The sequence below is a fragment of the Equus asinus genome, chromosome 25, assembly GCF_041296235.1.
Source record: "Equus asinus isolate D_3611 breed Donkey chromosome 25, EquAss-T2T_v2, whole genome shotgun sequence".
NCBI classification, from domain to species: domain Eukaryota; kingdom Metazoa; phylum Chordata; class Mammalia; order Perissodactyla; family Equidae; genus Equus; species Equus asinus.
The window spans coordinates 40,485,122-40,546,069 of record NC_091814.1 but is presented as its reverse complement, the minus strand read 5'-3'; the positions used below and the strand labels follow the sequence as shown (position 1 = coordinate 40,546,069).

The following is a 60,948-nucleotide window of genomic DNA, read 5'->3' as shown; positions in this document are numbered from 1 at the left end:
AGCTGGTGACCTTAGGATTAATGTTAATAGGAGATCTTTCAGGAATTTCCAAACTTTGAAATTGCGTATTTCTTTCAAATCTAAAAATAAAAATTTAAGTTAAAGGAAACAAAAAGAATTGGCTACATAATCCAATGTTTAATGTTTTTCATCTTAATTGGTAAACCTGCATAATATTTTCATGTTAACCTGTAAAAAGTAAAATATACTTAGTGGTTATTTTTAATATTTTAGTAGTTACTCAAATAATTCAAATTTATAACTAAAATATTAGGAAGCACAATAGGATTAGGTTAACCTGCTGATCTAAATAAAATGAACATTTTTTTGGTGTTGCTAATTGTTCTAAGCACTTCCAAATTAAGCTAGTATTCTAATGGTACCTGCCAATGGCTTCAAAATTTTATTGGTAAATAAATGTTCATCTTTCTTATGCAACTGCAAAATCTGAAAATATCAGATTACCAAAAAATAGATAATGGCATAATGTTTAGTATTAAAATATTAATGAGTTATAAAGTTGCCTGAGTTTTCTACAGAACAAATCAGTGCCCTGTAGGAAAAAAAAAATTGTTAAAAGACAACTGTTTTAGGCCTCAATTGAATAACAATAAAAAATATGTAAAAGAAAACTTAAATATTATCTAGTTCAGTGGTTTTAAGCTTTTGAGGGCTGAGAGGCTCTTGAGAATATGAAGAAAGCTATGGACTCTCAATCAAAAATGATGAACACCAAATTTTTTGCTTATTGGGGCCGGTCTGGTGGCGTAGTGGTTAAGTTTGCGCGCTCCGCTTCGGCAGCCCAGGGTTCGCCAGTTCAGATCCCTGGTGTGGACCTATACCCCGTTTATCAAGCCGTACTTGGGCAGGCATCCCACCTATAAAGTAGAGGAAGATGGGCACAGATGTTAGCTCAGGGTCAATCTTCCTCAAAAAGGATTTTCACTTAACATTTAGGTAGTTCACAGACTCTCTAAGTCTGTCTGTACTTTAAGAAGACCTGATTTGGTTCAATCACTGAACATATAGTATATTTATGTAGTTTTCTCTTTCACTTTAATACTTTGAAAAATTAGAGCCCTGTTCTCAAATTTATTGCTTTCTGGTTGTAACTGTTAAATCTATAGCATGCATACACTTCCCAACTTGGGTGTCTCACAAAGAATAGCAACTTGTTCCTATAACCTGAGCAACTTCTCTACCTTGTGCTGCTGAGGAGCGCCTTTCAGTCCTTTGGTTTGTAAACCACCTGCCGCTTTCACTGCTTCTACCTCATAGACTGACAAGCGGCTCCAGCTTTATGGTTCCCATTCTGCTCTTCAACTGAGGGTCTACCTTAGCTGCTACTGGCATGGCAGTGGCATGGCCACTTTCAGTGTTAGGCCCTTACGAAAAGGCCAAAAGGGGTTCTAATTCATCCCTTTTCATTCCACACCAAAGCCACTCTTCTAATCTCGATTTAGCCAGTCCTCACCCCCTGAATCCTACCATTTCCATCCTCACCAACTGTGATGAGATAACCCTTAAAAGTCCTGGATTGTAAAACTCCTTTCAGTCTTTTGCCTAGGCAGAGACCCATTGGTAGCATTCTTTTAAAACTACTTGCCATTCACAGTAGTTTGGGATGTGATGGCTGCTAAGACCCGCTGTCTGTACTCCAAGAAATTCTAGTAGGAATTGTACTCCAAGACAGTCTAGTAGGAAAGCCAAGTATGTGCACGAAAAGGGAGGGCAGGGCAGAAATATGGAACCATCTCTCCTTTAGGTTCTACATTAGAATCTCTTTTAAACATAGACAAGCTATGCACTGGATAGTTGGTCCTGGTGGAGGAAACTCTTCTTAAATCCTATTTTAGGAGTAAAATTAGAATTGGGCCTCCCTTGACCTAGAAAATTGGTTAAGATAGGTGGTAGAATAATGGCCCCCTAAAGATATCCACATCCTAATTCCCAGACCCTGTGAATACATATCTTAGGTGACAAAAGGGACTTTGCAAATGTGATTAAGGTTAAGGACTGTAAGATGGGGAAATTACCCGGGATTCCCCGGGTGGGCGCAATCTAATCAAGAGTCCTTAAAAGTGGAAGAGGGAGGCAGAAGAGTGGGTCAGAGAGAGAAGACTGAAGAAGAGGCAGGAGAAATTCAAAGCAGGAAAGGGACTCAATCCATTGTCGGCTTTGAATATGGAGAAAGGAGGCCATAACCCAAGGAATGCAGTGTCCACTGGAAGCTGGAAACAGCTCTCAGCTGACAACCATCGAGGAATGGATCGCCATCCTACAACTGCACGGAACTGAATTCTGCCAACAACTCAAATGGGCAAGGAAACAAATCCCCTAGAATGTCCAGGAAGAAACAAAGCCCTATCAACACTTTGATTTTAGCCCAGTGGGACCCATGTCAGACTTTAACCTACAGAACTATAAGGTGATAAATTGGTGTTAGGACTCTAAATTTGTGGTGATTTGTTATGATGAAGGGAAATAGGGGTGGGAAGGTAAAGGAAGGAGAAAACTTTATGAAAGATCAAATTTTTACAAAGTCTTAAAAATGCTTTGTTGGGGCCAGCCCCATGGCTGAGTGGTGAAGTTCGCGTGCTGTGCTTCAGTGGCCCAGGGTTTCGCTGGTTCAGATCCTGGGTGCGGACCTAGAACCACTCATCAAGCCATGCTGAGGTGGCATCCCACGTGCCACAACTAGAAGGACCCACAACTAAAATATACAACTGTGTATTGGGGGGCTTTGGAGAGAAAAAGGAAAACTTTAAAAAAAAAAAAAAAGCGGCTTCATGCATGGTTTAGGGTTATGAGACTACATATAAACTATTCTGAAGTGGGCCTGGGAAAAGAGAAATTAGAAACCAATGGCAGCAAGAGAAAGAAGACATAACCAGCGAGTGAGCAGTTTGCTCACACAAGGCTATTGCTCTTTCTGCTCACTCTGAAAAGATCCTGTCTGTCCATTCTCTACTCTTCCTGAGGCCAAAAACAGGTGGAGGAAGAGGATTGGAAAGGAAAATCCCCACCATTATAGCTCATTGAATTCACTCTAGAAACATTGTTCTTGTTAAGGCCTGCATGGGCATTCCCTCAAACCATCCTTTGTGTCATCCAGCTAACAAGACCTGGTGTAAAAAAAAAAAAAAAAGACTAGACAGTGAAACACTAAAGAACAGCCTTATTCAACTCAGCTTTAAGAGATTCTCCATGGTGACACGGGGTCACCTTTACTAGGTTACAGGTAACAGGAAGTAAAAGTCAAATTGAGGAAGGAAAAGTTTAAGCCTGAGTGCTTGTTTCCTTTTATATCCTAAAGTCAATATAAGTTCCGTTTTGTGGAAGAAATGTTTAGCTGTATCTTAGAATTGAACTATTTTAGTAAAGGACACATGGCCCTCCATTTAAAGATTCTATTTCCTGGCTCCGTTTGCAGTTAGGTGTAGCCATGTGATTAGATTCTAGCTGGAGGGAGGCATGAAAGTTGAAATAATGTGTGCAACGTTGTAGAAAGCTTCCGTCCCTTCTGTTTGGATGGAATTTAGACATAATGGCTTGAGCAACAACTGCTATCTTGGACCGTTTGGTGGTTTTGAATGGAAACCATACCATGGTAAAACAAGGTAGAAGCAGCTTGAATTTCTAACATGGAACACCTACCTACCAGCCCTACGCCAAGTACCAACGTGAAACCTCTACTAGCCCTATAGGGGACCTCTCGGCTTCCTGAATGTGAGGGAGAAGTACACTGCTAGATTGTTTACCTCTCAGTTTTGGAGTACCTTGTTTCCTGCAGCTCGAACCTAATCCTATAGAATATCGTGCTATCTTACCTTTTTCTGTTCTCTACATAGAACACCCAATGCTACTTTATTGGACTAAGAGTATTAAAAACAATGTTTAAAACCATATTTGTTCTTGGAATTAGTGATGATGGTAGTACTATGTACTAAAAATAGACTAAATACTACTGAATTACATATGTTAAAGGGTGATTTTTATGTGTGACACATCTCAAAATTTTATTTTAAAAACATGTTAAATGAATCACTCAAAGACCATTAAAATGTTTAAATATTTTTAATTGTTTTAAATTTAAAACTACCATTTCTGTGGGATATGAGATTTATTAAATATCTGAAATATAAAACAACATAAATCCAGATGCTTTAACTTGTGACTATTCTGATATCCCCCTTTAAGTTTGCTTCTATTTTATTATTATTCATTTCCAGATTCAGATTTTGAATTACTTTGGAGAGCATATTATCGTCTTTTTTATCTCCTGAAGCAGCCCCTTTGTTGAGGGCTTCTTCTGCTACAATAAAAAACTGTTCAGTTAGTTGGAGAATGCTTACTCCATAGCCATTGTTGTTGTAAATATGATTATTAGTCATCTTCAATTTCGGTGCTGGAAGAACCTGTTAAATTATTCAAGGAAATCAGTTTTTCAATAATTTCTATAAAAATAAAATATGAACTAATGAACATGTCATAAACTCTAGAACTTATTCTTGAGTTTACACATTTCTTTAAAACAACTGAATCAGTTTTGAACAAGTGTTATTTTCCTTACACTGATTAATTTTATATTAACTACAAAAATGTGTAATGAGGAAATAGTAAATGTTTTTAATTTACTTTTATCAGTTACTGATAAACATAACTGATTCTGTATGGGGTTACAGCAGTGTCCCATGAAGTTGACTTTTACATGATCGATATGAAGATAAATAATTTCAGATAATGAAAATGATAAACATGGAAATAATTTCAAATAATGATATCTAAACTAGAGTTCTAGGGAAAAACTTCATTAACTACACGAGTCTAGAGAGGCACCTGGAAAGGCAGAATTTATAGAAGAAAGTCGGAATGGGAAAGCATTTCACTTAGAAGATGTTGCTATATACTTTAGTTGGTGAGATTAAATGATTTTACAGAGTTTGAAAGTAAGACAAATTATTAATGTATTATTCTCTTAATTTGCTGTACTTTCTAAAATGTATTACAGATCTGCTCAAGTGAAAGTCAAACATTTTTATAAAAGCAAAACTCATCCATTTTCTCATATTTGAAGTTATTTGCTAAGAATTTAAGTTGAAACTATTAAATTATAAGACTAAATTTGTTCCCTATCAGCCATCATTTAAACCATATTTTAATTATTTGTACTATTTTCCAAATCAGATAACATTTAGACTAAATATTAAGACTAAAACTAATCTTTTAATATCTTTCTAATAATTATAACTCATAATGACTCTATGTTAAGAAATATGAGAATACCTTCATATTAACTCCACCTAAGGTGCTTTTTGAACTGTCACTGGTTCTGAGGTTATTACAATGATGAATTTCATTCCTTTCCAAAATGGCTATGCTCCCAGGATACAGCTCAACACCAGCACCCTGTAATTTAAAGGCAAATAAAACAGTCTACAAAACACATACCTCTCCAAAATTTTCTTTATATTTGAAAACTGTAATTTTGTATTAGCACTCTGAACACGCTAAGTTATATAAAAATATTTGACAGTGAATGCAACAATTTATTGTAGAGATAATATTTAAAAATGCTGAAAACTATATCTGTTAGAGAATGATTAGGCCTAGAAGGAAGGCTGAAGTCATATAGTCCATTACACTGTTCTCCCACCCAAATGATGTCTCCAGAAGGGAGTCAAAAATCCCTTTAAATTAAGCAGTTCTTTTCAATAGTTTCAAAAATTTATTTATGTAAACACAAAGTCCCTCATAATGCTGCTAAAATCTATTTCCTCCTTTTAGGGGAAATTAAGAAAAAGTCATTCTATAAAAAGACCCTCTTATTTTTCTGCTTCCTTTAATCTTTTTTTTCATTCAATTTTCCAGTCCTTTAATGATCTTTTTGATTAGTTAGCTCAAGACTCAAGCTGTCAGAGAACTAATCATAATACCTTACAGCAATGTCTGATAGCTTATAAGTACTTATTTTTCTTTTTAAATAAATCATCAAGTAACTGACTCATCTGTTTTATTGCCAGTGATTCCTGGATTTTTTGTGTGTGTGAGAGAAAGACTGTCCCTGAGCTAACATCTGTGCCAGTCTTTCTCTAGTTTGTATGTGAGATGCTGCCACAGCATGGCTTGATGAGCGGTGTGTAGGTCCTGCACCCAGAATCCAAACCCGTGAACCCTGGGCCACCAAAGCGGAGTGCACGAACTTACCCACTACACCACCAGGCTGGCCCCCCTAGATTTTTTTTAAATCACGCTTAAGGCTAGTAATTCCCTACTTTGGACTTAGTCCATTTTTCCTAAGTGTACTATAACACTCTTGTACTTCTCATTTTATTTTTCTTAGTTTCTAAGCTTGCTTATAATTCAATTCAAAGATCAAGTAATTGTTACCCTTTGCATATTAAGATTAAAGTTATCTATCGTCATATAAAGCTGTAGTTTTTATAAAATGAAGTACCTGGGCACCAGTTATCTCACTGTCTGTAATTGTCAAAGCAGCCCCTGTAAGAACACACACTCCTGTTCCTTCACATTTTAATATACAGTTTTCTATAGTCAGGTGACCAGACTCCACCACCACAATACCATCAACTGTCCCTTGTTGTATCAAAGATAGATGCATTAATTTCACATTATCAGCTTTGGACACCACAAAACTGTCATGAGAAGGTTCAGAAGTAATCATAATTTCCTCTCTCTTTCCAACTCCTGATTAATAGGGATAAAAATACATAATTATATCAGTAATCCCAAAGTTTAAAGCCTTTTAGTCATTCAATAATACTGTTATTCTTTTCACATATTTTTAATAAGTAATATATGTAATTATTCAGTTGTTAACTAATTAGATACTTAACTATAATGTAATCTTTTGTTCTTATTTTGATGCCATGATGGAAGAATCCGGGTTTAGAATCAATCTAAATGTACCTATGGTATTTAGTCAGCATACTCATTCCACTACATATTTCCCTAAATTATATAAGCAGCAGTCATCTACAAAATGTCTAAGATAGAAAAAGTATCTTCCCATACCCTGGTTTCAAAGCCATAATAAATTACCACAACTGAAAAAGACTGGCAGAGCTTCTTGAATTAGGTTACAAGATTAATGTAATCGTATCCATAATTTTGCTCTAGAGTAGTAAAACTAATTGTCTAAATTTAACATCAAGCCAAAAATAAGGGGTTGGAGCTTCAAGAAGACTAAAAATATTTAAAATTACAAATAGGATCCTTATTACCCACATGTAGCTCAGCAAAATACTACTGATTACAGTCATCAAAATCGAGTGAAAATTGTGTTCAATTTTGAATTGACAGGCAAAGGTTAAGTCACCTGTTCTTTTCCTTTAGCCAGACAGTGGGAATACCCTTACTTCAAGGTAAAAGGGGAGGATAAAAGTTACTAAATATGTTCAGAATCTAAAAGAAATTTAGTAAACTCTGCTTTTCTACTTATATTTTAGCAAATTTGCTAAATTAGCAAACTTGAATTAACCTTTTTGAGACAACGCTGAGTATATTTTACTATAGCGTTTCATTTGGGTTCTCCTACTAAAGTGATCTGAAGAGCAGTGGTGATAGCTGAGAAAAAAAGTAGTTTGAGTAAAAATATAGAGGGAGCTAGGAGAAAATATTATGAACTGGTTTTTTAATTTTTTCTGGTTTTGATCATTTATTTAGAATCTGTGCTTGTGCTACAATACCAGATTGGTTTGCTCTGGTGCAGTATGTCCAAATGAGGTCACAGATAATATGAACAGATGAGAAAATCTTATGTAAAGAGCACATAAGGGATTTTTGTGAAACAGACTCTGTTCTGATTTCTAGGAATTTGATTAACCATGTTTACAATATATAAATTTGTCCTGCATACACTGCTATAAAAAGACTGCAAAGGATGCCCTGCTAACCCTTTATAATGATGTCATCAGTCAATAGAGCAAGATTTATAGCTTGATATTCTCCTGGAAAAATAACTACTGTGTCTCCACTATAACAGCTGTCCAAAGCCAAATCCAAATCATCATGCTGTTGGAGAAGTGTGTCTGAAGATAAGTCCTTCACCTGAAAAGAAGAAATAAAACAGTACACCTTCAACAGTAACCGAAACTGACGCAGGTCATTTTAATCAGTTAACTTAGTGGTGACGTGCTTTTCCCAGACTTACCTTGCGTAGGTAAAACACTGCAAACACTGTATATTCATGTTCTTTGCTCAAAGTATCAATCCATCAATTAAGAGAATGATGAAATGATATTTTCTTTGCGATCACTAACAATTTTACAGCTATTAAATACTGTGTGCCAGAAGTCATATCTTAAGCTTTACATATTACCTCCTAAGCCTCACAACAGTTCTTTGAGGTAAAGTATTATCCCCTTATAAGGTTAAGGAAACTGAAATTCAGTGAGATTAAATGACTTGCCCAAAGACAGAGAGTTAGTGAGTGGTGATCCAGGTCTTTATGACACCAGATCTCTTTCTAACATACTACTTTGTTTTCTTTAACTCATACTGACCCTGTAATTTTGGTAAATCAAAAACATTTTATATATTAAAGATTCTAGAACTAAAAACAAGCAGTACCAGCAATTTGCAGTGGGAGTGGTAACCGAAGAGTGAGGAACTTTTAATATAAAACTTGGAAACTAAAAATACATTCTGAAAAAATGCCTACTCTTTTATCCTAATAGAAATGGCATTATCATTCATATATCTTTTTTCTTATAAAATTTGCATGTTATTAAAAAACATAGAAAATGAAAACATAACAAAAATGGAAATTTTAACCTATAAATTTTTACCTAAGTAAAATCTATTTATATAGATATTTCCTTTTAGTCTTTTTCACATGCATATATTCATTTATTCATAATACTAATATACCATACATGTATATGGTTTTGAATCCTGATTTTTCATTACATTAGATCACATTTCCCCATGTCTTTAAATATTTTTGCAAAGCCTAATTTTTACTAGTTACATAGTAATGCATCATATGGATGTATCATAGTTTATTATAATTATATGACTAATTTCTAACTCTTATTTAGATGGTTTACAAATTTCCAATATTATGAAAATATTACAAAAATTAAATGCTTATGCACACCTCTAGTTATTTCTTTAGGATAAATTACTAGATAGGGAATTCCTGAGTCAAAAATATAAAACATTTTAAGCCTCTTGGATACATATTGCTAAAGGGCCCTCCAGAAGAGTTGAACCAATTAAAGCTTGGTTTAAGAACTCATTTTCCGGGGCTGGCCCCATGGCCGAGTGGTTAAGTTCGCGTGCTCTGCTGCAGAGGGCCCAGGGTTTCGTTGGTTCGAATCCTGGGCGCGGACATGGCACTGCTCATCAAACCACGCTGAGGCAGTGTCCCACATACCACAACTAGAAGGACCCACAATGAAGACTATAATACAACTATGTTCTGGGGGGGCTTTGGGGAGAAAAAGGAAAAAAAATTTATAAAATATTTGCCACTTTAATAGGCAAAAATCCTCACTGCCTTATTTTAATTTCCATTCCTTTGATAAGCAAGAATGAATGAACATTTTTTTCCCAATACATAGGAAACTTTTATAATCCTCACTAAATCAGCAAACCACTATATTCATTTGTGCTGGTATTACATATCGCAATCTCTAAATGCTTTAGAGGCAGACAGTACCACGATTACCTCTGTAAATAAATAATTTTGAAGAACTCTAGAATTCGTTTCTATGTTTTTCTTATTCATTGAAACAGGAAACACAGGAGAGAGAAAAAACATTTGCTGGGGGAAGACAATGAGTTTAATTTTGGTGCCAATTAATTTGAGGTACCAGTGGAGTTGCTAAGGAGAGGTATCAGTAGACTGGACACAAGGGTCTAGAGTATAGGACTGAGATCCGACTAGGCATAGAGATCGTGGAGTTGTTAACTTATATGATATTTCGAGCATAGAAATGGATGAGATTAGCTCCAAGAATGTGTAAAGAGGGAAAGACAGCACCCTAGGACAGAGCACCAAGGAATAACATTTAAAGGATAGGCAGAAACAGAAGATCTCACAAAGAAAGCTGAGGAGTGGCCAAAGAGGTGGTAAGAAAATCAGGAGACTAAGAGGTCATAAAAGGAGAAAGCAGTTGATAATGTCAAATGCTGCTGAAAGATTAAATGAAAGGGTAATCCCTGAGTTGTGCTTACTGCATTTTACCACCGCTTTGTCCCACATAACCACAAGAGCATTTTCACTAGTATTCTGGAGGCAGAAGCCAGATCATAGTGAATAGAGGCATGAATGTGAAAGAAGCAAAGACAAATGCAGACAAATAGTACAAGAAATTTTGCTCCACAAAGCAAGAGATAGATATGAAGTATTTAGGGTAGATATTGTTTTGTTATTTAAGATAGAACAAAATTGAATATGTCTCAATGTGTTCAGAAAGGAGAGCGTAAAGAAGAAGACACAAGAAAGAGGTGACATCATGGAAATGGAGTAAAGAGCTCCAAGAATTGGTTCTTCCACTGAAGCAAACAGTAACTTGGCAAAAAAATGACAGAATCAACTTTTTTGGAACTTGAATCTAATCAAACATAGCAACCAAGGGAATGCTTAATGAAGAGGCTGTTAAAATTCAGTAAGAAAGTATTGTGGTGGTTTTGCTTACCTGCCTACCATTCCCCATTCTCCAGCTTGGCAGCAGCTGTGAAAATAAACCATGTTTCTGGTGTGGCTTGCTGGTGCTGGGGTTGGTGTTGGGTGGGGGCAATAGGACCTTATTCTCAAAAAATTGTGGTTTTTCATTTTGATCTGTCTGATGGTCAGTTATCTCAGGGGAGGGACTGGCAAAGAAGCTGACCTTGTTTCACCCCTCTCAGGATGGAGCAGCTTTGCAGGCTGCATCTGATGAAAGCATTTAAAGACATACACTACCCATGGCTGCCTTGGGCAAAGGATGGAGAAAGGGGCAAGGAAAAGCCTGCAAGGGGGGGAGGCTGAGGAGGAAGATTCTTGGGGGACTAAGGGCTACCTCATATACTGAGTACTCTCCAGTGAAATGCACATGCTCAGGGCTGGATGCATGCACAGAAGAGATCTAAAAGGACCCCTAGGCTTGTGAGTTCAGCTGATCGTTGGACCCTGTGCAAGCAGGAGGTGAAAGCTAAGGCAGAGTTGTAGGCAGCCTGGCTTAGTTTTGAAGGAGTGCCTCAGCTCAGGGCTAAGTGCAAAATCTGAGAGTATTTTTTTTGTCTTTTTAGTTTCAAGTGTTTAAGGAGATCTCTGTCAGGTCACTAGCTAACTACTGAGATACCATAATAGAGACTTCAGTAGCTACACACAAAAAGGAATACAGCCTTTGCAAAATAGTTTTGAAAATTCACTCAACATTTAGACAACTGCAGCCCTAAACAATCAATACAGCAAACCCTGGGGATGGGGTAGAGTCTGATTTCAAGAGTTGATACATTATAATATTCAAAATACCAAGTTTTCAACAAAAAATTACAAGACATACAAAGAAACAGGAAACTATGGTCCATTCACAGGGTAAAAATATACTGATGGAAACCATCTCTGAGGAAGTCCAGACAAGACTTTGGACTTACCAGACAAAGATTTAAAAACCACTGTCTTGGGGCCAGCCCAGTGGTGTAGTAGTTAAGTTCGCATGATCCACTTCAGGCCTGGGGTTCACCAGCTCAGATCCTGGGCACGGACCTATACACTGCTCATCAAGCCATGCTGTGGCAGCGTCCCACATACAAAATAGAGGAAGACTGGCACAGATGTTAGCTTAGGGCCAATATTCTAAAGGAAACCATGGACAAAGAACTAAAGGAACCAAGAGGATAATCTATGGACAAATAAAGAACACCAATAAAGAGATAAAGGAACCAAACAGAAATTCTATAGCTGAAAAATACAATAGCTGAAATGAAAAACTCACTAGAGAGGTTTGACATCAGATCTGAGCAGGCAGAAGAAAGAATCAACAAACTTGAAGACAGGATAATTGAAATTATCCAGTTTGAAGAGCAGAAAGAAAAAAGCACAAAGAAAAAAAAACAAATCTGAAGGGACCAGTGGTGTACTGTCAAAAATACCAGTAAGATCCACACCAACACAAACCATAGACTGTCAAAAGTCAAAACAAAGAGTCTTGAAAGCAGCAAGAGAGAAGCAATCAATATGTACAAGGAATTGGCAGTAATATTAACAGCTGATTTCTAAACAGAAACCATGGAATTCGGAAAGCAGTGAGATGACATTTAAAGTGCTGAAAGGAAAAAACTGTCAACCAAAAATTCTATATCTAGCAAAACTATTCTTCAAAAATGAAGAAGAGGGGCCGGCCCTGTGGCTGAGTGGTTAAGTTCTCACTCCGCTTCCCATGACCCAGGGTTTCCTAGTTTGGATCCTGGGCACAGACATGGCACCACTTGTCAGGCCACGTTGAGGCGGCGTCCCACGTACCACAGCTAGAAGTACCTACAACTAAAAAATCACAACTATGTGCTGGGGGCATTTGGGGAGGGTAAAAAAAGCAGGGAAAAAAAAGAGGATTGGCAACAGTTGTTAGCTCAGGTGCCAATCTTTAAAAAAAAATAAAATAAAATGAAGAAGAATTGGGGCCGGCCCAGTGGTGTAGTGGTTAAGTTCACATCCTCTGCTTCAGCAGCCTGGTTTTCACTAGTTTGGATCCCAGGCACGGACCTACACACTGCTTATCAAGCCATGCTGTGGCAGGCATCCCACATATAAAATAGAGGAAGATGGACACAGACGTTAGCTCAGGGCTAATCTTCCTCCAAAAAAAAAAAAGAAACTGAATTAAGACATACCCAGATAAACAAAGGCTGGATGTTCCCTATAAGAAATGCTAAAGGGAGTCCTTCAGACTGAAGGAAAAGGAGACTAGCTAGTAACTCGAAACCATATGAAGAAATAAAGAACTCTAGGTAACTACATGGGTAAATATAAAGCCAGTATTACTGTAATATTGGTTTGTAACTCCTCTTTTTGTTTCCTATATGATTTAAAAGAGCAATGTATATAATAATTAAAACTCCATGTTAATGGGCAAGTATAAAGATGTAATTTGTGTCAACAGCAACATGAAGGGGAGATGGAGCTGTACAGGAGCAGAGTATTTATATGCTATTAAAGCTAGGTTGGTATCAATTCAAACTAGATTGTTATAAATTTAGGAAATTAATTGTAATCCTTATGGTAACCAGTAAGAATATAACTAAAAAATATACAGAAAAGAAATAAGGAGTGAATCAATACACTAGAAAAATATCATTAAGCACAAGAGAATATGACATATAGAAAACAAACAGCAAAATGGCAAAACTAAGTCCTTTCTTATCGGTAATCACTTCAAATGTAAGTAGATTAAGATCACAATTAAAAGACAGACTGGTAGAATGGATAAAGAAACATGATCCAACTATGTGATGTCTACAAGGGACTCATTTTAGATCCAAAGACACAAATTGCTTAATAGTGAAAGGATAGAAAAAGATATTCCATACAAATAGTAACCAAAAGAGAATTGCAGTGGCTATATTAATATTAGACAAAATAGATTTTAAGTCAAAAATTGTTACCAGAGACAAAGAAGAACATTATATACAAACAAAAAATTTTTAATTCATCAAGAAGATATACTAAGCATATATGCACCAAACGAGGCTCCAAAATATATGAAGCAAACATTAACAGAATTTAAGGGAGAAATAGACAATTCTACAGTAATAGTTGGGAGACTTCCATACTCCTCTTTCAGTATGACTAGAACATCTAGTCATTCTCCTAGACAGAAGAGCAATAAGGAAATAGAGGACTTGAATAATACTATAAACCAGCTAGACCTAACACACACAAATAAACCTAAATACATATACAGAACCCAACACAGAAGGATACATATTCTTCTCAAGTACACATGGAACATTCTCCAGGATACACCATATGTTAAGCCACAAAACAAGTCTCAATAAATGTATCATCTTTGACCACAATGAAATTGTTAGAAATCAATAAAACCAGGAAAACTGGAAAATTCACAAATATGTGGAAATTAGACAACACAAACTTAAATAACCAGTGGTTCAAAGAAGAAAACCCAGGAAAATAATAAAATGCTTTGAGATGAATGAAAATGAAAACACAACATACCAAAACTTATTGGATCCTAAAAGCAGAGTTCAGAGTGAAATTTATAGCAATAAACACCTATATTAAAAAAGAAAGATCTCATATCAACAATTTAACTTTATTTCCTTTTTTTTTGTGAGGAAGACTGTTGCTGAACTAACATCTGTGCCAATCTTCCTCTATTTTGTATGTAGGATGCCACCACCGTGTGGTTTGATGAGAAGTGCTAGGTCCACACCTGGGATCCAAACCCGCAAACCCTGGGGCTGCCAAAGCAGAGCACATGAACTTAACCACTATGCCACTGGGCTGGCCCCAACATGGTTTTTCTCTCTCTATTTAAAGCACTCTGCAAATAAGGAAATAAGGAAATTGAGGTTCAAAGGTTAGGCAGCTTGCCCTAGATTACAAGTTATTAAGCAGTCTCAGACAGGCTATTTATACACTGAGCTAGCTATCTACAAAGTCCATGTCTTTTCACTACACTACTTGGGAAGATCACCAACATAATGGATGAAACCATTTAAGGAGAGAATATAGAGCAGGAAGAATACCAAGTAAAGAATCTTGAAAGTTGAGGGGCCGGCCTGGTGGCGCAGTGGTTAAGTTCACACGTTCCGCCTCAATGGCCCAGGGTTTGCTGGTTCGGATCGCAGGTGTGGACCTACGCACCACTTGGCAAGCCCTGCTGTGGCAGGCATCCCACACATAAAGTAGAGGAAGACGGGCACAGATGTTAGGTCAGGGCCAGTCTTCCTCAGCAAAAAGAACAGGATTGGCAGCAGATGTTAGCTCAGGGCTAATCTTCCTCAAAAAATAACAAAAAAACCTAAAACAAACAAAAAAAAATCAAAGAAATTTCTCCCTGTCACATAGAAAAATAAAGCCAAAACTAGATTTACAAACAAAAAAGTAAAAATAAAAATGATAAAATAAGGCTGGAGATAAAAAGAAATCTATATCCTTACTTTCTACAAAGATAATTGGTAGAAAAATTAATATTATTGAATAATCTGATCCAATAAGTAATTAAAAGGAATATTAAATTTTGTTGAAAATAATAAAAATGGGTAGGATAGCAGACAAGACCAGTCTAATAAGTCAGCTTTATCTCTCTCTGCTCTCCTCTTAGGTGAGTCCTTGCTGGACTTCTTTCAGTTCCTCCTAAATACTATACTGTCTTGTCAAGCACTCATTTACTAATTCAACAAAATCTGTTGGGCACCTACTATGTGTCAAGCATCATGCTAGGTGACTGGATGAATGGTAAACACACACCCCTTGCTCTCAAAAGCTCATATTCTAGTAAAAGAGACAGACATTCAATAGATAGCCACAAAAATTATTAAATACAGTCGATAAGGAAAAGTGCAGGGTGCTATAGGAGTATAGCAGTCTAACATATTCTGGAAGGCTGAGAAAGCCTTTTTCTGTGGAAATGATATTTAAATTGAGACCTGAAGGATGTGCAGCGGCTCTGAGAAACAATATGGTGTACACCAGGATGTGGCATTAGAGAGGGGGGAAAGTGGGTATATGAAGGTGATGAGGGATGTGATTAGGATAACTCTCAGAAAACTGTAATTAGCAGATGGGTAGATGGTGGTGCCATGTACTGGAACACAGAACTCTAGAATATAAACAGGTTAATGGATAAGATCGTGCATTTAATTGTGGACATGTGAGTTGAAGTACTTGTGAGATAATTAATTGGTGATGAGCACTTGGACATACAGTTTTGGACATATAGGCAGTTGGACATACAGGTTTGGAGCTCTGAACAAAATCTTGGCTGTGGATATACATTTTAGATGATCAGTATCTATAATCAAAGTCATGGGAAGAGACCAGATAAATCACTTTGGGATAATATAGTGCAGAAAAAAAATAAGCACCAAGCATTTAGAGGACAGGAGAAGAAAAAGCAACTAGAGAGAATGAAAATGAGGCAAGTATAGTAACAGAAGACAATGAAAAAGAATATTCCAAGGAGAGAGTTGTGAAATGCTACTGAGAGGAGATGGAAATATTTACTCTTTGACTTAGAACATTTTTCCCTCGTGGCTGGTTAAATTTATACCCATCCTTCAGGTTTCAGGTGAATTATTTCTTCCAGCCAGCATTGTCAGAATTCCTAATTCTGGCTATGTACCTGTCCTATGTGCATCCTGTACATACTCCTATCATAGTATTTATCATTTTGTGTGCTAACTGTAACTGCCTATTTACTCATCCACCATAACTCAAACTTGTCAAATGTATAAAGCAGACCACATGTCGGTCTGGTTCAAAATTCTATCTCCTTCAAAATTATGTTTTTGCCACTGATTTAGCCATATGAAACTCATCTCATCACCCTATTCTGGGTCTGAAGCTGCTGTCTCTAAAAGTGTCATCTCATTGTGCTTCCTATCAGTTAGTGCTGGAGAAATCTTGAATAGCTTATGTACAAAACTGTTTTAAAATTTTATATTCTTTTGAAACATTGGTTCTTTGGGGTTGGGGCGCACTGGCCACTCCATTTGGTTGTGAGAGCTCTCTACAGTCTGAGGGTTGGCAGTGTGCTGATCTTCTGAAGTTTCTTTCCCTACCCGATCCTCCCTTTTTGGAGGTTTCTGTGAGCGCTATCAGGTGTGCCTCCTGCAGCTTATTGGCTTAAAATGTACTCTCCTTTGGTGTGGTTTCTTTGGGGGCCAACTGGGAGAAAGAGAAACCAATAGTGCAACGTTTTGGTACTAAAAATTGATGTGTCTTTTTGAAATAAAGAACCAGTCCCTCCAAAAAAACCAAATTCTATCTCCTTCAAAAGCAGTCTTTCTCATATTTGTCTCCCATCCTTCCCATAGCTACTAGCATGGTGCCTAGCAGCAAGGTTAGTATGAGTAAATAGTTCTTGACACTTATTTAATTAGTACTTATTATATGCCAATCACTGAGGTGGATGTAATGGAGGAAATAAGGCATTAATGCCAGACAAGAACCCTACCCTCAAAGACCTTCTTTTCTGATTATATGCAGCTAAAACTTAAATGAATAAAAATGAAGTGTATTTCTTACCATGTCAGTAGTCATCACTTTTGCTACAATATGTGTTATAGTCTTTCCAAAGTCTCTTCTTCCTTTCCTACGCCTCAGAATTCTTGGGAAAAAAGGTCCATGAACTCTAGAGTAGAAAACATTTATTTATTTTAAATTAACATTAAATTAACATGGAAAAGACAACCACACTTACATAGAAAATAAAAATTGGTACTAAGCATCTTTGAGAAGTAGGTTTCACTAATTTTAAGCTCCTTGAGAGCAATGAGCAACTTGAGAGCAATGGAATGATTAAAATCTTTTAGATAACTGAGTGTTTAAACCCTTGAAATCTAAAATCTTTTCATTTTAATGGTTTGTACCTGGAAATCTGCATGCAACCCACTACAATCATAATCCATGAAATTATAGAGTCAACACAAAGCAGAGGTGGGTTATGTTTGTGATACTGAGGCATAAGAATGTTTGGGGATATGCCTAATTTTAGATACTACGTTCAATTAACAGATTGTTTTGTTTCAAAGGGTACAATCTCCAGAGATACAGTTGGCAACTGGCCTCCCAGCAGAACAATTTTAGCTTCTCTCGTAGATGTTTTTTTTATTGTTCATTGTTCAGCATTTCTAATTAATTCCATTCTTTCTCTTCTTTCTGTTTTCCTTTACAGTTCCTGTTTCCTCTCCCTTAATCATTTCATTGTATCGAAAGAAAGAAAACAAATTTGAGTGTAACTTTTATCATTTTGTCTGTCAGCCGAAAGGGACATTCCTTTTCCAGTAGATATAGATTTACCAGTATTCACCTTAGATGTAATCTTTTGCATTCTCTGCAGCACTTTATTGCTTGATGCTAATGGGATGTACCTTTAGTACCAATATTTTTCAGCTTTATTTCAATTACCAAATATTTTGTGAAGCTTAAAATTTCAGGAAACTGTTTCTAAGAATTTACCATACAAGTTATTAAAATTTGAATTCCAACATATTAGCAATGCCCTCCAAAGCAAAAGTTTCATTTAACACTTCAAAATCAAACCCAGTCAGGGGCTGGCCCCGTGACTGAGTGGTTAAGTTCGTGCACTCTGCTGCAGGTGGCCCAGTGTTTCGTTGGTTCGAATCCTGGGTGCGGACATGGCACTGCTCATCAAACCACGCTGAGGCAGCGTCCCACGTACCACAACTAGAAGGACCCACAGTGAAGAATATACAACTATGTACCGGGGGGCTTTGGGGAGAAAAAGGAAAAAAATAAAATTAAAAAAAAAAAATCAAACCCAGTCAACATTTTTTTATACCAATTTAAGCAAGTGGTTTTGATCTTGAGAAAGAGAACTACTCACACATTTTTTCACCATATACCTGATTACTAGCTGCTCAAAGAGTAAAGCATCCTATGTTTAGGAAATACAGTAGTTTATCATGCAAGCCTAGTTTTAAAATCAAAGGTCTATTTAAGTGGTTTTCTTTAAATCAAATTTATTAAGGCATCATTTACATAACACTCATTTTAAGTGAACCACATTTCATGAGGTTTCATAAATGTATACACATTTAGCTTAGTCACAATAATCAGGACGCAGAACATTCCCATCACACTAAGTTCCTTCATGCATCTTTGCAGTCAATGCTCCACACCCACTCCCGGGAAACCACTGATCTGCTTTCTGTCAGATTTCCCTTTCTTGGAATTTTTAAATGGAATTTTAAAGTGGAATAAGACACTATGTACTCTTTTGTACCTGGCTGTTTTCACTCAGCCTATTTTGAGATCCATCATGTTATTTTGGGTATCAGGAATTTGCTTCTTTATATTGCTGAGCAGTACGTCATTATAGGATTTTCTTTTCCCTTCCTCTTCTCCCCAAAGCCTCCCAGTACATAGTTGTATATTGTAGTTGTAGGTCCTTCTGATTGTGCTATATGGGATGCTGCCTCAGCATGGCCTGATGAGCAGTGCCATGTCCGCACCCAGGATCCAAACCAGCAAAACTCTGGGCCCCGAAAGTGGAGCACATGATCTTAACCACTCTAAAGACACGCTAAAGGGCTAGGCCACTCAGCCATGGAGCCAGCCCCTTTTTTAACCTTTCTTATAGGGCCAGGCTATTGGTGACAAATTCCCTCCATTTTTTTTTTCAGGGGGGTCAAAGAAAGCTCATTTCCTCTTCAGTTTTGAAGGATAATCTCACTGGATCTAGAATTCTAGCTTGGTGGTTCTTTCTTTCAACACTTTGAATATTTCACTCCTGTCTCATCTTGTTTGCATGGTTTCTTATAAGAAGTCCATTGTAATACTTATTCTTGCTCACTTACAGGTAAGGTGTTCCCCGAGCTTCTTTCAAGCCTTTTTCTTTATCTGTGGTTTCCATCAGTTTGAATATGATATGCCTAGGTATAGATTTTTTGGTATTTATCCTGCTGGGTGTTCTCTGAGCTTTCTGGATCTGTGGTTTGGTGTCTACATTTAATTTTGGAAAATTTTCACTATTAATTCAAGTATTTCTTGTACAGCATTTATTCTTTCTTCTTTTCTGGTATTCCAATTACACATATGCTATGCCCTTTGAAATGGTCCCACAGTTTTTGTGTGTTTTGTTCTGTTTTTTCATTCTTCTTTTCTCTTTGCATTTCAGTTTGAGAAAATTCTATTGATATATCTTCAAGCTCAGATTCTTTCCTCAGTTGTGTCCCATCTATTGGTGAGCCCATCAAAGGTATTCTTCAATTCTATTTACAGTGTTTTTGATTTCTAGCATTTTCTTTTAATTCATTCTTAGTTTCCATCTTTTGCTTACATCTGTTCTTGCACATTATGTACTTTCTTCCATTAGAGCCTTTGACATACTAATCAATTATTTTAAATTCCCTATCTGATTAATTCCAAAATCATACCTGAGATTGGTTCTGATGTCTGCTCTCCCTCTTCAGACTTAGTTTTTTCTAGCCTTTTAGCACGTCTTGTGATTTTTTGTTGAAAGCCAGGCATGACATATTGCCTAATAGGAACTGAGGTGAATAGGTCTTTTGTGTGAAGCTCTATATTAACCTGGCCAGGAGATGGGCTGTGTTTAATGTTTGCTGTAGCTGTAGGTGTCAGAGACTTCAGATTCCTGTACTTTCCATATTTTTGTCTCCTCTGTTGTCTTTGGGACTCCCTAAAGACTCCTCTTTAGACAGGCTGTGGTTTGCAGCTCTTTTAGCTATAATCCAGTTATTAAACTGGAGCCCTATTGGTGTGGCTGTAAGGTATGGTGGAGAGGAAGGGTTCTATAATCTTATGACTAAATATTAGTCTTTTAGTGGGTCTATGTTCCTGGACTGTGACCTTCACATGCATTGCTTAGTCCCCCTCCCTGACCAGACAGGAAGGCTAGAGGGGGCTGGAGTCAGGGAAATGCCCTTCCCCTAGGTGGGAAAAGGCTCTGGTAGTCTTTGCCCCTGGAGAGCAGATCTTTGTCATGGAGGATAGTCTGGGTGTATTTCACAATGGTTACTTTCCCCTCTTCCTGCCAGAATCATAATGGGATCTTTCCTGGCTCTTCACCTGAGAACCTCGTGAGATTCCTGGAGATAAAAACCCACAAAGGTGTGGAGTCTAAGAACTGTAGCCCCTCAGGAATTTCTCACTCTCATGCTTTTCTATACTCAGACTCCAGCAATTTATCAAAATTATCATTTAAGGGTTATTACAGTTTATGGCTCTAGCAGGTTCTTTCTAGGTAAGCTGATCTTGGCTGTGACTCTTTGAATTTACCTATCTTTCCAGATTTTAGGGTGGCCATTTGCCCTGTGACCTCAGTTCTCTGATCGGTCTAAGAAAGACATTTTCAGTTTGTTCAGCCGTTTTCTTGTTGTAAGGATGGGAGTGATAGCTCACAAGCTCTTCACATATCAGAGCTGAATCTGGAAGTCCTTGGTTCTTTTTTATAGTTTCCATTTCTCCGTTGATATTCTGTGTACTTATTAACAATATATTTTCCTCTAATTCTGTAATCATGTTCTCCTTTAATTCATTGAACATATTTATGATAGCTGTTTTAAAGTCTTTGTATGATAAATCCCACATCTGGGTCCACTCAAAATCAGATTCTATTAACTGCCTTTTTTCCTGAGTATGGATCTACTTTTCCAGTTTATCTGCATGTCTAATAATTTTTGGTTGAATGCTGAAGATTTTGGATAATGGATTCTAGTAATTCTGGATTCTATTATGTTCTTCTGAGGACTGTTAGTCTTGTATTCTAAAAGGCAGTTCACTAGCCTGGCCTCAAAATCTAAAATGTTTCCCTTGAGGTATGTGGCAGCTGACATCTCTGCTCAGTTCTCTCAACTTGCATGCTTCAGTTTCAGGGTTCCTTTTTTAGCATGGTTCCCAGATTTCTCTTCCCCATCAATGCTAGCATACTTTAGTGGTCAGCCAAGGATATGGACAGAGTTTATGCTCAGATTTTGGATGTCATTCCTCTTGCAGCTCTCTTACTTTCAAGATATCCCACCTAAATTTCCAGCTGCTCTGCCAGCCCTGAACTCTGTCCTTTGTCACCTTGAAAGACTGCATTTTTTGCTGCCAGAGCTATGAGAATTGGTGAGCACCTTCAGAACAAAAAGCCACAAATTCCCATTTCTTACCCATTACAAGGATAAATTCATTTCAAGGATAAACTCTTCTGGTTGCTGCCTGCTTTTAGTCATTTCATAATGCTTTCAAATAGCTGAATACTTTTAATATATTTTATCCAGATTTTATGATTGTTATCCATGGAAGGGTTTTACCAATTGAATCACTCCACCATTCCCAGAACTAGATTCTCTGTGATTATAACTGTTAAGATGACAGAACTCTGTGATGCCCTATGTCATTAGAATCTAAAATCTAGTGATGATAACCTGTATTCAAATCCAACTGTAGTTGAATCTGGATTTCTAGATAAATTAATTTCAAAAATATTATCTATATTGACTTCCTAAAGTAATTCCAAATTATATGGATCCCAATAACAACGAAACATCAAAAATAGGCACTAGAATAGGATTCTTAGTGATTAAAAAAATAGGTCAAATTTGAAATAAAATAGAAAAAGAAAATACTTAGGCTAACAGTTAATTGTTAGACAAGTAAAATATGGCTCAGAATTCCTAAGGCAAAGAATGAGTAAAGGTAGAACACAAAGGAAGGAGTTTAACAATTTAGCATGAAATAGTCAGAAGTCCTCTGGCTCCATTCAAGATTTTCCATTAATTTTGGGAACATGAGCAAGAAGTCCTGTTTCCCCTCTATTTAAAACAAAGACAGAAATATATACTTTTTTTTTTTAAAGCTTCAGTGTATGGTTGTGAATCTTAGAGAAACATATACTTTTACTGCACAGTATGTAAAAATATTTTAATACATTTTGAAGTATTCTGGAGAATGATGCTGGTTAAATCTACATGGTTTTATTTATCATCAAAACAACTTATCAACTTATGTTGGTCAGAAAAGCAGAAGTTATGAGGCAGCCAAATTCATTAACTCTCTCTTTACTTTGCATATTGTATGTGGAGGAAGTCTACCTCCTCTTTTCTTATGCTTTGGTCAAAATCAAGAAGGTAAAGATGAAAGATAAGGATAGGACAAGATTTATGAGGTTTTTTGCATTAAAAAATGATTTCAGTGAATTCAGCTAATAGAAAAATAATTTTCAATATTGGTAGTTGGATCTTGTGTTTATCTCATAAATTGGACATCTAATTTTACAACCTATTTCAATCAGGGTAACAAATGACAAGTTAAGTGACAGGATAAAAGAATGACCATGTAATCTTTTTGTTTCCATTTAAAATAGAACAAGTTATTACCGGAGGCGTAAATCTTCCCACATTTTCAATAATCCACAGAGCATTACTATCTCATAGTATTTTTTCCAGCATTCAACAGCCTCTGCTGCAGATGGATCTTCTTTAATATTGCTCTGATACTCAATGAGCTCTACACGCTTGTTTTTATATTTCTCCAAAGTTTTTTTGAAACGTTGTGCAATAGGACCAGGTATCGTTCCATCTTGTATATCACACCACCTGAAAAGTATCAATATAGTTACAATGTTTATCTCATATAATGTGCTCAATAAGTTTTTAACTATACTTACAAATTAATTCTCTCTTCAATCAAAGCAGTATAATTCTCACAACTTTCTTCATCATCCCAGTCTCTCCAAAGAAAGTCATAAAAAAACCTAAGATAAATCAAATTAACATGAAAGTGATCAAAAACAGTCAGTATCATGTATAGAATTAAAAAGACATTCTCATGTCAGAATTCTTTACATGAATCTTAATTCTTGAGAAAAACATTTTTAGGGTCTGGCCCTGCGGCCAAGTGGTTAAGTTTGGGCACTCTGCTTTGGCGGCCCAGGGTTTCACTGGTTCAAATCCTGGGCGCAGACATGGCACCGCTTGTTGAGCCATGCTGAGGCAGCATCCCACATGCCACAACTAGAAGGACCCACAGTTAAAAATACACAACTATGTACTAGAGGGCTTTGGGAGAAAAAGGAAAAATAAAATCTTAAAAAAAAAAAAATTCACCCTTTAAAAAAAAGAAAAAAATATTTTTAAATGACCTTTCAGTGAACTAATATTAAAGGTAAAACTGTAACAATTAGATGATCTAGATTCTATTTGAGGTTACTACAGATAAGACAATGTTTCTTGAAGTGGGACTATAGAATTCAGGTTCCAAATTTCATAGATTTTGGCTCTTGATTTTGTTTACCCAAGAAATAATACTTAAGATTATAATTAAATTTGTATATTGAGGAGGGGAAGCATTAGAAAAACAAAAACATACCCTCAAATATTCTGCATTATGGTTTTGGATAGCTTCTCTCAAATTGTATCAACTTGTAAGAAGCAATCATAATATGGACGATGACATCTAGCATTTGTAATGCCCTTAAATGTGAAAAATGAAGTCTAATATATTTAACATGCTTAAATATAAACAGAATTTAAAGTTACTTATCTCTAGAATTTTTTTTAATTCACCAAGTTTTTAATTTGTAAAATGCAAGATCAAAATATGGTAAACTGGGGCCGGCCCAGTTGAACAGCAGTTAAGTTCGCACGTTCCGCTTCTTGGTGGCCAGGGGATGGCCAGTTCAGATCCTGGGTGTGGACATGGCACCACTTGGCAAAGGCCATGCTGTGGTAAGCGTCCCACATATAAAGTAGAGGAAGATGGGCATGGATGTTAGCTCAGGGCCAGTCTTCCTCAGCAAAAAGAGGAGGATTAGCAGTAGTTAGCTCAGGGCTAATCTTCCTCAAAAAAAAAAAAAAAAAAAGGTAAACTTTTCATTGCCCACATATAATCCTTTTGCAAAAGAACGTTTAAAAGAATTACAAATATGTTCATTACAAATGGGCAAATTGAATTCAGCAGTGAGTAAAAAATCAATAAATATTTATAAAGTGTTTGTATGAACAAAACTTACATATTAAATTAACTTTTTGAATATGATAATTTTAACTTTCAGAAGTAAAAAGCTCTAATACCTTACAACTTCCAAGGCCAAAGCAATATCATGTATATCAGAATCTTGTCCTTCAACAGGGTACACTTCCAAGAGAGGCACACTATGCTCGAGTTCTTCCAAAATCTCATCAACCAAATCCCTTGGAATATTTGCAATGTTACAAGAAAAGGGCTCAGCAACAGAAACAGTAACTTTGAAACAAGATGATACGCTTTGGCGTGGTTTACAAGTTACCTAAGATGAATATGATAAAATTTGTAATTGCAAATGAAAGTATACCACAAAGATTTTTTCTCATATATAAGCTACTTATAAAATTTCTTCTTTTAAATTTTTTATGACTTCTCTAACAACATAGAGACTAGAGGTCAATATGAAATAAAATTCAACATAATTTATCAAACCCTACTTCTTAGACACATTAGTTTTCAAGGTTCACGAGAGGAATTACATATTATTTATTTTTAAGTTTGAGGTGCCAGACTTTTGGATTTTATAGAACAGTAGTATTTTTTTTAATTTTGGACTAACTTTGCCATGAAAGTATGTTTTAAAAAATCCTACTATCTATATTACATCATTTGTAAATAAAGGAGGCTATCCAAATACCAAAAAAAAGTAGCAAGGACACAATCAAAGAGTAAAGTCCTTAAGTTGAATAAATTTTGCTTGGTAAACAACATACTATATTGTGTTTAGTTGTCTCATTTCATCACAATATAGTAATAACCTCCAGCACTTGTCTGAAAATCAGTGCTTGAGAACCACTGAGTCGACAGTACTGTTTTAGAAGTTGATAAATTATATTAAATATTAACACAAAATTAAAAATTAATAGAAGTTGGTAAAAGGGTACAAACTTTCAGTTTAAGATGAATAAAGTCTGAGGATCTAATGTATGGCATAGTCATTACAGTTGATAATGTATTATATAACTGAGATTTGCTAAAAGAGAACTTAAATGTTCTCACCAAAACAAGGGGGTAAATATGTGAGGTGATGGATGTGTTAATTAACTCAATGGGGGAAATATTGTCACAATGTATATCAAACCATCATATTATATACTTCAAATATCTTACAATTTTGTCAATTATACCTTAATAAAGCTGAAAAAAATTAACATTTCCAATAATAAATTTTGAAAATTTTCAAGTACATGTCCAATAAAATTCTTTATTTTTATTGACCTAATAGAGCTATTTACCCTAAAGCTACTTATAGCAGCTTTATTCCTAACTGCCAAAACTTGTAATCAACAAAGACATCCTTTGTAGGTAATGGATCAACGGTACATCCAGACAATGGAATATTATTCAGCACTAAAAAGAAATGAGCCATCAGCCATGAAAAGACATGAAGGAATCTTACGCATTACTAAGTGAAAGGAGTCAATCTGAAAAGGCTACATACTATAAGATTTCAACTATATGACATTCTAGAAAAGACAAAACTATGGAGACAGTAAAAAGACCAGCGGTTGCCAGAGGTTGGGTGGGGTGAATAGGTGGAGAACAGAGGCTTTTCAGGGCAGTGAAAATACTCTGTATGATACTATAATGATAGACACATGTCATTATACATTTTGTCCAAACCCATAGAATGTACAACGTCAAGAGTGAACCTTAATGTAAACTATGGACTTTGGGTGATTATGCTGTGTCAATGTTCAAGGTTCATCAATTATAACAAATGTACCACTCTGGTAGGGGATGTTGATAACGGGAGAGGCTTACATGTGTGGGGGCATGGGGTATACAAGAAATCTCTGTATCTTTCTCTTAATTATGCTGTGAACCTAAAGCTCTCTTAAAAAATAAAGTCTTTAAAAGATTTAATGTTATATTAAATATTAATACAAAACTAAAAATTACACAAACATTTCCAATAATCAATTTTGTAAAATTTCAAGTTCATGTCCAATAAAAAGTATTTTTAGGAAAATTTAGGTAAAGAAACATTTTAAATATCACTAAGTGTTACAGCATCAATATATATGACAATAATCATTTAAATATAGGAAATATCCTCAAATCCCTAACTAAACTTTGAAGTACAAATTTTATATCAATTTAATATAATTTTATTTTTCAAGGAAGTTATGGGACAGAAAAAAAGTAGGAAAAATAGAATAACAGTTTAAAGCTGGGTGTTTGAATATAAGTGATCTACAATCCATATTAGTGGCATAACAAAAACATATTTCCCAAAAGTAAATATAAAATTTGATAGAGCCTTATATTTTAAAAAAATTTTAGTTTTTATTTTTTAAATCAGTATTATACATGCATTACTGCTCTTCAGAGTTCAGGTTCCCCATTAGAACTCCACTGATACCACCCTGGCTGGGAGAGAGAGGAGTACCTCATTACCGCTCCCACATTGTCTCCACTAACACCATGCAGTGGTGGTGAAAGTTCTGGTTATCTGCTGCACTGTTTCTGACACCATAGGGAGTGGAAGGAGTCTCTCCTTACAGGTGGGGGTGGTAGTCTAGGCTTCCCATTTAGTCTACATTGACACCATGGGGCTTGGGGAAGTTTCTTATCACTCAGCTCTCCATTTTCTTCCCACTAGGTCTTCTCTAACACCACTGTGGCAGTGGGGTTAGTGTGCTTTGTTATAACTAGGCAAGGGTGGAAGTCTAAGCTCTTCACTTCGTCTTTTCCTGCAGAGGAGAGGGAGGGGGAACAGTTTTTTCCTGAGTTATTGGCTGCCCCTTTCCAGGTCCTTTGGCTAGAGAAAGCAGGCTTTGGAGGGGACTTTTTCTGGGGGGGCTCTACACTCTTTGGTGTTTCCCTGTTGCCAGCTCCTCTGGGATATACGAAGCAAAGCCCAGGAAACTCACCGTCATGTAATTCCTTGGGTCACAAGGTCCCTAGCCAATCTGCCTTCTCTCCACCTTTCAGAGTCTTCCTGTTTGCTTTATATATATAATCCAGGTGTGTTGTTGTTGTTCACTCTGAAGATTTACCCTGAGCTAACATCTGTGCCAATCTTCCTCCACTTTGTATGTGGGTCACTGCCACAGCATGGGTGAAGAGTGGTGTAGGTCCATGCCCATGATCCAAACCCGCAAACCTGGGCCACTGAAGCAGAGCATGCCGAACTTAACCACTATGTCACAGGGCTGGCCCCAGTCCAGGGTTTATAGTTGTACTTGGTAGGAGGAATAGAGAAAAGTATTTCCACTCCATCTTCCTGGAAAAGGAAGTCCCTGTTTCCCAAATAGCTTTCAAGCAATTATTCTTTCTTAGCTCCATCTTCAACCCTATTTCTAGAGTTCTAAGTACAGTCAATTCCTGAGCCTTTGGAGTTATGCTATGTAAATCAAAGCTTTTTTTAGCTTTCCCTACTACAAACTTAGAAGTCAACTTTCTCAGTTCTAAGTCAGTTGCCACTTATTTATCTGTTTTATGCCTTCTAAATTTTGTTGCTATTGCCTCCTTTCCCATCTCTTGTCCTCAGCTACCTTTTTAAAAATTTCTTGGGGTCAGCCTGGTGGCATATCGGTTAAGTGCGCACGTTCTGCTTCAGCGGCCAGGGGTTGACCAGTTTGGATCCCAGGTGCGGAAATGGCACCATGTGTCAAGCCACGCTGTAGTAGGTGTCCCACATATAAAGTAGAGGAAGATGGGCACGGATGTTAACTCAGGGCCAGTCTTCCTCAGGAAAAAAAAGAGGAGGATTGGCAGATGTTAGCTCAGAGCTAATCTTCGTCGGAAAAAATTAAAAATTAAAAAATTAAAAATTAAAAAAAACTAATAAAAATTTCTTTGCTGTCATGTGGTGGAGGACTCTGGGGACAAAGAGAAGCTCCTACAAGTTTTCAGAGAGAAAAAAATATATAGGTATTATCAAAGGATCAATGATGCTGGCTCCTCAACCAGCAACACCAGAACCTTGAAGACAATGAAATAGTATTTTCCAAATTCTGGGCGTGAAATTGAACCTTGAATTCATGTACCCAGTCAATCTACCAAATAAATAGGAAAATACTGTAAAGATATTTTTAAGCACACAAGATTGCCATAATTTTATCTGCTATTAGGATAAGGTCCCTGGCCAAACTGAGAGCATAAACTAAGAAAAAAGAAAGACAGGAATTCTGGGAAATAGGTTATTTGCAGAAGAGAATGGTGAAAGGAATTCCTAGGATGATGATGGAGGGAGATCTCAAAAGGATAGCTATCTAACAGGTCTAGAGATCACCAATCTACATTGTAGATCAGAAGGATGCAAGAGATACTTATTTAAGAAGACAAAACTGACAGACATGTCTGAATATAGTGAGAAGATTTACATGATTGAGGAAAAATTTTGGGATAAACTAGTGAGAAAATTAACACAATGAAAAAACAAGGTTATTAACTCTAGAAAAAAATTTTTAAATGTCTAGGAGAGGAAAATTAACCATAGTACACTAGTTTATCTATCTATGAAGTGAATTTTATCTATCTATGAAGGTAAACACTCAGTATCTGATCAAATCAAAATTATTTTTTAAGTATTTTGAGAAGATGGGAGCATGTAGAAAATACGACTATGAGGTAGAACAGTGAATAGTAGTGGTGATGATATACAGAAGATCTAAATCCCCATTTTCCATAGTAGGAGGCTATATGTAAAAGCTAAAATAGAGAAATCAAGAAGTAGCAATATAAGCATGATACTTGGAGATAGAGAATTAATTATAATAATTAACTAAACTGGTCGAAACTGCACCTGGAAAATATAGGAAATGACAGCAAAGGTGGATAGAGGTTGGGCGACTGCATTGTTTCATAACAAAAGTTGTAATTCTATTGACTCTAAAAATTATGCGCATGAGTAACACTGATAAAACTAAAAACACTTAATAACAAATGGATAGACAGAAGGTAAGGAAATTGAGGCTATTAATTTAATATAAACTACTATTTTGGGGACATTTACAATGAAATAAAGGAGAGAGACAGAGCAGCAGCTAGAGGAAAGAGAAGGGTCCCAAGCAGTCCAAAATGTGAATTTAAATGCCTCCTAATTTGTTCAGAAAGCAAGTTACAGAACAGGCTTTAAAACCAAGAAGTCTATTACTGGAGTTGGAAGTATGTGGAAATAGCCACGATGTAAGATGTGAATGTTGAGAGCAGCTCAAAGTGACTATTTCCCTCTTTAGAACTATCATATAGTAGAATCTGGTAAACAACCAGTTTCCAGAATCCACTGAGACTTCTCTTAAACAACTCCAAATTAAGGATTCTCTAAGCCTGATCAAGGGATTTAAGCAAAATTCTAAAGCATGTTGACAAAAAAGTGGGGATGGGTTTCAACAAAAAAGCTTATTGATAGTGACTAGCTATGCTCTTTGTACAGAATTTTTAAAATCAACCATAATCCTTTCACCAGAGACAACCACTGTTAACTTTTTGCTCTTTACCTTCCAGTTCTACTCCTAAGTATTTATGTAATTTACATAGTTGGATCACACTGTATAACTAGCTTTGTGTCGTCTATTTTATTTTACATACACAATGAGCACTTTTCTAAATCATTACAAGTGTTTTTGTTAATCTAAGATTTATGACTACATAATATTCTATCTCATGGATAGATCTATCATTTATTTGACCAGCCTCCTATTATTAAACTTTTATGGTATTCCCAAATTTTTATTTCATAAATATCACTGTGGTCACCTTAATACATACATCTTTTTTCTGCATTTCTGATTTCTATAGAATACATTTCTAGAAATAAAGTGAACCTTTTAATTTTAATTTACTTTACTGTGCAGTGGGGTCTATTTATTTATTTTTATTTTTAAAATTTTTCCCCAGTGTCAAATTAATAAACAGAAACCTCATTAAATTGGAGTTGGGAGGCAAAGGGGGAGCTCTCACACCCTACATCAATAGCAGAGCCCAACAGGAAGAAAGACTTCCTCTTCCTGACGGTAAGAAGCTCAGCCAATGACACACTGGCACAACTCAGCCCATGAAAAACCAGTACACACAGAACTCTCAATCCCTCCAATACAACAGCCCTCTCAACTTCCTCTTCCCCTCTGTAAGAGTTTCTCCTCCTTTGCTGCTGGGGGACTTGCACGTGGCCCTCACCATGGTTGCAGACCTAGAATTGCAATTCTTTGCTGATCCTGAATAAATGCATTTTTGCTATAGAAATAACTGGCTATTTGTTTAAGGTCAACATCAGCTTTATTGAGATACGACTGACATATAATGAGTGAACTATTTTAAAATTCTTAATTTATTTTTCCAAATTAGTTTCTACAGAGGTTAAAACTTTCCTTAACTTCTGGACCACTCTGTAACCAAGATTAAGAATATGCTAGATTTCTTTCCAGTCAAATATTGTTTCCAAGTTTTTTTTCTTTGTTTGTTTGTTGTTGTGTCAATCTGTAGTAGGCAGAATAATGGCCCCCAAAGATGTCCACGCCCTAATCCTTGGAACCCATGAATATATTAATTTACATGGCAAAAGAGACTTTGCAGATGTGATTAAGGTTAAGGAGTTGAGATATGGAAGTTATCCCGGATTACCCAGTTGCGCCCATTCTAATCACAAGTCTTTTTAAAAGGCAAGTACCTTTCCAGCCTGCAGAGTACGAGAGAGATACAGTGTGAGAAGAACTTGGAAGATGGAAGAAGGGGGCCAGAAGTTATAGAATGGAGGCAGCTTATAGAGGCTGGAAAAGGCAGGAAAAACATTCTCCCCTAAAGCCTCCAGAAGGGAAGGCAACTCTGCCTACACCTTGATTTTAGCCCAATTAGGCCCATGTCAGATTTCTTTCCCATAGAATTGTAAGATAATAAATTTATATTGTTTAAGCCACCAAATTTGTGGTAACTTATTGCAGAAGTAATAGAAAACTAATATATTATTTAAAGAAAAAGACAGAGATTGAGGTCCATGGGAATAAATTATTGTGACTTCAGAACAAAGGAGCATTACATAGCACTGTTGATAGTTCAGTCTAAGTAAGACTAAAGAAGCAGAGGCAGACAAAACGAAGTCTGAATTGTGCAGCACTGCCTTAAGAGGTCCCAAGAGCTAGTCTCAGTGCCACATAATTCAAAGAATTAGAATGGCCAACATACTATTCTACTTTTTCCCATTCTCCCTTTTCTCCTTACCTTTATAAGGTTTAAAGAACATTAGCAGACCCTAGAGGATTCTAAACAATCTATTATCTGTAATCTTGTTTGTTTTTGGAATAAGGAAGACAGCAAATAATGTGTTATATGTAAAACCTTAAAACTTGATGGAATTTTTAGATAAACTAATCCAGTGACTTTCCAGTAACTTTAGGAATCTTAAAAGTTTTAAGGAGTGTAGGGGCTATTATGAGGTGTTGAAGCCAAGCAATTGCTAGGATACTACCTCTCATCCTCTCATTTCGATTAGAAATGTTCCGCTTTAATGTATTGTATATGCTGGGCTTCCACATGAAATTTGACCAAAGAAAACCCCCAAACTTATACTGCTAAAAAAAAATGTTTAAAGACACTGATATGGTCCACCTTCTCTTATGTTATCCACATGAAAAAAGTCCAGAGACATTATGAAAGTTCCAGGCAAAAGCTACTCAAAATCTGAGGTTGAGCAAACCTCAAACACTAAAAATAGAGTATTATTAAAAAATTAATCCCAAGACTCTTTCACATTCTTTTGTAGTCTCTATGATTGAAAATATGCCATTCTTTATAAAAATACTTTTACTTGTTTTTTTTATAGAAATACTTACTTTTCCATAGGACATAAAATTGAACTGTTTTCAGGTGGTGTGCAATGTATTGAGTTTCAAGTTTTTCTTGTGACCAAAACTACAGATTTGAAATATCTATCTGAGGCAGGGGTACCACTTGTGACTGTAAATATTAATTTCTATACAAGAATAATTGACCTTTAAAGGAATCAAATTTATAACACCAAATATGCCACAATATTTAACCTACAAACCTCAAAAAGCAAAATCTTATCAGATGAAGACTTGGAAGCTGATGTATTATACTAAAAGGGTACTTTTCATAGGAAAAAATTTCAAATTTTACTAATAGCTTTCTGATCCATTTTTTTCTAACTAAAGAAATTTCAATTAGAAATTTCATTTTTTCTTAATCTAACTAAACTTCATCATTTAGATAAATGAAGATTAAAGGGAGGGCTGGCCCGGTGACACAGCGGTTAAGTTCACACATTCCGCTTTGGCGACCAGGGGTTCGCTGGTTTGGATCCCGGGTGTGGACATGGCACCGCTTGGCAAGCCATGCTGTGGCAGGCGTCCCACATATAAAGTAGAGGAAGACGGGCACAGATGTTAGCTCAGGGCCAGTCTTCCTCAGCAAAAAGAGGAGGATTGGCAGCAGATGTTAGCTCAGGGCTAATCTTCCTCAAAAAAAAGAAAAAAGGGTTAAAGGGAAATGATGAAAAAAGAAGCCATAAGTTTGTTAAAGCTTAAATTACTAATTTTTAAGAAATCTACTTTTGTTGTTTTTATATTATTTGAGCAATTGGAACAAGGTTAATAAATACTGTCTGATACTACTAGATCCCACTTCATGATAACTATTTACAAGTAAATGGGTGCTAATATCCCTCCTTATCTTCTTTTTATGCCATTAATTTGCTTACAAACTTAAAATAGACATAAACTTTTGTCCACTTCTGTTTAAGTGTCAAAGCCCCAAATTAATAAGGACATATTTTGGTCTTAAAAAAAACTGACAATTTCATCCAAAAGAACAAAGATCAGGTAAAAATTATTTACCTCAACGAGTATACCAACAAAAGGGATAGAAGCTTCTTCATATTTCACAAAGAATAACTCAGGATTAGTCTTCCAGACTCCAAGCCATTTGTCTTTCAATTTTAATTTTTCTGATAGATATTTACTCATAGCCTCATCAGCATCTTCTGCCTAGCATAAGAAAAAAATATATATGTATAAATATATGAAATTATATATTTATATAAAAATATTTTTATTGATTTCTATTTAAATACAGAACCAATATACTCTTAAATAATGAAATATCCAGAAAATAATAGGTTTTAACTGAATCTATATTTAATGGAAAACATTAGAAACATTAAAAATTAAAGCTAAAAAGAGATCTATTCACTCCATAGAGTAATTCAGAGATGACACATCAACTTATTTGTTTTAAGTAATTTGTTTTATTTATCAACTGAGCAGAAAGAACCATAATTATAGATATAAAGACACTGTAATTATCATATTAAAAAACATAGTAATTATTTTTCCTGAACTTTAAAGACGTAATGACCTATTTAAAATAAATTCAGTACATAAAAATTTTAAATAGCACTCCAGGGGCCAGCCTGGTGGCATAGTGGTGGAGTTTGTGCACTCTGCCTTGGTGACCCAGGGTTCATGAGTTTGGATACCGCTCATCAAGCTATGCTGTGGTGGCATCCCACATACAAAATGGAGGAAGACTGGTACAGATGTTAGCTCAGCAACAATCTTCCTCAAGCAGAAAGAGGAAGATTGGCAATGGATGTTAGTTCAGGGCCAATCTTCCTCACCAAAAAAAAAAAAAAAAAAAGCACTCCATTCAATAAATATTTGCCCATTTGATGGGCCAGCCCCAGTGGCCTAGTGGTTAAGTTCCACACCCTCAGCTTTGGCAGCTTGGGTTCAGTTCCCACGTGTAGACCTACACCACTCATCTGTGGCCATGCCATGGTGGTGGCTCACATAGAAAAAGAGGAAGATTGGCAGCAGATGTTAGCTCAGGGCAAATCTTCCTCTGCAAAAAAAAAAATATATATATATATACACACATATATTTGCCCATTAGATTTTTTAAATTTAAATTCAGCTACCTGAGGGATGATTAATAATCTAAGCTATTATGAAACTCAGTCATTAGACCCTGTCCGATTAATGATACAACAATTTATAAAAGCAGTTTTCAGTTGCCTTTCAGAAACCTCACATCCTCCCAACCTTCAATATCAGATATAAGTTGGTCATTAATACTATCCTAGTTTTATGGTAACAATGCTTTTAAAAATAAAATCTTCTTCTGATTAAAAAATATGGTTAACCTACAGAAAATCCTAAAAATACAGAAAATATAAGGAAAACAAAAATCACCCCTACTCCTGGCAGCCAGAACAGCCATTTTGATATTTTGGTGTATTTCCTTCCAATCTTTTTTCTATGCATACATTCACCCATACATACGAACCATATGTTTTGTTTTCTGATTGGTTTACTTGTCATTATAGCATATCCATAGCTCTTGAAAACTTAATTTTTACAGCTGCACTGGTTTCCATTATGTGAAGCCACCACAAGCCCTTTACTGCCCCCATAGTTGGAAATTTAGTCTCTAATTTTTCATTTTTAAATAACACTGCAATGAATATGCTCGTACAAACATTCTTCTGCTACAACTTCTCTAAAACCAAACAGATTAGCAGCCTACGACATTGGGTCTGTTCAGTGGTACCAGGCACGCGTCTTCTATACAAAACCTCATTCCGTAGCCGAGACTGCCGTCTGGGAACCAGTCCTACAGTGCAGACGTTTTTAGTATTGCGGCAGACAAGTCAAACCTCAGCAACCTTATTCTTAGGTTTGGGCACGAAGTGTCAGATGCCAACACCGAGACGCATGCCCGGGGACTGATCAAGCCCGTCTATGCCCATCTTTAGGAGCGCTAGGAAGACACGGGCAGAGCTGTCCCCACGCCTGACATTTTCCATCTCACGGAAAATCTAGCAGAAACTCCTTCAGGACAGGGCCTGGGCGTCTCTAGTCAGGTGGAAGCCCCCTAAGAGTTGAGTAAATTGAACTTCTGGAAATGCAGGTTTCTCGGTGCCCTGTGTCCCCGTCCCCCTGAGCGGAAGGGCCGATTCCCCTGAGGACCGCGCGCCCGATTCGCGCCCGCCCGCTCGCTTTTTCACCTTACAGCCCTGCAGCACCTCGTCGCAGTACAGCGCCACCTTCTCGCCCCGCCACATGCCCCTCATGGGGGACACGGAGAGCGGGGGCAGCGGCTGCGCCTCCTCCTCCTCCTCGGGCACGGAGAGAAGGGGCTCCTCTTCCTCCTCCCCGGCCCCCTCTCCGGGGCCCTCGGCCTCAGAGGCGGGTGGGAGCTGGAGCCGCCGCCGGGCCGCCTCCCGGCCCGCTTTCCCCTTCACGGGCCGAGGGGATGCCATCACCGACCGCACCGGGGACGCGGTGCTCCGGGTGCCCTTCAGGGGCCCCGGCTCCGCCGAGCCCCGGGCGGGCGGGGAGACCTTCTCGCCTCGCCTGCCGGGGCTGAGGCTTCGGACTGAGTCCTCGGGCACCACAGCGCTGGGCCCCGACGCCATCTCCTCAGCGCGCCGAGGGCCCGTGGCAGCCGTTAGCCACGCTTCCCGCCCTGAGCCGCGCCGGCCAATAGGTGAGCCCAACGCGCGCCGCGGCTCGAGGGCCGGCCCGCCGGGCTGAGCTGGGGGCGGGGCCTTGCGGGTGGTCGGGGCGTTAGGAGGGAGGGGGGGGATGTTGGGGGACCTGGCGCGAGGGCGTTGTGTTGGGGGCGGGGCATGAGAGCGAGGGGTGGGGTCTTGGGGCGGGGCGCGAGCTGCGGCGCGGGCTGTTGTGGGCGGGGTGTGAGGGCGAGGGGCAGGGTTTGGGGCGGGGCGTGAGTGAGGGGCGTGGTGTTGTGGGGCGCGGCGTAGGGGCGGGGCAATGGGGGCCGGGGTGGAGCGTGTGGAGGTCAGCGAGATACCCCCTCGAGGTGATGCTCACGCCCCGGGCGCGCTCTCTAACCCCACCCCTCTCTCCTCAGCACCGCCCGATACGGCTTTCTCTCCCTCACGGTCCTCCTGCGTTTTCAGGGTAATTGTGAGTCACCCTCCAGGTCATGGCGCCCTACCAAATGCGCCACCTGCCACCCACACAAGCGTATCTGCGCAAACCCAGCCTGAAAGAAAATTTGTTTTTATACTGGGAGGCGATGGTAACTGGAACACTGTGGTTATTAGCAGAGGAAACTCTGGAGACAAATGCAGCGACCTAGATTTTCCCCCAACCTATTCACACGGTTCCCAAAATAAAATTTCCTTTACATTTTAAAAAAGGTGCTCGCTTTCTGCCGAGAAGGGTAGGTTAGTCCATTTTGATGTGTCTGTTGTGCTGCTCAAAATTCTCACATAGAAGATTATATTATGTAATTGTTAAACTGGACGCAAATTTCCAGCTGGGAGTCATGTGTGCAAACTATGAACACTTTCACAGTAAAAGTCTGCTCAGGATAATACATTTTGGAGAAGAACGGAGACCACTCGTTCCCTGTTATTTTACTGCTCAAAGTCCATTGAGCCAATTGGAATAACTTTTGTTTACCGTCTAGCTGTGAAGCACTGGGGCTCACGGCTCCCACGGAGAACAGCAGCCCTGGGAAAACACCTGCCTTCCCTCACACTCATCTGGAAGGACACAGTGTTAGGTTTGGAGTTTATTTTGAGGAAAATATTAGTATGAATATTGTGTTACTATAGTTCAGGGAATACTTACAACATTCATCATGTTTTGACTCTAAGTTTATTCCTTCTGTCAGGAATCCTGGGCTTTGCTTAAAATGATACCTAACTACAGATTTCTCTCACCAAAAGTAAAATCCATTAGTCTAGCATTTCTTCAAAAAGTTTGTTTTTTAATAAACTGCAGGGTTTTTATTCTTAGGTTCAGAATGAGAGACAGCTTGTCCTAGTCAAAAGTTCAAAAACAGCAGTCCACCTCAAAAAAACAATGCAAACCAGTATTTGTTAGGAAACTGCTATGTGCCAGGCGATGCATAGATACCAAAGACATAGAAATAAAAGACAAAATTCCTATCCTCATAATCCTAGAGAAGGGTGCAGATGGCTCAATCGATGATTGTGTTTGGTAAGGACCATGATAAAAAAAAATTGAGATATAGATATAGATATATATATACATTTTAATCCATGTTGTGGGAAAAAAGGACCATTCTTCCCAGAAGAAGTGGTACTTAAGCTTAGACTTGATTGTAAAAGCAATATCTGTTCCCTGAGCCAGTTTAGACAATACAGAAAAGCATAAGAAAGAAGAAAATTTAAATCAGCTGTACTTCCGATGCCTGGCCATAACTACATACTCTCAGATTTTGGAGTATTTTCTTTCAATATTTGTTCCTATCACGTTATTACAAAGTTTAGATTGTATTAAATTCTTAATTTTGTTTTTTATTTAGTATATCATAAGCATTTTCTTATCATTGCAAGTTATTTAAACACATCATTTTCAACAGCTGCATACATTTTCTTTGTATGGATGTAATTTCCGTAAACCTATACTTTCAGATGTTTGGGTCACATTACTTTTTATAATAATAAATATACCGTTCTTGGTGTCTTTGTGCATAAATTTTTACCTATATTTCAGATTTTTCCCCTCAGGGAAAAGTGAGATTCCTGAGTCAAGATGTGTAAACATTTTAAGGCTCTCAGTATTGCCAAATTTTTCCCCAAAAAGGATGTCTTAATTTCTACTTCAGTTGGCAGATAAAATTCCCGGATGGCTGGGTTATGAAATAGAAGTAGGCTATAGGCACCTAAGGCGGGGGTAGAATGGGAGATGGAGGAGTGTAAACATTCCAGGCAGTGAGTTGTTAGTGGTTTTATAGAGGGGTAAGAAATCTTGATCTAGGTAGCTTGGTATGGCTGGAATAGAGGGGGCAAATTGGGACAAAACCTCAGATTGGAGAGACATGCAAATCCATATCGCAAAGGGTCATGTACGTCATGCACATAAGGGATTGAATTCTTGCCATACTGATAAACTCTCCCTTATCCAACTTTATATTCCACTCTCTGATCCAGCACTGTCGGTATCCATTCCCAAACAAACTTTCCCAGCTCCTGCCAGTACATGTTGGCTACTCCTTCAATGTCCTCGTCCTCCCTTAGCTGACCCCATACTTCTCTGGCTGGATCATGTTGTGTCTTAACCCTATTTGTTGGAGTGGTGTCCAGAAGGGAGTATGGAGTAGATCCTCAGCAGTGGTGGGTGTAGTCTTCCAAGGCAGAAGCCTATGCATCATCTCCAAACATGGAGGGACTTTAGCCTTTAATGGGGAGAAGTGAGCTCAGAGGGTTCAGGGGAATCTGGGCATTCAATATTTTCAAATGTATCAACCAAGATGTTCCCATCCCAAGTCTCAGGATCTCACTCCTTCCCAATCAGAGCCTGACTTTGGTTTAGCAATCCTGCTCTGGCTGAGAACTCAACCTTCTCTGGTACTCCATTACTTTTAGTGGAGCTCAGTTCACTTGGAGCTCAGTTTTTTCTGTCTTTCAGCAGGAAATGAGTCTTCATGTGCTGCAATGGAGGCCTTCTGGCGTTGAAGGCCGTCTGACTTCACCTTAAATTGGTGATTAATCAATCATCTCAGCCTCTCTTTATCTTATGGCCAGTGAATAGATAAGACTCAGCAAGAACCATCTGATTCCATAGTCCTTATAATTATGGCTTCCATTAACATTCTCAAACTCCTGATGTTGCTCCACCAGTGCATTCTCTTCCCTTTCACCCACAGTAAAAGTTTTAACAATTGTACCTGCATAGCATGCTAGGAACTATCAGTATTCCACTGACGTTCCATGACAGCGTCCTCATTGACAGCTGGCTAGAAGGTGATCCAGCTCCAAAACATCATTTTATAATCTGCTTCCATACCAATTGTCTGAGGTTAGGTCTCCTGGGAAACAGGATCTGAAGCAATGATTTGCATAAAGAGAATTTGGGAGGAGTGCTTTTGAGAACAACATCTGTAAGAGAATGAGGGAAGCGAGAATGGGCATAGAGAGCTATTCAACAGTGGTACTTTTCTAACAGAGTCCTCAGCCATTCCTGCTGGAAGCTCTGGACTGGGATGACCCTTTAGAGTTGAGGCAAGGGGTGGCCCATTGTATCTCTGCATCTTCCAGTTACTGGAGGTCTGCCCACAGAGAGAGATCATCACCTTGATGTGGCAGCTCCCTTTGTAAGAAACTGTCAAACAGTCTTCCAAAGCGGCTGTACCATTTTGTATTCCCACTAGCAGTGAATGAGCGTTCCTGTTGCTCCACATCCTCACCAGCATTTGGTGTTGTCAGTATTCTGGATTTTGGCCATTCTAATGGATGTGCAGTAGTGGCAGATCCCTTTGGCTGATGGCAATTCCCACAGAGGGATTCAGATGTGTCTTTAGCAGCCAACACTTCCGGCAGCTGGGAGAATGAATGTCTTGGTCCTAAAAGAGGGATTGGGGCAGCTCATCACAGAATGCCCTACACGCAGTTATCAGAACTGAGATATAAGACAGAATAGAACTCTATAAAAGTAGACAATGCTGACTCATCTGAGCTACGGGCCTGGAAGGCAGCATTAGTACCAGCACTTGAGATTATTGTCTAGAAGTCAGTCATCTTAGCTCTAGGTATTGGAAAATTAGGCAACCACACTAGACTGCATAGTATTCGTTACCCTCTCCCTAAGGCTGGGACTCAAGGGGTTTAAGGAATGGAGACATGCAAAGAACTTGAAAAGTCTGAACATCTGTATAGCCAGTCTCATTGGATTCATGTCTTTGAGCTTTCTTTTCCTCCAATACTTTCTCTCAATTCAGTTCTTTGCCAAAGTTATATTGTATAATGAATGGTCAAGAGCGTGTCCTCTGGCCATAGTGCCTGGGTTCCGTGGCTCCTCCTGTCTATGGCCTTGGTTTCTTGCCAGTAAAATAGGACTTAAATAACAGTTTGTGGTAACAAGATTGTGTATCCTTGGTGTTCAGCTGTTTAGCGTAGTGCCTGAGACACACTCCATCAACATTAAATCAGTCTGTGCTTTCTCGCAGCAGTTAAAACAATTCTCACATTTGATTGGTGATCCTAACTAGCAAGTTAATGAGGCTAGCTCTGTTCTATATCTTGGGGGGAAAAAACTCATTTCTCCTCTTTTTGCTTAGAGGCTTTTTTTTTAAAGATTGGCACCTGAACTAACAACTGTTGCCAATCTTCTTCTTCTTCTTTTTTTGTTTTTTTTTGCTTTTTCTCCCCAAACCCTGCAGTACATAGTTGTATATTTCAGTCGTGGGTCCTTCTAGTTGTGGCATGTGGGACGCCATGTCAAGGTGGCCTGATGAGTGGTGCCATGTCCACGCCCAGGATCCGAACCAGCAAACCCCTGGGCCCATGAAGCAGAGCGCACAAACTTAACCGCTCGGCCACGGGGCCAGCCCCTGCTTAGAGGCTTTTCCTTGAATTGGCTCTTCCTTGCCATTGAAGTGGTAAGATGCATGGGGCCCCAGGAGGGAAGGGCAGGATGCTTTTGGGCTTGTGTGGGCACTAGGGCTCAGGCCTGCCTAAGAGGGACAGGAGAGTCCACGGTCCCTGCATACATGATCTGGTTTCCACGTTGGGTTTCGTGGCTAACACCTCTGGTCTTGTCTTGTTTCTCACGAGGACCTTGAGCAAGAGGCCTGGCTATGGCAGAATTGAATTGGAGAAACCAAAGTCCTGTATATCTTTCTTTATCTCTTGTCCCCAGGGGTACTAGTAGCCATTGTTCTACCTTGCTTATGTGGAATGCCCTTCCTGCTTGTTTCCACCTGTCAAAATTCTTCTACACTGGGTTCCAGTACGTGTCCCTCATCAGAACTAACCATTCTCTCCTCTGTGCTCTCAGAGCACTTTCTGCACAGAACTATAATACACTGAAAACACTTAATGTGCAGGGACAATAACATTCATATTTTTTATCCCCAGTACTTCGCACAATCTTTGGCACATAACTAGTAAAAGTTTTAAGAATAGTACCACTATAGGGGTACAATAAATATTTTTTCCAACTTCTGAGTTGAAATGTATATCTGTCCTTCTCCACCCCTAGGTTGTTACCTCCTTGATGCCCAGGATCAAGTTCTGCTCCTCTTTATGTCCACTGCAGAACTTATTCAGCGTAGGGTCCTCACACTGCTGGCTCTCAATGCTTGTGTCCTAAGTTGTTTTTTTTTTTTTGAGGAAGATTAGCCCTGAGCTAACATCTGCTGCCAATCCTCCTCTTTCTGCTGAGGAAGACTGGCCCTGAGCTAATATCCGTGCCCATCTTCCTCTACTTTATATGTGGGACACCTGCCACAGCATGGCTTGACAAGCAGTGCCATGTCCGCACCTGGGATCTGAACTGGTGAACCCTGAGCCGCCAAAGTGGAATGTGTGAACTTAACCACTGCACCACTGGGCCAGCCCCCTAAAATTTTTTTTTTAAATAAAATTCCCGAGAGAAATGAAAACATATGTCCACACAAAAACTTGTACATGAATGTTCATAGCAACATTATTTATAATAAGCAAAAAGTGGTAAGAACCCAAATGTCCATTAGCTGATAAAAAGAAAATGTGGTATATCCACACAGTGGAATGTTATTTGGCCATTAAAAGAAATGAAGTAATGATACACTCTACAACATGGAAGAACCTTGAAAACATGCTAAGTGAATGAAGTCAGTCACAGAAGCTTACATAACATGTGATTCCATTTATATGAAATGCCCGGAAGAGGCAATTCTGTAGAGACAGGAAGTAAATTAGTGGTTGCCTAGGACAAGGTTGGGTAGTAGGATGGTTTGAGTGGAAATGGGGATTGGCTACTAATGGATCCAGGAGTTCTTTTGGGGGTGATGAGAATGTACTATAATTGATTGTAGTGATGGTTATACAACTCTGAGAATATAGTAAAAACCATTGAATTGTATGCTCTAAATGAGTGAATTGTATGATATGTGAATTATACCTCAATTTGAAAAGGTAAAATTTATAGTACATTCAATGGTAGTAAGTGCTATGAAGAACGATAAGAGTATGAGTGGGAGGCAGATCAGGGATGGGGGAGTTTTGGAGGGTGGGGCTGGGGATACTATTTTATACAGAGAAGGGAAGGTAGGTCTCACCCATAGGTGACATTTGAGTAAAGATCTAAAAGAGGTCAAGAGGAAAATCTTGGATTTTGACAGCTGCAAAGGAAGGAAAGCTTTTGCCATCACCCAATAATTCCCAGAGGGCATTTCAGACATAAGGCACACAGGTAAATAGGAGTAACTACAGTTTTAGAAAGTCCATAATACTACTAACATATTATTTTCATATTTCCCCACATAATAAGCATTTAAATAAGGCTCACATTGGTCAGAAAGCACTAAATGAGTACATCTGGGGATTTAGGAATTTTGGAAGTTTTGTATGATGGAGATTTGGCTGTTATTGTTTTGGAAGTGCACACAACAGGATGCTGTGAAATGTAGTTGTATTTGTTTTTCCTTTTGGTTTTCTCAAATTGAACAAATCAGTAAATATTAACAAGTAAGCAATTTATTCACAAATACTTTAACTTTTCCTCTCTTAGAACACTAGTTTTTCCCTCTTCCTTAACTCTTTGATGTTAACTTTATAAACAAATACTCTGAAACGTAGGACTCGAAGGGACAGCTCTCTTGGAAGCATGTGGCTCCTCTTTTTGGCCTGTAGAGGGCACTGGAGAGCTTTTGGACTGTTTTAGGGCCCCCAATCCCAGAGGGCTGGGTGGAGCCTGAAGCATTCCTGCAGTCCCGCCAGCTCCAGCCCTGACTCAGAAGCAGCCTGCGCGGCGCTTTGCTAAGGGACAAGCTCAGACACATTTCTCTAATGTCTAACACTTCTTTAACCTCGAACGTGATATTCTGCTGAATCTTCAAACGCTGACAGTGCGTACGAACTCCCTGGTACTTGTTTTGTGGTCTGCTTTTGTTTTAACTCTTTTGAGGTAAATACAGGATTTTAATTTCATTTTACGTAAACCACACAAAAGAAAAGAATCACCTGACCTGTTTCAGGGCACATGAATTCCACCAAAGAGAGGCAATCCAGGATATGGACAAAGCACGACCTAAAACCACTGACTATAGCTCCCCGGTAGAAAGCTAGCGGCCCAAACTTGCCTTAATAACTCTCATAACATTTCAATCTTGACAGTAATTAGCCTACATTTTGAAAAGCGCATAGATTACCTAATAGTAGAGCAAATGTATTTAAAATTGATAATGACAGCGTAAGACAGGCGCTCGCAATCACTGTTGATGGAAGTAGAAATTGTTAAAGACTTTTAGGAAGGCAACTTTCAAAATTTTAGATGTGCGTGAAAAGATGCTCATCATCGCTGATCATCAGGGAAATGCAAATCAAAACTACACTAAGATATCACCTTACACCCGTGAGAATGACAAAAAATATCTAAAACTAATAGCAACAAATGTTGGAGAGGTTGCGGAGAAAAAGGAACCCTCATACACTGCTGGTGGGAATGCAAACTGGTGCAGCCACTATGGAAAACAGTATGGAGATTCCTCAAAAAACTAAAAATAGAACTACCATACGATCCAGCCATCCCACTATTGGGTATTTATCCAAAGAGCCTGAAGTCAGCAATCCCAAAAGTCCTGTGCACCCCAATGTTTATTGCAGCACTGTTTACAATAGCCAAGACGTGGAAGCAACCTAAGTGCCCATCAACAGACGAATGGATAAAGAAGACGTGGTACATATATACAATGGAATACTACCCAGCTGCAAAACAGAACAAAATCATTCCATTTGCAATAACATGGATGGACCTTGAGAGAATTATGTTAAGTGAAATAAGCCAGCGAGAGAAAGATAATCTGTGTATGACTCCACTCATATGAGGAATTTAAAACTATGGACCAAGAACAGTTTAGTGGATACCAGGGGAAAGGTGGGGTCGGGGGTGGGCACAAAGGGTGAAGCGGTGCACCTACAACATGACTGACAAACATTAATGTACAATTGAAATTTCACAAGATTGTAACCTATCAATAACTCAATAAAAAAAAAAATTTTAGATGTGCTTAACTTCAACCCTGCAATTCGGTCTTTAGAAATCGGTTCCGCAGGAAGGCTTTATGTGCACACAAAGATATTATATATAATAATGATGATAATAGCATTTAACACTTCCTACATGCTAGACACAGTTAAAGAACTCTACATATGTTGACTAATTTAATTCTAAAAATAGCCCAGGGAATCCAACTTTATTGATGAGGAAACTGAGGCACAGAGAGGTTAAGTAATAGCTATAAAGTGGTGGAGCCAGGTTTCATATGCAGGCAGTCTGATTTCCAAAGTTCGTGCTCCTAACCACTACACTATGGGGTCCAGGGTATATTCCGTAGCATTGTTTGTAATAGTGTAAAACTAGAAACAACTTGCATCTATCACTAATAGAATAGTTAACCAATGATACCTCCATTTTGTCAAAAAGAAGTCAATCTAGATGCACTGACTCAGAAAGAGCCCCAAAGACATATTGTAGGGAAATAGAGTAAGGGGGAAAAGCGATTCTCAGAATTATACATATAGTATGATCCCATTTATGGTTTTTTAAATTGCATATTTGTATTTGGACATATATACAAGCACAGAAAAAGGATGGAAGCAACATCACAGACAGCAAACTATGCTAGTTGTAACCTTTAGGGAGGAGAGTGGTACTGGGGATGGGGGTGGTTGTAAAAGGGGAATTTCATGTTTACCCCATATAATTCTGTATTACTTAAAAGTTTTAAAATAAAATGTATTTATGTGCTACAGTAACACCTTTTCAAAGAAAGAAAATGATATAGTGTAAAAGTAGAAAGGACTCTTGTCAAGCAGTGCAATCAACCCCTTCATATAACTAGTGAGGAAACCAAGATGTTAAGAAGTCCAACGGAGTGTGCACTGTTCCACATACAATGCGTGAGCTACTGGAGCCTGCCAGCCTGCCCCCTGCCCCAGGCTTCTTTGTGTTACACCATTTTGCCTGTACCCTGGTGAAATCTCGAAAATAAGTTATGCACTCTTAATGTGATTCCACAGTTACATTTTATTTTAGAGCTTCATAATTAACTGGCCTTTAAAAAGTTTTGGAAGCATACATGATGTCAGTCATTCGGTCAACAAATATTTATTAAATCAAATAATTAGATATCACCAATTAGATGCTAATCGTTATATGCCAGGTACTGTGCTAGGCCCTGGAACTATAATGTTGATCAAGATAAAAACAGTTGTTGCCCTCAAGAATTATGGGAAAATGTTCATCACATAACCGTATATGAAAAAAAAGTGTGAAGCTGTATGTACTAGAAGGAAAGCAAAAAATGTTAACAGCATTATCTTAAGAGTTTTAGGGAGTTTTCTGTAGTTCTTTACATATTCCTACGTTTTCTTTTTTTAAAAAGCTTTCAATTTGCATGTATTTCTTTCACAATCAGAAAAACATATTTTAAAGAATCAAATAGTAGCTCCTTGTCTAAGCTTTGAAGCATGGTGAATTACATGAAGAGGGAAGAAGGTCATTATACCAGAGGAAATGAAATGTTTCCTGGGGAAATAAAAGGCTTGGGCAAGCCCTTCTATTCCTGACACTGAACCACAAGTCTATGGAACCCTCCGAGAAAAGTCCTCTCAGAGGGCACTGAGTGGAGGTGGGAGACACGTTTTGTCACATTTCTAGGGAGCATCAAGCAGCATGTTCAGGGGAAGGAACACGGGAGGCCTGTCTGGGCTAGTGGTTTAGCCCTCAGGCTTTGGAAACAGTCAGCCCCATTCTAGCTCTGCAACGTTGAGAAATGTATTTGCCTTTCTGAACTCCAATTTCTCCATCTGTAAATGAGAATAATGATATCATTTGGCGGTTATGAGGATTAAATGAGATCGTGTATGTGAAAAGCACAAACCGTGGGTGGCACATAGTTGTGCTTAGCTGATGTCACGTGCTGCTAAGCTCAGTAACAGAACCTAATTCCCTGGCTGCTTACTTCCCTGGCCATCCCCCACCCCCCGCACCACAGCCCACACACGTATATGCACCTGCACACTGGAAACCACAGGCTATACCAGAGAGAAAATGTCATTAGTGCCATTTCAGGCCGTCATACAAGTTAGCTCATTTATCTAGCAATAGAACTGGAAATAGAACCCTGCATAGTAAAATATAATAATAAATAGAGAGTGATACATTAGAAAAAATTTTTTCACATTATTTTTTAGGTTTCCTCTGTGTCCATAGAAATAGATCTTAATATTTTATTATATCCATTGCTTCGTTTGGCAAATCCCTTAAAAATAACCAATGATGGAAGGACTCTGAAGAAAACTGGCCGTATGGTAATGCAGGAAGGCTTAGTCCTGAGTGCCAGGGCTCCCAATAGGCAAAGGCTTGGATGTTCCGCTGACATGTGACCAACAGAGCTATCCAACCTGAGACCACGTGGGCTGGACAATGAGGACATCCATGGCACGCACAGTGAATTAGCCCCTCCTTTTGTCCAGTACCAGAAGTTTGGTGCTTCAGCACTTCAGAGCTTTGAAGAACCATTTGTTAAAGACTCTGCTTTTGTGTAATAATGCAGCACCTGCAAGATTTTGAAGGAAAGTACGTAAAACAATTCATTAAACCTACATTGAAATCCTAAGATCATTTTCTAACAAGTAGCCTTATGGCTGAGAGCACTCTTACAACCACGAAGGAAACCAACCTGGGTACAAAGCCAGCACAAATGAGGACAGAAAGAAGAAAGCCAGAGCTTTTTTTTTTTTTAAAAAAAATCACTACACTTTTTCAAAAATAACCAATAATAGGTCATTTATATTGTATATCTTTGTGAAGCAAACAGGTATTTGGTAGAAGTTTCCTATTCTGGTTTTGAGTCATAGAACCAAATTTGTGGAATGTGGACTTAGGCAGAGTCAAACTTAAGTTTTAGCCATAGTATGTTTGTTCCCTGTCACTAGGAATTCCGAATTCCATTTTTTTGGAATACTTTTTAATTCAGATTCATTTCATAAATATTAAAAGTCAAAGCCGTAAGTATGTTTTACTGGTGAACATGTTTCATAAGGCAACATATTGGTGGCAGGTTGGGAAGGCTCCCCAGGTGCAGGAATCACCCTAGTGAGAGGTGCCTGAGCACTGGATGACCCGGGACTCCTGCCGGATCTGGGCTGGCCGAGGCACTGTACAAACAAGCACCGTCACAGGGTCGCTCACCCATCTTTCTTCTGTGGATCTGTTCCTGGAGGACACATACCAAACACTAAGGAGAGGGGAAATGAGCTAGATTTGAGATAAGGCACTGCTTGTCTTAAACAGGATTTCTCCATACCCTTCTCTTTGATCTCAGAGAGAGTGAGTAAGAGGAACGAACTGGGCTAGTAGAGAGTTGAATGAAAAGAACAGTCATGTCTTTGCCTCATAAATGCTGAAAGACTTGAATCACTGAATACTTTTAACTGGCTTTGCCTGTTTGGATAATAAAACCACTTTCAGGCAACCCAGGGAAGAATATAGTAACGGGGAATTGGCAAACTCCAGGAAAGGCCAGTTCAAAGCAGGTTCCAATATGACTTATAAAGGTAATTCATTTTATCTTGTAGCCTTGAAAAGTTAATATCTTTCTACAGAACTTAGCATCAGAGGATAACTAATGGACTAGAAAAAAGTGGAATGGTTTGGGGTAGAATGATTTGGGATGAGTTGGGACTCCTCGCCCCCAGTACAAAACAATTGAAGATTTCATTGCATTCTTAACTAAGTGCTTCTCCCCATCCTAGAATTGAAACCACTCCACAAATTGGTCCATGCTTCCTTTTCTAGCCTTGTCCCCTGCTAAGCTTTCTTTATTCCATACAAATACTTATGGCACTTTTCATACCATTTCTTACCTTTGGGCTTTTATTCAAGCTGCTCCATTCCTGCTCGGAACGCCCCCTTCCTCTCCCTCTCCTCAGTATCTGCCCACCAAATTTGCGCTCTTCATTTAAGGCATAGCTCAAACCTGGCATATTCCAAAGCCTCACAAGGTTCTTCTGGCAGGAAAGAATCTCACTGTCCTTAATATTCCCATAGTATTTTGTTTGCACCGATATTGTGCACTTATTGCCATCTGTCTTGTATCATAGTTATTTGTATGTTTTTCATCTACACTTTGTTTCCGGCTCAGAATGCAAGGGCCATGTCTCTTTCATCTTCGAGCTTTGCGCATATCGCCATAGCTCACAGACTTAGTATATTCCCATTTCCTTATAGTATTTATGTGCTACCCGTAATAGCTCACCTTTATTCATTCAAGCACTATTTTAAGAGCTCTACATACATCAACTCATTTAAAACACACAACACTGCTATGAGGTAGGTTACCATTATTATTCTCAGTTTACAGTGGAAGATACCGAGATGTTACAATAAATTGCCCACAATCACAAAGCTAATAAGCAGCAAAGCTGGGACTTGAATCCAGAAAGTCTGGTTCTAGAGTCTTGCTCTTAATCACTGAGATGTATATATAATCACAATTAATCTTAACTATTGTATTCTTAGGGAGAAATGAGAGACTTTGATAAGCCACACATTGTGTGTGGAATTCCAGAAGTCTGATATTGTATGTATTAGGAGAGTTTGATTGAACATTGGTAAATCTATTGAAAATTGGAAGCTGTTGAAATAGACATTTCTTACATTTTCAGGCTGCCCAGCATCTTTTGATCACTCTCACTATGTCTGGGAAATCTCTGGCCTTAAGAATTCTGCTTCTCTGGGGCCGGCCCGGTGGCGTAGTGGTTAAGCACATTCCTCTTCTTGGCGGCCCCGGGTTCCCCAGTTCGGATCCCGGGTGCGGACATGGCACCGCTTGACATGCCATGCTGTGGTAGGCGTTACACATATAAAGTAGAGGAAGATGGGCATGGAAGTTAGCTCAGGGCCAGGCTTCCCCAGCAAAAAGAGGAGGACTGGCAGTAGTTAGCTCAGGGCTAATCTTCCTCAAAAAAAACAAAAAGAATCCTGCTTCTCCAAGATAGAAACCCAGAGAACTCAGTTCCCTGGGACCCTCTGCAGCCAGTGCATAGGCATGTGAGGCTTTATGTCAGCTTTATGAGGAGACAGGCTCTGCGGAGGACACCCATTTTGCAGACAAGGACGGAAGCAGAGGGGATGGCTGTGGTCGTAAGATTGAGTTCTCACCCAGGAGTTAGCTTTGGTGCTGGTCAGCGGTATGAGCACTGTAAAGTGAGTCCGGGGCAGAAAGGCCACTGCTGTGCCCTCCACGGTGAGGAGAGCTGGGCCAGCAGCAGCAAGTTCCTCATCAGACCAGTACTGCACCGTGGTTTTCCGTGTTGTTCCTGGAAGTGTAGCCTCAAGGCTGTTTTATCCATTTCCTCCCACTACTTCTGTGAGCCACCCTTTGATATTGTGATTTATAATAAGAAACATATATCTGGTCTTTGTCCCAGCGATGACAGCAATAAAGCTTTCTTTTGTTATGTTAATGAGGTGGCTTTTGGAAAGCCCCTGGGGGACCGAAGGATGGAGGCTGATTGCTAGGGGAACTAATCATGTGATTAGAGGGTTGGAGCCCCTACTACCATCTCCTTCACCTCAAGGGGTCGGGGGGAGCAGGGGGCAGTGAGGAGCTGGGGATTGAGTTCAATAGCCAACAGCCAATGATTTAATCAATCATGTCTATGTAATGAAACTTCCATAAAAACCCAAAAGGACAGAGTTCGAGAGCTTCCAGGTTGGTGAATACTTGGAGATGTGAGGAGAATGGCAGGCTCAGAGGGCATGGAAGCTCCATGTCCCTTCCCACACTTCTTGCCCTATGCTTCTTTTCCATCTGGCTGTTCCTGAATTAATATCCTTTTATAATAAACTGGTAATTTAAAGATTTCATTTTTCCTTCTTCTCCCCAAAGCCCCCTGGTACATAGTTGTATATTTTTAGTTGTGGATCTTTCTAGTTGTGGCATGTGAGACGCCGCCTCAGCATGGCTTGACGAGCAGTGCCATGCCCGCGCCCAGGATCCAAACCGGCAACACCGTGGGCCACCAAAGTGGAGTGCTCGAACTTAACCACTCGGCCATGGGGCCGGTGCCTAAACTGGTAATTTAGTGAGTGAAATGTTTCTCTGAGTTCTGTGAGCTGCTCTGGCAGGTTAACTGAACCTGAGGAGAGGGTCGTGGGAACCTCTGATCTATAGCCTGTTGATCAAACACACAGGTGACAACCTGGACTTGTGATTGGCATCTGAAGTCGGGGGGAGGGGACAGTCTTGGGTGAATTGCTTAGTAGTGTTGAAAAAAACACACATTGGATACCAGGTATCCTTTTTTCTTTACACATTTATTGAGCCATAGTTTACATACCATAAAATCCACCTGCTTTAACCCAATATCCTTTAAAAACTTTTTTTAATGAACTGCTTAAATATGCAAAGTCTGGTTCAGTCACTATGGAAAACAGTCTGGAGATTTCTCAAAAAACTAAAAATAGAAATACCATATGATTTAGCTATCCCACTACTGGGTGTCTATCCAAAGAACTTGAAATCAGCAATTCAAAGAGACTTATGCACCCCCATATTCATTGAAGCCTTATTCACAATAGCCAAGATGCGGAAGCAACCTAAGTGCCCATTGATTGGATAAAGAAAATATATAATAAGATTGATGATTGGATAAGGATAAAGAAGATATATATATACAATGGAGTAGTACTCAGCCATAAAAAAAGACAAAATCATCCCATTTGCAACAACATGGATGGATCTTGAGGGTATGATGTTACGCGAAATAAGGGAGATAAAGACAAAAACTGTATGATTTCACTCATATGTGGAAGATAAACAAACACATGGACAAAGAGAACTATTTAGTGGTTACCAGAAGGAAGGGGAGTGGAGATGGGCACAAAGGGTGAAGGGGCGCACCTATATGCTGACTGCCAAATAATAATGTACAATGGAAATTTCACTATGTTGTAAACTATCATAACCTCAATAAAAAAAAAATCCAGAGTCACCTTCTGTTGTTTGTAACTAAAAACTCCAAGTTATTTATAATCATAAGGTGATATGCCATTTTCTTTGGGATATTTTGTTGCTATTTTTATCATCATCGTTAAATCATTCATCAGTCTCTCTTACCTCATTTGTTCAACTGCATTTTGGGGGCACACTTTATCACACCCATGATATATTTTTAAAATAAGGAATATCATATAATGGCTTAAGTCAACATTAAAGAAGGCGCTCTTTTAAGGACCTCCACCTAACTGACTGGTGATGCCCACAGCATGAACTCTCGAGGCAACTGGCCACTCTATTATGCTTCAGGTGTTTTGCTAGTTAAACGAAACATTGTTTAACCCGCCTCTAAGCCAACAACTAAGCAACTTTAAGTGATTTGATCATGTTGAGTGTTTCCGGGCACTCAATTTAGTTTTCACAGAAACAATTTTTTTCTTTTTACTCTTACATTTTATTGCCTTATGTGATTTTAAAAATTAAATTATGTGATTAGATAACTACAGATGGAAATGCCACAGTGAAATGTTACCCATCAGGAAACCCATTCTTGGGGACTGCTCCTGCCTAAGGCCATTCTGATATTGTATTAGATACCGTGTACCTCATGAGAGAGCTAAGGCTGTCCCTACGTCAGTGTTGGAAGCTAGGATCGCTCAACAGGTGTATCTTGCTTATCACCAGAAGAGAAACTGAAGACCAACTCAGAGCCTGGAGCAGTTCAGGCCTTTAATTGAAAATTGACAGATAAAGCAAAGGAATGAAGAGTCTCATCCAATGAGTCTGACATCTAAACCATAATAAAATTAAATCAGCAATGACAAGCTGCTGGGGGTTTATGCTGTCTTTTTTTTTTTTTTTTTAATCTGAGGTTTCAGGAGGTCTTAAACATTAAATTAGTTTGTCTAGAAATCCTGTGTAAAAATGGACAGGGATGAATTCAAGACACAGGAAGACATAGTATTTTTAAATGGTATTTTTTTTCTGCTTTTTCTCCCCAACTCTCCCCAGTACATAGTTGCATATCTTACTTGCAGGTCCTTCTATTTATGCTATGTGGGATGCCACCTCAGCGTGGCTTGATGAGCGGTGCCATGTCCGCACCCAGGATCTGAACTGGCGAAACCCTGGGCTGCCGAAGCGGAGCTCGTGAACTTAACCACTTGGCCACTGGGCCAGCCCTCAAATAGTGTCTTTAAGACAAATCTAATCATGTCTTTTCAGCATTCAAAACTCAGTAAGTCGCTCCATACACAGCTGTACCACTGTGAACAAAGGCTCAGGGCCTCAGAGGGACGGAGAGAATGAAAACCCTGAAGTTCTTTCTAGCCAGAAGTAAATACGGCCAAACAATGGAGGATGGTTGTGGTATTTTTCAAACATGAGCTAAATTCGGTCTGGTGTACCGAGCACAATTTGCTCAGCGTGAAATGTTCCAATCCACAAGGAGGTGTGGGGAGCAGCCCCAGTGTACTTTACCTGCAACTGCAAATGTTAAAGGAAGATCAAGTTTAGAAGTTATTTTTCTCATTCTAAAGTTTACTTTTGGTTTTTAAGGACTCCATGGTTCTCAGGTCATGGAGGCAAAGCATGCCTGTTGTTTTCACGGGAAGTTAAAGTAACCAACTCTGGTGGTTTTTAGACATGCATAGAAGCTTGCCTCTGTCAGCAAGCTACCAGAAATAAACTGTTGATTAACCCCTGCTCGAGGACTGATGTTTAACTTCGTGAAGCAAACATTTGCAGGTGACGGCAGCGACTCTGTAGGTTTTACAAATCGCTTCAGGTGGAGAGGTAAAGCTATTAATGGTAAACTACACATTTACTCAGTGTATCAGTTCCCAGTGTTTAAGAGTTGAAAGTGAATCAAACTTATGAATGAAATCAGTCTCTCAGATTCTGAACTATAAATTCCCAATAATTTCAAGTGAAATATTTATAACTTTACAAAGTCAATATGAAACCATGATTTCTGAAATTAAAAAGTTTGCAGCATAAAACCTTAAAATCTTTAAAATGTTTTAAAACATTTTGTTTGTTAAATTTCTCGGACACGGTAGGAATTGAAACATTCTGGTAGTTGTTCGATTTCTGGAAATAATTACCTGCAGGGCGATTAACACCTCTCACCTAGTTAGTGGCCCAGCTCTATGCTATTGTTTGTTGGTGAAGGGGCTATTCATTCACAAACCTGGACCCACCCAACCAAACAAAGAGACTCTTGGTGGCTGTTCAAGTGGACTCCAAGCCAAGAAAAAGGGATTTCCTTATTTCCTCAAGACTGAACTTTTGATCAGTGCTGTGTGGCCAAGCTAAAAAGTTTGAAGGAATTTTAAGCAAGGCTTTTATGGCATTTCGGAAGCCACCACCAAATATCCTTCAGGAAGCATAGTAACAAGCTAGATGGAGTCAGGAACTTAGTAAGGAAATTCACCTCTCTTACTACAATATGCATAGAACTCTCTTGGCATCTACTGTCAAGAGTGATGAACATTTCACAAGTAACAATAAATTATTCACTTTGGCAAATCTGAGGATGTTATATGGGTCTTATTCACAAGAATCAAGTTTCAGCAGCTAAAATGTGGTTGATTTTGCAGGATGCTGGGGTACAACAGAGCAAAGACTGACAAAGCTCCTGTTCTGGGGCCTGGCCCAGTGGCTGAGTGGTTAAGTTCTCACGCTCTGCTTCCGTGGCTCAGGGCTCCTTGGTTCAGATCCTGGGTGTGGCACTGCTCGTCAGGCCACGCTGTGGCGGCATCCCACATAGAAGAACCAAAATGACTTACAACTGTGATAACAACTATGTACTGGGGCATTGGGGAGAAAAAATAAAAGAGGAAGATTGCTAACAGATGTTAGCTCAGGGCCAATCTTCCAGGAAAAAAAAAAAGCTGTTCTCATGGATCTTATATTCTAGTGGTAGAGACAGATTGTAAACATCTTTTTAAAAAATATTTTTACAAATTATGATTAGTGTTTAAAGGAAATAGGGTACTGAGAAGAAAATAACGGAGAGGAATTAATTAAACAGGGCGGTCAGAGAAGTCTCCTCTGAGTTGGGGACTTTTAACTTGAGACCTGAAAGACAGAAAGAAGCCATCCATGGGAAACTTGGTGAGAGGACAATGCAGGCAGACGCATTGCAAGCGCAAAGGTCCCACAAGGCACAGGGCTTGGCGTGTTAGAAAAGAACTGGCAGAAGGCCCGTGTGACTGAAGCATCAGGACCAGGGGACGGTGGCATGAACCGAGGTTGGAGAGATAGGTGGCTACAGATCCTGTAGGAAAGCTTTTCTCAAGATCTTTTGACCATGTCTCACAGTAAGAAATATATTTTATATCTCACTTAGTACTTAAATAAAACAAAATGTTTACACAAAAGAAAACCTACCTATATAACATGTAATGCTTATATTTTCTATTCTGTTCTATAATTTCATTTAAAAATGCTGATTATTACTCATTAAAATGATTTCCTGACCAACTAATGGATTTTTGCAAAAACACAGATAAAGGTTATTGTAGGCTAGGGTAAAGAGTTTGGAAAATTATTGGAAGTCTTTAAGGAAGGAGGAGCATGACTTATAAATGAAATCATTTTGGCTGCTGTAGGAAGAATGAATTAAAGGGTTACAAGAATGAAGTAGGAGGATCAGTTATGGTATTATTGCAGAAGCCCAGGGGAAAGAGGGTAGTAGCTTGGACTGGGGTGGTGGCAATCAAGGCAAAGAGATGTGTTCAGACTTAGGATATATTTCAGTGGTAGAACCAACAGGACATAGTGATGGATTGGATGGGTGGGGCTGAAGGAAAGGGAGGCATCAAGAGTCAGTCCCAGACTTCTGGTTTTAGTGACTGAAAAAATGGTAGTGCTATCTATTAGGATGAGGAAGACTGGAGTAGAATAGGATATATGGTAGAAAATTAAAAATTCCACTTTAAATATGTTAAGTTTGAGATCACTCTGAGTCATCTAAGCAGTTAATTATACAACTGGAGTTCAGAGAAGAAAGCTGAGGATCAATAAAATTGGGGTCTAAAACAAAAGAGTAGTATTTAAAGTCATGAAAATGGATGAGTTTACCTAGAGAAAGTATGGATAGAAAGGAAACAAGAAAGGGCTCAGGAAGGACTTCCAAGGATCTCCAATGTTGAGAGTGGGATGGGGGGATTAGGAGGAGCTGGCAAAAGAGATCAAGAAGGAGCGACCATTGGAATGTGAGCAATGTCAGCAGACAGTGCTGTCCTGAGCATCACAGGGCGGAGTGTTTCACGGGGAAAAGCTGCACCGAATACTGTCGAGGAACCAAGTATAGTGAGAACAGAAAATTACCCATCTGGCACTATGGAGGCCTTCAGTAACCTTGACAAGGGTGTTTCAGTAAAGTTGACAGGACAAAAGCTAGATCAGACTCTATAACCCAGAAATTCCACGCCTCAGTTATTGGAAACAAAAAACTCTTGCACAAATGCACCAAGAGACTCATACACAAGATGGTCATAACTGCGTTGTTCACTGGAGCAAATAACTGGAAAAGACCCAAATTTGCATCCTTAAGAGAATTGATAAATAAACCGTGATATATTCATAGAATGGATAGTAAGAGTAATGAAAGTGAATGCTCCAACATGGGTAAATCTCACGAAAATGTTGACAAAAAAGGGCACAGAAGGACACCTGCAGTATGATTCCATTTATACAAAGTTTAAAAAATGAACTAAACGGTACGTTGTTTAAGGATACATAAATAAGGGAATGATAAACACAAAATTCAGGAGGGCTGTTACCTGGGATATACAGAAATGCTCAAAGATTAATCTGTATATATGTTATATACACATTTTGGTGTATATGAAATATTTCGCTAAAAGTATCTACCTAGCTCTGTCCACTGAATAGGCCTAAATGCATTAACCAATCCAGAAGCAGTGAGCACCGCTAGTACCCAGCTGTGGTCTACAAAAACTATTTCCTATTGAAAGAACAAGGACTCTTTGGGAAAAGGGCCGAGTTTGGATATGGGACAGGGAATATACAAAACTAGGTTTGAAAATCCTGTCTTAGGGGCTGGCCTGGTGGCGCAGCAGTTAAGTGCACATGTTCTGCTCTGGTGGCTCAGGGTGCCCTGGTTCGGATCCCGGGTGTGGACATGGCACCGCTTGGCAAGCCATGCTGTGGCAGGCGTCCCACATATAAAGTAGAGGAAATGGGCATGGATGTTAGCTCAGGGCCAGTCTTCCTCAGCAAAAAGAGGAGGATTGGCAGTGGATGTTAGCTCAGGGCTAATCTTCCTCAAAAAAAAGAAAAGAAAGAAAATCCTGTCTTAGACTGCAAGGAAGATTTTAGACTGCTAGGGTTGTGTCAAAAGAACTCAGAAGCCAACCTGAAGAGGCTCCCTCTGGCAAAGACAGGAAAGTTTGAGCATCCATAAGGATAAATACAGTAATGGATTGAAAAACACGTCAAATATGCTTATCTACTTTTCTTATATAAACTATTAGTATTGGTTATATAAATAGCAAATAAGGGAAGTTTCTCCCTATATTATTCCAGACAATAAATAAAGAAGAAATAGGAAAAAATATAATCATTTTGCAATCTGTAATCAATTAATTGATTTAGGCATTGCTTGTCAACTGCTGCTAACATCACAGAGAGAGAATCAGACCTTACGTGCCTCCTGGGGGAAGAACACAACCAACTGTGACGTCTAGCCAAAGGAAATCAAACCTGAATCTATGATCAAGCCTCTAGATCCAACTGCTGATTTGCAGGAAATGCAGAGGACAGAGGAATATTGTAAACCGCACCACAGGGATGCAATCTGCAAAACCCACTCTGTGGAAAATTCTCAAAGACAAACAACTTGTTTTTTTTCAACAACAATCAAAACAATTACAGGGGCCAGTCCAACAGTGCAGCGGTTAAGTTCGCACGTTCCGCTTCTCGGCGGCCGGGGTTCGCCGGGTCAGATCCCGGGTGCGGACATGGCACTCCTTGGTGCGCCATGCTGTGGTAGGCGTCCCACATGTAAAGTGGAGGAAGATGGGCACGCATGTTAGCTCAGGGCCAGGCTTCCTCAGCAAAAAAAGAGGAGGACTGGCAGTAGTTAGCTCAGGGCTAATCTTCCTCAAAAAAAAAAAAAAAAAAAGAACAACTATAAACCAGCAAAGGAAAAATGAGAGATGAAGGAGGAACCTATAGATTCAAAGAGACTTAAAAGATATCTCAAGCAATCCCAATATGTGGACCTTATTTGGATTTTGATTCAAACAAACAAACTTCTCTAAGAACTGTAGGAGACAATTGGAAATTTGAATACTGACTAGATACTTAGGATATTAGGAAATTATTAAGTATTTTTACATGTGATAAAGGTATTGTGGTTATAGTAAAAATTAATTTTATTTTAAACTAAGCTTGGTTTGGGGGTAAAATTTGTTGTAAAAAGGAGCTAAATTGGATTAAAAAGAGAAAAGAAACATTTAGTTAAAATAGTTAATTGAGGGGCCAGCCCCGTAGCTGAGTGGTTAAGTTTGTGTGCTCCACTTCAGTGGCCCAGGGTTTCACCAGTTCGAATCCTGGGTGAAGACATGGCACCGCTCATTGGGCCATGCTGAGGTGGTGTCCCACTTGCCACAACTAGAAGGACCCACAACTAAAATATGCAACTATGTACTGGAGGGATTTGGGGAGAAAAAGCAGGAAAAAAAGGAAGATTGGCAATAGTTGTTAGGTCAGGTGCCAATCTTTACCAAAAAAAGCCAATTGAATGCACTTTGACAGCTGCTTCCTCTCAAACAAACTAGAGTGATAGAGAAGTATACACACACACACGCATGAACTTTAAAGTCATAAATCCACAAGTACAAAAGATAACGGGAAAGAAACAACAACAGAATTCTGGACTTGGGGACACAAGACCCCCGCGAGGGTGGGGTACACCAAATACAGGGAATTAGGTGAAGGGTTCCTTGGCCCACCCGGCTCAGAGAATGTTGGAGTTATCACTTTAATTTTCATTTCCCTAATTGAGAGTGAGGTTGATCATCTTTATTATTAACCATTTAGTTTCTTTTTTTGTGATTTGGCTACTCACATATTTTGCCTAATTTTCTATTTGGTGGTTTGTTTTCAAATATTCTGAATAATTATCCTGTATTGGTCATATGTGTTGCCAATATCTTCTCTGAGGCTTCACTTGTATTTTAACTTTCTTTATGGTGTCTTTTGTCATATAGATGTTTTTAATTTTTATATAATCAAATTTATTGATATTTTCCTTTACGATTTATGGTTTTCATATCTTGTTTCAGAAAACTTTCCCCTCCCAAGATCATAAAGATTTTTCCTATGTTTTCTTCTAAAAGCTTTAAGATTTCACCTTTCATATTTAAACTCTTAATCCATCTGGAACTGATTTTTGTGTAAGATTTGAAGTAGAGATCTAATAGCTTTTTAAATTTTTTTTTAATTTTTGTTTTATTTTTTTATTTTTCCTTTCCATAATAGCTTTTTTTAAAATGTGAATTATCTAGTTGTCCCAAGGTCATTTATTATATAGTCCATCATTTCTCCATTAGTTTACATAGCTGTTTCCACCCCATACCAAGTTCTCAAATATTCATTAATCTGTTTTTGGTTTTTCTATTCTGTTTCATTGACCTATTGTCTCTTTACCTATGGTTCTTAGTTTGAATTACTATAGCATCAAAATAAATCTTGATAAATGATTGGGCAAGTAAAAGAAGGCTCTGTTTTTTACAGCGCAATGAAAACATATTGTTAGAAAAGAAAGGAATTAGATTGAGAAGGGAAAAAAAGGCTACAAAATGCTACGCTTTAAATCATCTATAATGGCTCATTGTTATTTTCAGTCTTTAGAAGAGAATTAACAACATGCTTTTTTACGGAGTAGGATTTGTTCTGGAACAAACTGAACATTTGTGTTACAACTAAAAACGAACAGAGAATTCATACTAGACAAGACAGGAAATTGCCCTTTTGTACCCAAGCTGTTTATGCACAGACTGAATTTTTATCCAAGTACTGATCAGATATTGGTTAAGCTTTTGTAGGAAATTAATGTGTACTGATCAGATATTGGTTAAGCTTTTGTAGGAAGTGAACGTATTATGAGTAAATCACCCAGATGAGTTACCTACTTTTTACCTACTTTTTGTCTAAAATGTGTAAGTAGGGGCTGGCCCCGTGGCCCAGTGGTTAAGTTTGCGTGCTTCGCTTTGGTGGCCCAGGGTTTTGCCAGTTCCGGATCCTGAGCGTGGCAATGTTGAGGCGGCGTCCCATGTGCCACAACTAGAAGGACCCACAACTAAAATATACAACTATGTACTGGGGGGATTTGGGGAGAAAAAGAAAAGAAGAAAAAAAGGATTGGCAACAGTTGTTAGCTCAGGTGCCAATCTTAAAAAAATAAATAAATAAAATAAAATAAAATTCCTAAGTACAACTTGCTATAATGGAGCATATACCAAAGCATGATTAGGAGAAACAGAGATATTCTGTTTTGAAATATTCCTAAATTAATAGAATTTATGGCTTCCGTTAGTGGTTCTTTTAAAAATTGTTTCACAAATATCTCAGATCTGATTTCTATTTGAAAAAGTAAGTCACTTTTATAAGGATAATTTTTTAAATGATGGAGGTGGTTTTATGACAAACCAGTATATTATAAACTGATATGTGTAGTACAGAAATTTGAAAAACTGAGGCCAAAAAATCACCCACAATTTCAATGCCCTAACACAACTTTTACTTTCAGTGAACATTTTCAGTAGTTTTTTTTGAAGATTTTTAAATTTTTCCTTTTTCTCCCCAAAGCCCTTGAGTACACAGTTGTATATTTTTAGTTGTGGGTCCTTCTAGTTGTGGCATGTGGGACGCTGCCTCAGCATGGCTCGATGAGCAGTGCCATGTCCGCGCCCAGGATCTGAACCGGTGAAACCCTGGGTGGCCGAAGCGGAGCCCATGAACTTAACCACTTGACCACCGGGCTGGCCCCTAGATTTTCATCTGAATATATTTCTACCAGTGGTTTTTTTATTACATTATACATAGACATGTTACAAAGTGAACACATCCAGTACCGCCACCCAGAGGAAGAACAGTAACAACAGCCTAGAATCCAAATGTGCCTCCTCCCCTCTTTGCCCACAATTGCTAATGCCTTTTTCTCTTAAAAGGAATCACTGTCCTGCCTTCTAAAGCCATAGATTGTTTGTCTGTTTTTAAATTTTATGTAAATAGAATTAAACAGAAAGTTTTCTTCTGTCCCTGGCTTCTTT

At 38.6% G+C, this 60,948-nt stretch overlaps 1 protein-coding gene across 1 annotated transcript; it reads right to left on the bottom strand.

The window, feature by feature from the left end:
* Positions 1–4,028: 4,028 nt before the first annotated feature.
* Positions 4,029–36,200, bottom strand: SHCBP1L (SHC binding and spindle associated 1 like). The gene is made up of 10 exons (XM_044758417.2): positions 35,658–36,200; positions 33,487–33,636; positions 24,736–24,950; positions 23,331–23,417; positions 23,041–23,259; positions 17,222–17,327; positions 7,917–8,070; positions 6,458–6,708; positions 5,287–5,409; positions 4,029–4,418 (listed from the first exon to the last, which is right to left on the bottom strand). The coding sequence occupies exons 1-10, from the start codon at positions 36,066–36,068 to the stop codon at positions 4,167–4,169; spliced, it is 1,968 nt and encodes a 655-aa protein (XP_044614352.2). The 5' UTR covers positions 36,069–36,200; the 3' UTR covers positions 4,029–4,166.
* Between the last annotated feature and the right edge of the window lie 24,748 nt (positions 36,201–60,948).

Excerpts from the sequence above, each read along its gene's own strand:
- SHCBP1L (XM_044758417.2), bottom strand. The coding sequence starts at position 36,068 with ATGGCGTCGGGGCCCAGCGCTGTGGTGCCCGAGGACTCAGTCCGAAGC. Across the intron at positions 6,709-7,916 it reads TGATGACATCATTATAAAGG|GAGTTGGAAAGAGAGAGGAA; the intron begins GTTAGCAGGGCA and ends CCTATTAATCAG. Across the intron at positions 4,419-5,286 it reads TAGGTGGAGTTAATATGAAG|GTTCTTCCAGCACCGAAATT; the intron begins GTATTCTCATAT and ends ATAATTTAACAG.